Below are 72,089 nucleotides of genomic sequence, written 5' to 3'. Positions count from 1 at the left end.
AGGCCCTCTAAGTGAAGGCAGACACAGGAGAGGGAGAGCCAAGCTGGTAGGCAGACATCACAGGAACATCAGGGCCCAGAGGAGAAAGGGTTCCTGGCTCTCGGATCTGAAGGCAATGTCCTCATTAGGTCACAGCACAATGTTCTCCAACCTGGGGGAAGGTCATTGTCCCCTCAAATGATTGGAGTATTTTAAGCGTCAAACCATGCAAGGCCCTGAGCACATTTAGCAGATGAGGAGAGAGGGGGTTTTTGGAAAATGCACTATTATTTCAGTAATTTGATATTGATTATTCTTATGAAGCATTTACAAGCTAGACGTTATACCCATCACAACTCAGAGATGCAGGCAAGCTGTGCTTACCTTGCTGGAAAGAGACACAGCCCTATGCAGCCTTTTTAAGAGGTCATAAAGTATTTATTCCAATGGGCTAGTGGTTAAAACTAAAATTCCTAAGCTTTTCAGAAATCATCACCTTCAGGTGCACATCATTTTATGTAAATCCAACCCTAATTTCTCATTGCGTTCTGTCAAAATTTCAATATTGTTTTTTCCCTTTCATTTCATCATGAAGTCCTGAAACTTGGAGTCTGTTCTGTCTACCTCATTCCTTACTTCTATGATCACTATCACTCACCTTAACAGATACTGAGGCTGATGAATTTATTAGCAACCAGAATAGTTATTCCTTTAATACTTATTTCCACGTAAGGAGTTTTTGTCAAATGAGAACAGGATACAACATGGCTATACTTGCAACTCCACATGGACATGAGATAGTCCATGTCAAAGGATTTCTTTGACACACTCTTGATCACATACATATGACTTGCCTGTGAAAGAGGATCAAGACATAGTATATCTCTGCTCTCGCTCAGGGTTGCCATGTGGATGGTGCATGGACCTACACACTCTGCTCCATGCATGTGCTGGGGGCTCCTGGAGTTGTACAGTAAATAAGATGTGGTCTCTCACTGTGCAACCTGGAGAAGGACTTAGAAAGAAATGTAAATGCAGTTCTGGATTTTCTGGATAAATACTGAAGACCAGGACCTCAGCGAGGCAGTTGGCTTGGTGTAGCTAGATACGGCTGTGTGTGGCTTTTTTGCTCAATGATAAGTTGAAAGAATAGATCTATTGTTTTTTAGAGTCAACAGTGACTTTTTAGCAACTTCATGGATCTCTTGGGCTTCCCAAGTGAAGCCACAGAGTACCACTGCCTTTCACTGCACTGCATAGATATCTGTACCCTCATTGCTGATGGGGAGCTGCTGTGGGCAGTTCTGAGCACCACTCCTCATTCATCTTAAAAACAGTTCAGTGCCAAAGCAGTTGATAACAGACTCTAAGTTCTGTACATAAAATGAGTTGAAATAGAACATCATCAACAAAGCACTTCATGAATGGCCACTGCATGTAGAACACTGCACTTGAAGTCCAACAAAGGGTATTTTCACTTAGCGATTTGTTCAATTATTCAAGTACTTGTTGAGCACCTCCTGGGCGCTGAGGTCCCAGTGGTGAAGAAAACAACATGAGGTAAATACACCAGCAGTATAGCTTGTGTAATAACAAGCCCACTGTCACAGCACACCCAGTTCCAGGCTCTTTGATCCCTCCTGCCTTGGATGAGTCTGTACATGTGCAATTAAAGCCACGGCCATGTCTCGCAGCCTGTCTCCCAAGACTTTCCCTTTGCAACCTTGTCACCTTCTTAGAGGGCTTTAGTGTCATAGCCTCAGCACTTCCTTACTTCCTTCTCTTCTGTCCCTCCCTGACAACATCTCTGAGAAAAGGACACAAATAACATCCTCATCTCTGGCATGGGGGAACTGAGACAGAGAAAAGTGGAAGAGCTTTTCTTAAATACCGTAGAAAGACAGACGCTGAACCAGCATTCTGGGTTCCATAGTTGCATCATTCTGGGCTCCATGAGCTGCATCATCACGGTTTCATGAAAACCAGGAAAATGATTTTCAACCAAGACACAGATAATGACAGCAATCAATGCTCTTTAAGTTCTGAGATCTCAGTGATGTTAGCAAAATATCAATTACATGGAAAGGAAATTGAAGGACAATCAGGTTAACCAGACAGAGTTAATCCATCAGTTAGTCCATAAGCATTGTATGAGCTCTTTCATAGGACTCTGGGGTAAAGGAGTTTGAATTAAACTGCAGAGAAAGTGGAAATCTGCCAGAACACCTCCAAGAAGAGTCTGATGATTGACCATCACTTTTTCAGACCAATAGTGAATAAAATGTGTTAGCAATGTGAATTAATTCCTACCGTAAACCTCGTTCTCCTGCATCTTACTACCCTCCCTTTGGGTTTGGCTGAGTATAAAAACCAGCTCTAACTTGAAAAGTTAGGTATGTGTAACAATCATTTCTGAGGACTGTGCCCTTTGTAAATGGGTGAGGGAAGCTACGTGTGTGAACCAACACATGTTTCCTCACGACTGAACTGTTTCTATAGCTCAAGAGGCACAGAGCTGGTGAACAGACGTTCCCTCACTGCCTGCAGCCATCTCTGCCCTGTCCAGCTGCCAGGACTGCTCGGACAGAGATTGGAAAGTACATGGTGTTTTCTGCCCTTCAGCCCTCCCTAGTGACCACGCTGACTCTTGCCATTCAGGACAATACCCTGCTCTTCCTCAGACAGGAACCTCGCAGACCTGGGGATGTTGAAAGTTCTCACGTGTAGGTCATCATGCTGAGTGGACTTACACTCATCTCCCCTTTAATGTTGAGAGTTTAACCATTTGATCCTGACCGTCTGGGAGTGGCAGCAATAGGATAGACAGGACAAGGTGGGTTTCCTGGAGAGGAGCCCTATGTTAGGAAAGAATTACAAAAGAGAAGAAATGGAGTCCACAGAGAAGATCTGCCAGAAACCCTGAAAAGCTTTACCAGACAGCTTCTTGCTAAAAGTATATCCAATGTTTACCAATAAACATGTTCTTAGGTGTATGAACAGCTTCCGGGAAAGAATCAAGCAACATGGAACTGAACCTAGTTTGTTAAAACACAAAAATTCCCTTTCATTTGCATGGCCAACCAGTGGCTTTGTAAGCGAGGAGAAAAGAAGATGACATACATGGTGTATTTTTAAGGACACCGGGAAGATGATCCTCCCTACCCAAAATCACGGCGCTCTTCCGTCACCCCCATCCTGCCAAGACCCCCACAATTCCAACACTGGAGATACAGTTCTTCCAAGTTTCACCTTTCCTAGGTTTCCTTTAACTTGTAAATACTCCTAAAAGGGGTCCCCCGTTAAACCCTAATATCTTGCTAGTCATCACCTTTTGGCTTACTTTCAGCCCCAGTCCCAGAGAAGAGCCCTGGTCTTTGGAAGAGGGTGGTGGTTAAGATGACCAGGGAGGAAAGGTGAGTAAAGAGGGACAAGGAGGCCCAGAAAGGGAATCGGGAAAAGCCTTCCCTACTCCGTGTAGGGCAGTCTCATGCTAAGCTAGGCACGAATCTGCAAAAATGGCTAACCAAGATTGCTCTTTGCAAGCACAAAACCTTATTTGCACAGCAAGTCTTTGCGTATCTGATTCTGAGAATTCCTCTAAATTTCTTTAAATCATTATTAGAAGGTAGAATAAACTTGGAGAACTAGAGTTCAGGATGATGTCTGTGTCCCAAGTGTGGGCATGACTGTGTGTGTGTATGTGGTTGACTTGCCTACAGCCTCTGAAATATATTGGGACCAAGCTTTGTAACAGTTAGTTTACTATAAATAAATACGCTAAGCAATGTGAGTTACTGATCAGACTCTTCACCATAAATGTCCTACGTGAAAACTGACCCCTGTTTGACACCTCAGCTATTTTAAAGCTACGTGTACAAATTCCTCAGCTCTGTTAATCTGCAAAGGCTAAAATGTCCTTGCTTCTAGGCTCTGTGGGACTCTCCCGACAAGGAAAGTTGGTGTCAGGAAATAATTAGGTTCTATTCGAGATGGGGAGGGAAATGTCAAGAGCTTATTATTTCTGGTCACCTTGTTAGACATTTATAGTGAAATGCTGCAGAAAATAACACAGACATGCGGAATATTCAAGTCAATGTGAAAAATTGCACTGGCTAAGGAGAAATTAATTCATTTCATTTCAAACAGTCTAGCTGTTTAGTTTTAGATCATGGGCCCTATGTAAAACAGAAATATATCCAATTTGTCTCTCCATAGAGGACTGAGAAAAAGGGCTAAATCTCATTGTCTAAATAAATTGGCTGTTATCTGACATATGTGTAATATTTACATCAGTAACACTCTTCACGCCACCTTTTCTTTTTTTTTTTAGTGAGGAAGATTGGCTGTGAGCAACATCTGTTGCCAATCTTCCTCTTTTTGCTTGAGGAAGATTGTCACTGAGCTAACTTCTGTGCCAGTTTTCCTCTATTTTGTTTGTGGGATGCTGCCACGGCATGGCTTGATGAACAGTGTGTGGGTCCACACCCAGGATCTCAACCCGTGAACCCTGGGCCCCCAAAGTGGAGTGCATGAACTTAACCACTATGCCACCGGGCTGGCCCCACTCTTCATCTCTTGATAGCATGTTATAGATCTTATGCATATCTTTCATCTTGTCTCTCTCACCCCACCCCCACAAAGATCCACATATGTAAGCCATTAAGAAGAGGTCCATAGGAGATGTGATTTTGTTGGAATGAATGAAAACTGATTTGGAATTCACAATCCCCATGTACAGAATATCATGCTCAAGAGAAACCATTATTTCTGCCTCTGACAAGTGCAGAATAATTGAATACTTCCAAATCCAAATCCCAAAATCATCAGCTCTTAGATAAATCAAATGTAAATTAATAAAATGGTGACCTTCTTTTTTACATAGAGACGACAATTGTGGGAGTGTGGGGAGAGCAGAATCTCTAAGAAACCCAAACAAAACAAGAAACCTGAGGCTTAAATGTCCATGAATGATAATCCAGGATTCTTACTCCACATGGTGAGCCATACTAAGACTTACCTGATTAGTTGGCAGGTCAAGTCAGGGCCTGCTGGAGTATGTGAGGTTACATGCTCTGTTTCATTACACTGTTACCACTGGGATAAGCAGTGTCTGTGGGGCGCTCAGCATTGAGGGTGGGTGTACCTCAGCTTGAGTTAATGAGAACACTTAGCCCAAAGGTATGGGATGGAGACATGAAATTACAACATGCATATCCAAACATCGCTACGAAGACTTTAATTGCATTCCTTAACACTTTGTATTTCGTATAGAAGCAAAGAATTTTTCTAACATTCTCTCTGGTTCTCTTTTTTTCCCCGTAATTATCCTGTGCTTAGCTGATTAGCTGGTCAGAATCACAGCTCCTGATTTACACTTAGAGAAATTGAGAAATGGAGAGGTTAAATGATTTACTCAAGGTCACCAGCAGCAGAGTTGGATATAGAAACCGCTGCTCCCTTATTCTCTGGGCACCGAGCCAGTCTGCCTCTCCTCACTTTAGCGTGAATGTCAAATATCTTTATTTGAATTTGTTTTGATTTCAGGTTTCTGTCTGCATGCAAAGTGTGCATGGCCTGCGTATCTCAGCCCCGTTACTGAAAGCAGCAGCTTGCTATTTCTAGCAGCCAATTCCGTCCTCCTCTGGAACAAGGCCCCACTGGGCCCAGGCCTGACTTTGGAAGCTGGTCCCAGATGCTTTGGGTTGTGTGTGTGTATGTGTGTGTGTGTGCACATGTGCTCATGGGGTATGCCAGGATAGAGCTAATCTTGAGAGCCTAAATGGGTCCAGGACCCCTGTGAGGGCAGCATGTTTGCATCTGATCCTACACAAGGGAGCAAAAGTCACAGCAGCTCAGATCAGGTTCATAGTTCCCAGCTCCTGCACGCTGCCCTGCCCTTGTCCCTGTGGAGGCCTCATGAGCAGGCTTCAAAAGGAAGCCTTTGGCTGACAAAGAATCGACTTGTCACCCGCTGCGTTTGGGCCTACTCAGCAGAATGTGCCTTCCCAAGGTGACACAAAGGGTACAATCCTTTATACACAGTGACTCATCTGTAATCTCTAGCTAACTGGGAACTTAAGCAAAACCCGCTTTAGAAGAGCGAAGTGTGTGAAATCAAAGGTCAGTCTGGGGCAGAAACGATTCAGGTCAGTGGGAAGGCTGAGGCTAGAGCCTCAACATGCATTTCGTCCCCCAAACTCTTTCCAACAGCATTTGGTGCCCTCCCACAATCTTAAAGCCTTTGGCTCCACTTTTCTCTATTGCTCTTTGCAGCCACCATTTTAATCATCTGCCTTGTGGCTTTTCATTTCTGCAGCCCAGTGTCGCTCAACTCCTCTTCCTTCCCCAGTCTCCTGAGCCAGGGCCAAAGGTTGTTTAAGGTCCCTGAAAATTAACTTTAGTCTCCCACAAGGTGAATTGTTGCTTTCTGATGAAGCCTCACACCCGCAATGAGCTTGTGAAAATATTCCACACAAAAATAGCCTCATGCTTACTGTGTGAGACTCAAGAGTTTTCTTGAACTTAGCCCCAAATCCCTTCCTCTGCTTTTTCTCCTTGCTTGCAATTCGCAATCAATCATTCCTGGATCTTTCCAAAGAATTCTTTTAGGTGATTCCTAGGGATTTTTTTTTTATGGTGTCTCATGAGACTCACAGAGGTTTGATTTGGAACACTTGCTGAAAACTACAGACTGGCTCTTTCTTCTTGCTCACCTTGTATGGAATGATCAAGGATGATAGGAAAAAATGAGAACACACATCACTGAAAGGATGAACTTTATAGTGAATGGTAGGATGCCAGCTCCCTGTTTCTTCCTCCAAAGACTGGGTTACCTAAGGCCCAATCCTGGGAGATTGGCATCAGTGAATCTGGAATGGAGCCTCAGGTCCACCCTCGGATAGGCTCAAACCTCTGGGATACTTGCTATAGTGACTCAGTCTCCAGTCTTCCAAACATAGGATGGCCCTGAGGTAGGTCCCTGAGCAGCTCTCACAGGTTAACCTTGATTATTCCTAAACTTCAGAACCAATTCACCAAGGAGAAAATTATAGGACCAGTACTAATCACCACTCTGCTGTTGCCTTTCCCAGTGTCTTGTCTGGGCTGGTGGAAAACCCACTGGTGGAGAACGTTCTCCTTTGTAAGTCAGGAGGTTAAGGGCAGCAGAATTTACTTTGGGATATTCTATTTTCTGGCCCACCACACATTCATTCATTCATCCTGTGTAGGTAAATTGAAGCTGTCAATGTGTGAGGTGACAGGAACACTTACATATGAACAAGAGGCTTTTTTGGAGAAAATATATTTACATAAATAGTTATAAAAGGAAGTAGGAAAAGAATAATAATAATAAGTAATTGCCAACATTACATAGCACCTTATATACCCAGCACGGTTTGCGTGTGTGTGTGTGTGTTTTATTGCGGTAAAACATGCATAACATAAAATTTACCACTTTAGCCATTTTTAAGTGTAGAGTTCAGTGACATTAAGCACATTCATGTTGTTGTGCAACCATCACCACCATCCATCTTCAGAACTTTTTCATCTTCCAAAACTGAAACTCAGTACCAATTAAACGCTAACCCCATTTGCCCCTCCCTCAACCCCTGGCAGCCACCATTCTACTTTCTGACTTTCTGTCTCTAGGAATTTGACTACTCTAGGTACCTCATATAAATGGAATCATTCAATATTTGTCCTTTTGTGGAGTTGTAAGCACTTTATGTGTATTTACTCATTTAATCATAATACTAGCTCTTTGCAGTTTGTAAAATTATTGTCCTCATTTTGCAGATGAGGAAACTGAAATATAAATAGGCTAAGTAAGAAGTAGAAAGTAAATGTTCAGAGAGCTCAGAGAGAGGAAAAGTCTCCCTTTCTCTGTCCCCAGGGGCCCATGGACCACTTAAAAGGAAGCAAACAATCCTCTTGTTGGAGGCCCACCCCAGCACCTGCTGGCCCCATCTCCGTTTCTACATAAGGGCTGAGCAACTGGACAGGGCACTTCTGCAAGAGAGAAGGGGGAATGTGCTGAATGAGTTAAGTGCCCCTTGTCCTTGTCCCCCATCCCCCTAACACGCCACACAAGCTGAGCTGGTGACTGGGGTAGGATCTGAGCCAAAGGATTAATCCATCACAATGAGACGTGCTATTTTGGGCAGGCGGCGAGAGCAGATGCCTGGTGCCTGCACATCGCAGAGGCTGTGCACACAGGGAGCCGCCCACACTGGTCCACTCGCATCCACGACTCTACTTGTTGCCTAATGAAGAGAAAGGAACTGGATAGAGGCATACAGTTCCCAGTTGACGTCTTAGGAGTATCAAAACTAGACTTTCCGGTGCTGATGGAATTTCTTAGGTGGGCCCTTCTGAGAAACCTAAGTTTCTTACCTAGACCGTGTTTAGAATCTGCAAAGGCCACCTCAGCCGTCTCATTTTCCTTCCAAATCCAACCCACTCTTTACCTCTCACTCCACCCTCCCGCCTCCCTCCCACTCCACTTCCACTCCCATCACAGCTGAGTTTTCTCCTAAAGTCATCATGGGTGCCTGCCCCAGTCCAGAGTCCAAGATGGAATTGAGGACTGGGTATAAATCACCACCCAAGCCTCTAAATTAGGAAAAGGAAATCAACTCACTTCTGCTACTCCCAAGTACAGTCCCTTCTCAGCGCATTTCAGTGGCTGGATGGCCTAGCCTTTAGATATGAAGCCGTGCCTCTGTGTCCCTATAGAATTTTATCCTGCTGACTTCTCCCTCAGTAACTTTTGACCATTTGATCTCCTGTTTACACTGAACTGGATAGAACAGCCCAGTGATTCATCCATTGGTTGCGCTCCCAAGATATGTCAGAGAGGAGAGGGGGAAAAGATAAAACAGTAGTCGGATACTTTGAATTAGAAAGCCCAATTTTGAGATGAAATTGCATTTTAAATCAATCTTGATGGCTTGACAACCTCTTTTGTAGCTATCAGTCCCTCCCAGGCAGAAAGAAGCATATTTTGATCATGGAGAAGAGAATTTTTGCAAGTTTTATTAGAGACTCTGTGAGAGAGCTCTACAAATTGAAGCTTTAAATATCCAAAGTAGAAGTTGGGACATCATTTAGAGGCAGAAGGGGTTGTCTCCATTTTTGTGAGTATTTTTGGCCTGGTTTTAAAAGTGCTTGGGATTATTTCCCTCTCAATTTTCTAATCCTGTCAGCATGTGTGCCTAACTCAATTACTATTTAATGTTTTCCCCAATTCTATCTAGATCACCCTTCTCTAAGACTTGATCTTTCTAAAAATTAGTCAACAAGGATCTTTGGTCAAATGTGAGACTTACAGATTTCGGAGTAGGGAGTAATTATGAAAAGCTTCTAAAATGCTCTCAAGCACATACTTTGTAGGTGTAAATGATAAATAAGTCAAGAGGTCCAGAGCTTTTGGGTTCTAACTGGACTTCAGTGCATGGAATTTGGGCTCCTCCTGCTGCCCTCAGCCCTCTGCCAACTGCTCAGGCCTCCTTACCTGGCCCACACAGGAAAGAAACTAGAGGAGGGACATCTTACCAAGCTGGGCACCAGAAGCATGTTTAGTGCTCTAAAGGTACATGAACAATCCAGGCCATGAATGGATGACAGTCAAACTCAGCCTCAGGTGAGCTAATGGCATGTGTTTCATGACTGAGAACACAGAACTGACGCCCTCCTGCCTCATTTGCTCTTAAGAAATCTGCTCATGTCTACCACTAATACTCAACCCTTCCCTTGGCCCTTAGCTGTTTCTCTGCCTCAACCGCCAGCTTGCTCTCTGAGCTTTGGCTTCCCTTACAGACTCTACCTCCCCTGCCCCCCTGACTCCAGCACACAGAACCATTTCTTATCCCCCTGAAACCATATTTGGTTCATCGGTATAATGGAAAACAGGAACTGACTATGCCTTAGAGATCAGTTAGTGCAGTGATTTTTAAACAATGTTCAAGGAGGCTTGGGATTCCTTGGCGGCAAGCAACAGAGGCCACTGAGTATGCATATGTATGTGTGAGTGAGTACTCACAGCAGTATCTAGAAAAATAGTCTTTAAAAGTCCCTTAGGCATGCATACATAGATGTCAACCAGAACAAGAGACAGGTATCTGTTTTATGTATTCGGATACTTCATTGTTTGATAAAAAGATTCTATTATTTAAAGACAATCATTTGAAAAAGACAGTGATCCCATCCCTTCATTATCCACAGGAGGATCCCTGGGTGTGCCCAGGTGGGATTCCCATGCCTGTAGTCCGCCACACAGAAGAGCTCTCTCCTGGTTCCAGCCCCGAATAAAGAGGACAGAGCCTCATGACTCCATCTGGGCCAAGGTGGGTTATTGCCAAGAATAACCTGGAATCGAGGGACTTAAACTCTTTGCCTTCAAGCTCTGGCATTCTAGTAAGCACTGAGTTGGAGCTGTCACAGCAAAGCTCAGCCGGCTGGGGACAGTAAATGCAGTCTAGCACTTGGTTGGAGCTAGAGTGTGGCTCAAAAATGATCACAATGGATAAAGCTTGGTAGCAGCTTTCTTTAAACAAATATATGCACTGCACAAAATCCTTTTGCCTTAGGATTGGAATTTGGTTGCTGTATACTCTTGGATTCCTAAGAATCACCCAAGACTACTCCAGCTTGCACCTTTTTCTTCAGAAAGAGTATTTCCCCATAAGCCTAGACACCTGTGTATAAGTAAATATACTTGCTATTGTTAAGAGGAGGATGCCTATGTTCTTCACACTTAAAGTAACTCAAAGCAACTCACACAGAACACTAGGTATACTTAAGTGAGATTAAACTGTAATCCCTAAGGGAATCCAGACTCACCCTGGATCTATAGTGGTTACTAATGTGTATAACTTAGAGTTTGATAATGATGATCATAATAATACTGAAGCCAGGTACCTGAGTGTTACTGTAAATATTAAAAAAGAATGTGATTACCCTTCAACCTTGTTCTCAACACAGACACAGAAGAAAAGAAGTTAATCTTGTTAATTTGCTGTTTTCTTGTTTAACCTGAGGGGTGACTCAAGTTTCACACAGATTTTTGAGCTTGTTTTGCAGAAGAAAAACAATGCCTCCAAGGAAGTTATGATCACCAGATAACCAGCCCCCAGCTGCTGTTGGCACCCAGAAGTCTGATTGTTCAAGGGGTTACCTGGAGAGAGAGAAACATGACTTCCTCATTGTTTCTTCAGAGCTCCTCCTCACAAGCTCCTGAGCTCTATAAAGACCCCCGCTCTCTTCTTTTGTTAAGGTGAGTTTGGGAGAACCTATCCTTCTGCTTTCTTGTTTTTAGCCCATTTGAATAAACCTTTCTCCATCTCCAAGCACCAATGTCTCAGTGATTGGCTTATTGTGTATTAGGCACACAAACTTGAGATTAAGAGGTTGGGAATCAACACTACTTATGGGGCCCTTCTGTGTACCAGATGCAATGTTATACACTATGTATTTAATCTTCACAACATCCCTATCAGATGGATTCTCTCACCATCCTTATTCTACAGAAGAGAACATTGATGTTAAAATTCAAGAAGGAACACATCAAAGGTCAAAACTTAGGTGTGGCAAAAGTGAGATTCAAACAAAATTTACCTGACTTCAAAACCCATTTTGTTAATCTCAATGCTATGCATTGTTATGCTGCCCCCATTGGAACCCAGACACAGGTCTCACTAGATGGTGGTCAGCAAGGTCAGAGAGTATGAGAGGAGAGGAACCTCATCTTGAGTTAAACTTCTCTGGGCTTCTACTCTCAATACCAAGAGACTCCTTTCTCAACTAGTAACAAGGAGATGAAGAGTAGCACATGCGCAAGAGGTTTATTTTGGAGCAATCAGTCCCTTAGCATGCCCTATTGAAATAGTCAAATACATACCTGAGGCATTGCTCAGACCCAGCTGCCAGTGCCTCCCCTGCAGTCACTAAACCATAAAGGAAAGAGATCTTACCCACTAAAGCTAAGAGAGACCAAGCCAAATCAAGTTGAAAACAAGAGACTCAAGAAATATGGATGGCATCTGAATGGCTCATATGTTCAGCTGTTGTGCATTGAGTACATAATTGAGTGATGAGCTTTGGCATCCTGATGCATCTCCTTCCCCTCCCCACACTCATCCCCTCCATCAACCAGTTGTCTGGCCAACTGCAGAGACAACTGGCTGGCATCTCTCTCTCTCTCCATTACATATATTTTTGACTCTGAGTGCATATTATATATAATTTCACTTACTGATTAACATGAGAGAGCAGGCTTTATGGAAGGGAGGTAAAGACCTCATTTCTTAGCTGATGAAAGAAAGAATAGAGTGCACCATTCCCTCTGCACAGTAAGGGTCCTAGTGTTGGGGCATTTATCCCACTGGGATCCATTTAGAGGTGGTATAAAGCAGTGAGTCACAAATTTTAAACTACACCTGAGGATCTTATTAAAGTGCACAATGACTCATTAGGTGGGGCCTGAGATTCTGCATTTGGACAAAGTCCATACTCTGGCTGGACCAGGGCTAATGCCAGAGTCTGATTCAATGGAACAAATTGCCCTACTTAGCTGAAGAACCAAAGTTTGGTCATTTTTGCTCTTTTGGGATTGCCAGATTCTACTTGTAAATGATTTTCAGAGTGATACCAGGTAGACTCATGAACAGAACATTCCTAGCTCAAGTCTGGTCACAAAGCTTCCTTGCCTTTATTAGATAGTCTGCTTTTCCCTTTCTTATAATATCTGTTACTGAAAGTCCTACTGTTTGAATAAAGTTTCTCTTAGAAGTCTGGGGAGACTGTTAAGTTTTTGGCCATAGGAAGACCACTCAGACTGATCCTTGCCCTCTGGATCTTCTCGTCAATCCAGATTTATAAGAGTCCCTCCAGCTCCAGACTAGACCCAGAGATCTGGGAGGGCAGAAGTGCCTACTTTTTCCTGTGAATTCACTACTGAGTTGCTGCACAATGAAGTGTGCAGATAATTGAATGTCCTGCTTCACTGTGTGGAGATAGCTGAACATCCTGTTTCATTGTTTCATCATAATCAACCCACGGAAGCCACATATATTAGGGTTCTCCAGAGAAACAGAACCAATTGGATATATATGGATAGAAGAGATATATTATAAGAAATTGGTTCACGTGATTATGGGGGCTGAGAAGTCCTAAGATCCAGAGTCAGCAAGCTGGAGACCCAGGAGAACCGATGGTATAGTTCCAGTCCAAGTCTGAGTCTGGAAGAAGGAGTAACCGATGTCCTAGCTCAAAAACAGGCAGGCAAAGAAAGCCCGAATTCTCCCTTACTCTGCTTTTTTATTTTATTCAGGTGTCCAGAAGCTTGAGATCTACTCACAAAGAGAGAGCAATCTGGTTTACTCAGTCTACTGATTCCCATGTTGATTTCATTCAGAAACACCCTCACAGACACACCTAGAGTAATTTTTTAACCAAATATCTGGGCTCCCTGTGGCCCAGTCAAGTTGACACATAAGCTTAGCCATCACACCACAGAATCTCATAGAAAGAAGATCCAGAGCCAGATCCACTACTTAACCGTCCCGTGAGAGAGGCTGAGTAATTTGCAACTAGGCTGAAACTTAAGTATTGTCTCAAACATCATCTTTAAGTCTTCAAATACTCTCCAATAGCAATTTCATCAATCAGTATATATGTATGTATGTGTGTATATATGTATATATTTGGTCTTTTTACCCCTAATTTGGCCCAGCTTCTAGAATGTCATTGTCAGAAAACCCCAGCCCTCTGTTGCACCCAAAATCCCTGGTTGTGGTCCGTGCCTTGTTTGTTCCTTCATCTACCTCTCCCCATTCCCCATCTAAATCCTACTAGTCCTCCAAGGCCAGCTTATATTTCACCCTCTTCAAGAAGTATGTCCTAGTCACTCCAGCTCACTATAATCTCTGTTCCTTCGGACTTTACAGCCGTTGTTACTGTCCATATGGCTTTCTTGGCACTTTGTCACATACTACCTGATCCTTCTTGTATTGAAGCAGTAATCAGAACAATTAGAAGCATGGACATTGGAATCATATATACCTAGATTCAGATCTGACACTGCCATTTACTGGCTGTATGACACTGGGCAGGCATTTAATTTCTCTGACTTTCAGCCTGTGCATTAGTAAAATAAGAACAATAATGGCCTATCTTGCATATCTTGCAGAATAGTAGTAAAGGTTAAACTAATGAGAAAAATGATAGTATAACCTTATTTTACCTGAGACTGACATGGTCATGTCTTAGAGTGTGATGATTAAAGAACACAATTCAATTAAAACATATTAACCTCAAAATAACTCACCTTTTTTACATATGTTTCTCTACACTTGGAAGGAATATATAGACCCCAGCAAATCTTTGACAATCTCCTTTCTTTTCCCATACGCTTCCCTTATGCCCCACAGCTGCTCAGACCTTGTTTTTATGACTTTCAACTAACTCCTCTCCCAGTTCTAGATCACAAGAATCTTGCCATCTTATTCTCAACCCCTTCCTCTCTCCCTTCCAGTCCTGTGTCTGTCTCCCCATTCTTGTAAATATGCAGAACAATACAGTCAGATCTGGCAAAGACCAATACTCTGCCACACGTGCTTGAAAGATAAGAAAGGGGAAAAGGCCAACAAGCAGAAGGACAAGACCAGACACTCATATGTTGTTTTTGTTCTGCCACACGTGTAAAGAATTTAGCAGTACCTGGCACATAGTACATGCTCCCAAAAGGGTAGCTCCTACTATTTTATTGCTATCATATTGCAGAAGGAAACAGGAATTACACTTCTTTTCTTTATAAATATGCAGTCTTCTCAACTAGACTGCAAACTCTTTTAAGGAAAGAATCTTGTATTATGCCTTTTTATACCTCTATAAATGTGCTGCCCAATAGAACTTTCTGCAGTGATGGAAATGGTCTACCATTTATGCTGTCCAATATGGTAGCCACCAGTTACAGGTGAGTATTGAGTACCTGAAACATAGTGAGTGCAACAAAGGGACTGATTTTTTATTTTACTGAATTTATTGAATTTGTGTTACAAAGTCTAGTAGCTATCATATTGAGCAGGGCAGAGAATGCCTACAATAGTACATTGTACAAAGTAGACATGCAGTAACATTTATGGACTGGACGGATGAATAAGTGATTAAATAACCAAACTATAAACTAGACAAATTACAGTGCTGATATTTTCACAGGTAGATAATTTTACAATTTACTTACCCAGAGAGGCAGTAGCTGCTTTCCTGTTGCTATATACTCTAGAGTAGTTTCCATGCCACAGGAAAAAATAGCAAACGCTAAAACAAATAAACAAGATTCTGTATTTAGGTCTCAATTTTTCTTAGCTCAGTATAAATTCATTCTGACTCTGAGGTCAGCCTCTTTTGTTTTTCAGAAATTAAAAAAAAATCTGTGATGTACATGTTTTATTTAATGGTGGGTTGTGTTATGACATTTCCCTTCAGGAATGAAAGAGGAAGAGAGAAGTTATTGTCAATGCAGCCACAAGCAAATTCAACCATCTTCCTCAGCACTGAAGAGAAATGTCAAAAAAGATTAATCATGCATTAAAGATGCATGGACATGCTATCCCTCTTATATATTGAAGGCCTGGGTTGTGTTTAAATATTGTAGACCATTAGGAGACAGTCAGGGGCTTGGTAGACTTCAAATAATGTTTATATCAGTAGCTCTATGACCTCAACTGTCTCAATACAAAGACAGAAAGAAATATTTCATTGATATTTCATGTGAATGATAACTGTTTTTAAGGCTGTTGAGCCTTGGAAAAGAATATCGTCATGTTGAATTTAGTTCTTTACAATTTTAGATTTTTAAAATATCACATTTGAACAAGGCCCTGTATGTTTGTGTCCATTCACTCTTCCTAGGATGACAGTTAAACTAAGACAAAATGAAGTCATAAGGAGATCCCCAAATCAGGGGGAGAAGTTAACCTTATATTCAATCTGAACAGGCGTCTGGAATCTTAAGAACTGGGTAACCCAAAAACATTATGCTAAGTGCCAGACACAAAAGGGCAAATATTGCATTATTCTACTTATATGAAATATCTAGAATAGGCAAATTTGTAGAGATAGCAAGTAGATTCGAGATTACCAGGAACTGGGGAGAGAAAGAAATGGGGAGTACTGCTTAATGGCTACAGAGTTTCTGTTTGAGAGATGAAAAAGTTTTCGAAATAGATACTGCCGATGGTTGTACAATGTTGTGAATGTAATCAATGCCACTAAATTGTACACTTAAATATTGTTAAAATGGCAATTTTTATGTTACATATATTCTACTACAAAAGAAAAAGAAGAGAATTGAGTAATCCAGTGGGAAAAATAACACTATTTTGGACAGGTCAATAGCCAAGTTTAACCCCAGGTATTTAGCCAGCAAAGCCATATGGAAAACATCTGGGGCCACCCAGTGGTGTAGTGGTTGAGTTCGTGTGCTCCGGTTTGGCAGCCTGGGGTTCATGAGTTCAGATCCCAGGTACGAATCTACACACTGCATATCAAGCCATGCTGTGGTGGCATCCCACATATGAAATAGAGGAAGACTGGCACAGATTAACACAGATTAACACTGCTTAGGGCCAATATTCCTCACACATACACACAAAAAACAGAAAATATCTAACTTTGGGTCTTTGATTTTGAGAAGTAACGTTCTATAGAGAAACAAGGTTGCCCTCCAAACACTGTAATGAAATAATACCCAATGGCATTAAATAAGAGGCAGAGGAAAGGATGTTAACAGGGTTTGGGGAAAACTGCTAGAGGGGATCCTTCACCTTTAAGGTGATATAATGCGGTACAACTATATTCTCCCACGAGCAGCTCTTGGGGCCACTGGGAAAAAAAGAATGATGAGCTGGAACCAGTGAACTGACTTAATGTGGCATTTCTTGAGTCTTATGTGGCTGTGGTGTGACATTAATACTAGAAAGGACTCTCAGGGCCATTTATTCATCCCCTTGAGTGGAAGTTGGATTGCAATTAAGCCATCTCCATCTGAGAACTTACACTTTTTCTGAAGACCTCCAAAATGATCCCCTGGATATCTAATTCATATCTCCTAATAAGAGCTTAAACTGCTCCTTTTTTCGTGCCTAAATTGAAGAAGATGGGAATCCATCATTATTTTGTTGTAACCCTCAAGTTTCTCATCTGTCTTTGACAATACAGAGACTAGAAACGGATAAGGTATTTTAGGAGAGATATAGTTAATGGTGCATTTCCTATATGTAGCAATCAGGGTTCAAGCAGGGAAGCAGAGCCAAGATGATTATGACAAGAATAAGGATTCATTATAGGAAAGAGACCATACACTGGTATGGGAAGAGCTGGGAAAGGTCTAGAAGAAAAAGTCAAAGGATCAAAGGAAGAGTCACCAACCAGTGCAACTGAAGCATTGACATGAGTGGACATGTTGGACCTTTCAGGGAAATCTGAGAAGCCATGCATGTCTAGCTGACAGAATAGACCCGTAAGAGAGGAGCTCATGGAAAGGTCTAAGGGAGGCTGTGGCTCTGTGCAGCTATGTGGGGCCATAGCCGAGCACCATGGTGGGCTTGATGCTACTGTTGTCAAAAGGCCAGAGGTTGAGAAGATGACAGAAACAGAGCAGAGGAGAGCAAGGACTAGCCGGAACCCACTAGATACCTCTGCTGCTCTCTAAAACCATATATGATCACACAACCTTCGTGATTACGTATGGTGCTTTGCTTCCATCTTCCAAATCTCACACAAGTTTCTACTTTGACCAACTCTAACTCTGAGCTATGTAGTCACCAGCAAAACCAAAGTGAATAGCACAATCTAGCATGTTGTGTCACCTTTCTGTGTCTTTCAATTAATGTCTAAACTTAGGCTTAAATAAAGGTATTGAAAATGTTCCCTAAATATGAATATCCATCCTATTCTTGCCCTGTCCAGGTAAATAAAAGATTGAAAACTGATTAAAAAAATGATAGAAAATATTTCACTTTTTCCCTCCTAGCATTGTTCATTTACTTCACGGTGACTGATGGTAGAGATAGCTACAAAGATAGACCTCTGTTACTGCCCATCACATCAAGCTGAGTCACAAGACTGTCATTCCACATTGCTGTACAGCACTATCTATCAACAAATTGAGCAGTTTCTAAATTGGCTATCTTTACATAATGTCTAACATCCAGAAGTAGAGTACTGTTTGCAGTGACAAAAGCTTGGAAACAAGCAAAATATCCATCACTAGGATATGGTTAAATAAATTACGCAACAAACATGCAATGGAATACCATGCAGGCTTTGAAAAAAATGAGGCACGGCATTCAAAGGGAGCCATCTCAGTGTTATTTTGTTAAGTCAAAAAAGCAATGGGAGAATAGCATCTACAATACCATTAAACAAAGGATCGACATAACGTATATGTGCAGAAATGCATATGTCTATTGTCTCTAGGGGAAGTGACTAGAGATGGGGCAGGAGAAAGAATATATAACCTTCAAATTTTTTGCCATATGTTTGTGCTGCTTACTAGATAAACGATAAATAGATAAAGATAGATTAGATAGATATGAATATGTAGATAGATAGACAGACCTACATTTTAACAGTGATGTGCTCTGTGATATAGTGTGATCTGGTATATCTTACCCCTAAATCCTCTGCTCTTGACATTGAAGATGCGCAGGAGAAAAAAGTAATAGTTATCATAACCTGTATCATAACCAGAAAACTAAATGCATATGTTGGGTCAATGTACCAAAGTGTACATATATGAGAGACACATGGAAAGAACATTCTACTTCCTCATTTCATTCCTCAATGTAAACAATACTTTAGTGTATATTTGTACATTTTATCACATGAGTTAAAGAGAAATGCAAATTGCCTGTTAGAAATGGTTGTTTTTTAATTGAGACACCCCCTATTCCAAACTACAGGAAGAAGTTCCCTGTTCTGATCATCAGAATGGTTATTAAAGGTGGGGGAGAATATCGTTACTAATCTAGGTCTGTTAAGAGGCTTATTCTGCTCCCTCCCCCCACTTTTCCTGGACCACCTGCTACAGGAGGATTGGATTTGCTGTGCTTCTGCTTTGTAATTCATTTCCTCTGTCTAAATTACATTTCCCTCTTTCATTCCGTCCAGATGTTCGACAGGTGCTTAACTTCTGGAATCCCTCACCCAATAGCCACATATTCTTTCTTCTGTGTAGTTGTCCAAGGCTCAGAAGCAAATTGCATTTTGCAGGAGAGTACAAACTGCTCTTACACCAAACAAATCAAGGCTTCCAGAGACAGGCACATTAGTGCGGGCTTCCGATGGGTGATGACTTCCTGGGAACAGGGCAGGGGTTCTCTCTGGCTCTCCCTTCCCATCTTCTCATGGCCCTTTATTGGTAATGTCCTTGCTCAAAATACTCAGCTGTGATCGTTGCAAAAATGGCTGTGGGACACAGTCACATAACAGAAAGTCTCTCCTCACCTCTTGATTAATAGCCAGTATTAAAGGCACTGAAAAAATTATGTTGGCATCTATTAGAAGTGGTTATTAGATTTCTTTCTTTCAAGAAATCCCGGCCTTGCATTTTCTTCCTTCAGTGGCCAATCTGTGTGCAGAAGGATATTTACCCTTTGTGCAACCCTTGGTTCTCCCATGAGCACTATGCAACTCTCTCGGTCTCTTGATAAAGAACAGCCTCCTGGAGGTGAGGGTTGCACAGGCATTTCCATGCCACTGAGCCGTCAGTTTGCAACCCTGTCTATAATTGTTTTTTACTTTGTTTATTTATTTATTTTCGTGAGGAAGATTGTTCTGAGCTAACATCTGTGCCAATCTTCCTCTATTTTGTATGTGGGATACAGCCACAGCATGGCTTGATAACCAGTGTGTATGTCCAGGCCCGGGATCTGAACCCATGAACCCTGGGTCACCAAAGCAGAGCACGAAAACTTAACCATTACACCACAAGACAGGCCCCAAATATAATTTCCTGTTATTCTTACACTGTGAGAAACTGACTTACTTCAGGTTGTCTCCCATTACAAATAGTTTATTAAGAGATCGCTAAAGAATGGATGAGACTGACGCTCTGGCCACCAGCATTAGTGTTTTATCACACCTCTTCTCCTCTTCCCCAGGTCAGAGATTCAGAAGGTCCCAGTAAAGCTCATTAGTTTGATACATCTAGGACACATCCTTTTTCTCAATCCGCTCCTGCTACAGTGGACTTCTTGCTGTTGCCCTTGATTCAGAGCTTTGGCACCTGCTCGTCCCTCTATCAGGAATATTTGTCTTCCAGAGAGCCACGTGGCTCACTCCTTCACCTTCTTCAAATCCCTGTTCAAATGTCACTTTCTTATCGTCACCTGTTTAGAGTTATAATCCCAGCACTTCCTGTCCCACTTTTCTGTTTAATTTTTCCTCTGATGTGCGTTACCTTATATATTTTAATTTTTGTCATTGTATCACTCCATGATAAGATCCACGTGGGCAGGGATTTCTGTCGCTGTTCACTGCTGTGCCCTCTTTGCCTGGCACAGAGTAGGCACTCTGGAATGAAGGAATAAATGAATAGTTGTAATTGTGGTTCTCCTGTCCATGTTGGATGGGCTAACCGAAGACTTTGCCCTGAAGGCATGAAGATGGGTCAATTCAAAGCAGAAGGAGCTGATACTTGCCTATAAACTAGTATGTTCTAAGCATTTGGTATTCTGACTCTTACCATTTTGTTTGTCCAACACCACCACCACCCCATTCTGACCACATTTTGGAGACTGCTCTCCCTTCCTCTGGGAACTTCTCGCTGCCAGCTCCATCCATATGTCCACCATGGGAGCCTCCATGTTGACACAAGATGACTCTAGCCCCTGAACTTTATTGTTGAGTTTAGGGGTAGACTTCTTATTCAAGCTAGATAAAGGACCTGCTCCAAAAGATTTGGAATCTGGGCCAGGAAATCCAAACTCAGCCTGGTTGTGCTATTGAGTTGAGAAAATGTAAACCTGGAAGCTGCTGTTGGCAGCCAGTTTTCATTTGTGCAGATGGGCAAACAGTGAAAGCTGGTCTGTGGCAGAGAGAAGTAGAACAGTCATGCAGAGAGGCACAGGGACATGAAACCAAGGATGGTCTGGATGCCCTTGGAGCCTGTGATTTCAATTCACTCTTGAGAGTCAGATACATTCCTATCTTTGAATTTTGAAATACTGTTATATCCATAAACTACGTTCCCCCTTTTGCTGAAACTAATTAAAGATGATTTCTATCACTTGTTAAGAAAACTTTCTTATCTCATTTAATGCTGACAGAAGCCTGATGGGGTAGCTAATCTGTCTCTGATTTTGCAATGAGGACATTTTGGGACAGTTAAGAGTCATGTCCAATTTCTGTTGGAAAGTGGCAGGGCTGGGATTTGATCTCAGGCCAGCCTGACTCTACAGCTTGAATCAAGACTTCTATCTGTGATTCAGTCAAATCCAATCATGTTGATGCTTTATCTTTTTATTATGGAGATTTTACACACACGAAATAGAGAGAATGATATAATGATTCGCCGTGTACGGATCAACCAGCTTTGATCATTATCCACATTCACCCATCTCGTTTCTTGACGGCCTTTAAAGCAGTGAATCTTCAGAAAGAAAAGAAAACTCTGTAGGATTGGAGGCCTTGGAGTGGGATCTGTAGTATGGTTGTGCAGTTGTTCTCCACAGAGAACTACAGAAAAAGAAGAGACATTGAACCTGGAGCTGCCAGGAAAGGCATGGTGCACAGTGGCTTTAGAGGCAGGAGGTGGATTGGATCACCCGAGAGAGAGAGAACTTTTCCAGCCCCAGTGAAAAACGCTAAATATTGGAAGAATCTTTAGAATTAAAAAAAAATGCAGAAAGCAGTACCCCTCTCCCACTCAAATCTATCACGTTTGTGATAACCAGGTGCGACTAATGCTCCGATAGAACCATCTGAGATACTGTCTGCAGAGGCCTCAGTATCAGAGTTCTTTTGTTTTGACCTCGCTCTGGTCTCTCTCTACTCCTGGTTGCTGATTAACAAGTGACACCTTGGTAACGGCTGAGGGATCCTCTTTCCTTGTTCTCTTTAAGGGCAGGAAATAATCCTGAGCCTGGGGACAATCCCATCACCCATGATTAGAGCTGCACCCAGGACACTGTTGGAGCTGACCAGAGCTTTGTTCACTGAGATGGCAGGTCCCCAGCCTGACACTCTGCTGACAGCTGCTGTTTCCCTTCTCTCTCTCTCTCCCTCATGCCAGAAGGACATTTATGTAAGCGCCACAGGCTCGGTACTGAATAAACTAAGATAAGAAATGAAATGGCGGACTCAGCAGGTTGGTGGAGTACATTTTCCTACACTGAAGAAGCACAGTCCCAGAACTGCCAAGATGAGCTAGAGTCATTCTCAGGAGATCCTCATCCGGGCGTTTCTCCTCCCATCGTGGCTCTTTGGTGCCCACAACTTTATTCCTGGGATGGAGCCAGCTACCTGCCTTAATACCTCTCTCAGAGGGGAGTTGTGAGGATCAAATGAGATTGTGAACAGGGAGGCATTTTGTTAACTGCATAATGCCACACAATTGTAAAGGACTGTCATTTCTCCTACTCTACATTATACCTGGGGACCTGCCTCCCAAACCCAGTCAGGCCTTCTTTCAGCCTGAAATCCAGGCCTTTTTTGTGAGGAGGAAATCTTCACTCAGGATCTATTTCTGAATGACAGCCACTCCTGAAAAGAATCCACCAATATTTATAATTCACATGAAAAATGTGTCAAACATATTTAGCAAGCTCTCCATGAATTCCTTGTGCCTAGCAACCAAGCAGAAAAAGCAACATATGGAATTTGTGGTTATTTGATACCAACTTGATCTGACTGAACAAACAAATTTGCCCACTTTTCCAAATGCGAATCTGGTACAATTATTACTGCTTATGTGTAGGGGGTAAATAATGTTCTTACTACTTAAATTTTATTATTTCTACTTTTTTCAGAACGTAATTTTCATTCCTGGCAAAGAAAGAGAACCAATGAGTCTAGCATGTATGTCCTCTGACATCCCAACACACTTCTGAATATCCTGCCTTTTCCAATTCCAAACCCTCAACTTCAAGATTCTCTCCTCCCTACTGGGCATGTTGTATCAGGCATCACTGCATAACAATTTTCTCCAGAGGAAAGCATGTGGCCATTAACTCCACCTCAGGCACCGAAAACTGTGGGTGAATCTGAATGAGAAGAAACAAGAGAACAAAAACACCTTTTCTATTGGGCTCTTGTCTGAAAGTTACTGCATCTGGGGGCGGGGTGGGGGGGGGCCGAGGGGGGGGAAGATTTCAGCTCAACATAAGGAAGAACTTTCAAGCAATCAGAATTACCGGAAGATAGAGCGGACTCTCTTGAAGAGAACCAGTTCCTCACCAATTGGATGCAGGCAGCCACTGGGAAAGGATGCTGTACAGGGAAGAAGAGGCTGGGCTAGCTGTACACAATGCCCCTGCCAACCCTGGGAGCCTGTGAGTCTACGAGAGAACTGAATGGTTCATAAAAAGTAGGAGTTCCCCTCTGTGGCATTGTTTGAATGAGCTAGAAAAACCCTGCTTAAAAATGTCTTCTGCATTGACACTTGAAAGTCCACCATCAGTAATCTCTTCCTTTGGGTCAAACTTTTCTCTTTTCCTAAACTGTTTTTTTAAAGGAGTAGTAATTTTAAAATTTTGTCCTTGGAGTGAAAGAACTTATAAAGAGCTACTCTCCCACTCTCCTCCTAAGAAAGAAAATGTGGGAACACCATAAAATCATGAACAAGAATTAAAAAGAAAGAAAGGAAGGAAGAAAGGGAAGGGAAGAGAAGAAGGAAGGGTGGAAGGAAGGTAGGAGGGAAGAAGAAGAAAGAAAGAGAAAGAAAGAAAGAATAGAAGGAAGGAAGGAAGAAAGAGAAAGAAAAAGAAAAGAAAGCCCTATGAGAAATTTTGCCCACACCACAATTATTTGGGACTGAGTCTGACAAGTGATGAGACATCTTTGGATTTTCTCAAATATTTGTGGGGTATGTCTTACAAATATTTCCTGCCCAACATCCCAATCATCTCACAATTTTACTTGTCCAATTTCAGTAGAGATTGTACCTTCACAGCCACCCACTGCCTCCCCAATCTTACCCCTCACTCCACCCAACTCTCCCCCGATCCCCTCCACAGTTTCAGAATTCTAAGATTGTCAGTGGGCAGGGTCAATTCAACCAAACATCTTCCCCTCTTTAACTGTCATTGACTTGAGCTCTTATCTCTGCCCTTGCACCTCCTTCTGTTCCCTTAAGCATATTAAAAGATTCTAGAGAAGACAAAATTAGCAAAAAGCCTTGTCATTAGATATACAAGACTCTCTCCTTGCAGCCTTGGGCAAGCTAAACACTCACCTCAGTTTTTCCACCTGTAAGCTGGGTCCAAAAATACCTTCCTCACAAGAAGACTGCATTAGCACGGCGTATAGTGGATGCTTTCATCAGTCAGGGTCCCAGTTGGAAATTGAAGGTATATTTAACCTGAATGTTTGAGAAGACTTTCATGAATAAGCAACTGACAAAGGTTAAGCCACAGAAGGCTAGACAGTGTTAAATCCCATCATTTCCTCTAAAGGCAGTAAGTTAAAATTCTTGTAAGATTACAAAATTAAATATATCATAATACATCATATTTAAGTATTATAAATTTTATTGTATTTGTGGAAAATCCGTAAGTTAAAATTAAATTTAAATTCCTCCAATTTCTCCACCACTCAGAGACAGGTGTATTCTTTGCAGACTTTTCTACATGCAAACACATATAGCCAAAAATGAGTTTATACCACACTTAGTGCTCAGTAACTTCTCTGGACCTCAGCTTCCTCATCTCTAAAGTGGGCCCATAGGATTGTTGGGGTTACCAAATGCATTATTACACGTAAAACTCTTAATAAGCACTCAATAAGTAAATTATTTCTTTTTCACTCAATGATACATGAGTTCATTGAGGACATACTATGTGCCAGACACTGTCCATAAGAGCTTCACATCTCTTAATTCAATAAATCAGTCCATTAGTAATGCCCAAGGAGTCCACAAATAAAGACTGCTACCAGTTCCTCCTAAATCTCATCAAGAGCCAAGATCAGGGTCATGGAAAATAAAAATAATATTTTTCAAATTTCTCTTTGATTTTAGAATTTGTTCTATGTGCTTTGCAATGTCTCCAAAAATTTTATTTAATCATGTTCTTGTCTGACCAAGGTTAAAATAAGTTTCCCTTTGCCCAGAAAAGCCCCCTGAAGAGCACAGATATTCACATGAACTACAAAGAGGTCAGTATTAGGAGCAGCAGAACATTCTAGTAACTAGAAGTTTGAGTTTAAAGCAGGCTTTGGTTTCAACCCTGCCTCTGTGCCTGGCTGTTTGACATTGAAGAATAACTGTCTCTTAACCTCATTTTCTCACCTGTAAGATGGGGCTATTTTCCATTCTGTCTCTCTTACAAGCTTGCTGAGGGAGGATTGTTTGAGAACGTGAATGACAGCATCTTGTTGAACAATATAAAGGTCTACAGAAACGGAAGTAGTTTATTTAGATCTTGCAACAAGGTCAAATTCTAGGTAATTAAAAAGGGACTTCCAACTCCTCCATGTCTCTTTCCTAACCACTCCTCCTTCAGCAAGGAGCCCAATGTCCTGGCTGCCCAGTCCACCTTCTTTGGTGTCAAAGGTGGATTATATCATGCTCTCCCTACACATCACCTCCTCCTTCCACCAAATTGGCCCTGGGAGTCATGGCCACTGGCCTGGGACAAACTGTGGAATGAGAAAAAGCTCATGTCCTTGCTGAGATCCCTCCTTCTATATTCTTTTCTCTTTCTTCAGTATCCTCTTACAGAAAGGCCTGTGATGAACTCAACGTGCCAATGGCCACATCCAATCACCAACAGTCTCATTAATAGTAATGATCATTATTATAATAAATCAATACCATTTATTAAGTGCTGAGTAGATATCAGGCAATGTGAAGAGTTCTTTACAAACAAAATCAAATTTAAAACTTCCAACAATCCAATGAGACAGATGATTTTATGATGTCCATTTTACAGATCTGGAAACTCAGGTTTAGCAGGGTTAAGTAACTGCCCAGATCACACAGCTAGAAAGTGAAAGAGTCAAGAAGCTAACTCAGTGTCTGGCCCTGAGTTGAGGTTCAGTACCTATTTGTAGAATGAATGCATTCAAATTCGTCGGAGATGATCATGGGACACTACTATATTATGAGTCACTATTAGTTCTATAGGGCCATTTGACTCTCAGTCCTGTGCTTGTAATTACACTCCAGTCACCTGTCATTCTCCTATTTTTCTCAATTAATCCTTTGACCCCAGAAAGGCCCCAGGCACATACTACATGTGAAATCTACCCCTGTAAAGTATTCAGACTGTGAAATTAGTTTGCCTTCCAATTTTCTTAAAACATTGCTTTTTCTACCCACCACTCACTTGCCTTCTTCCTTCAATCCTTAAAAAAGAAATCATTGCATCATTGTATTTTCTCACCTAGGAAAGCCTTTTTAAGTACCAGTCACCCTCGTTTCAACACTCTGGGACCCTAGGAGCGCCAGAGAGAGGTGTGGTAAGGAGAGCAAATATATCAAAGTGAGGAATAAATGCCTGCCGAGCTCATTAGCACCCAGGCAAGAAAAGGAAACTGCTATTTTTATCAAATGCAACTTCATTTAAATAAATTTCAGAATAACTTGATAGAACAAGGGTTCCTTTGGAAATTTTTGCTCCTTCTAATAAGGACTGGCTATCTCATATGTCCTTTCTAGCCTGGTTTTTATCCTCAGATATGCAATGTGTAAGTTTTTATATTCATTTCTTTATGAAATCTCCATCTCCACCACTTGCCTTTGGGTTCTAGTTCAGGCACAGGCTTCACAGGAAGCATATAAAAGCTTTGCGGCTGAGGTGGAGCGCCAACTCTGCAACCAGGATTTCAGGCTTCATCTCTTCCCTGTGATACACCAGCTGGGTTTTGATCACTCAGCGTAATTCCAATCCTATGATTCTTTTAGCCAAAGCTGGTTCATGACACAATGTATGATCTGGGCTCCAGAATTTAATTATATACGTTAGTTTTATCACTCACAATTTTGCCATCATTTTACAGATATTCCAGGATGCTTGTCCGACCTGGTGCATCATGCTCCTCCTCAACCCTTGGACAAACATTTTTGTCTCATACTCAGGAGTCATGGCCACCTAGGGTCTCTGTGCTGACATCTTGTGCTTAAAGAGTTAACTCTTGTTACACACATACTCTTCCTGATTGTTTTCAATAAAAGAAAAAAATGGACCTAAAAAGTACTTTTCCCTTCACCCTTTCTCCCAAAAGTACATTGGAGGAGACTTTCTATGTCTTCCCGTCTAATAAGCTAGTTTTGCCAGAATCTCAGAAATTATCTTCTTCTTGAACATTCTTATTAACTACTGACATCAGTTAACCTTTTCATATTAACTTTTTGAAGATTTGGCAAACTGCAGCAGCAAATTTTAAGTGCCTACTCTATAATCCAGTTATCCCGAAGAAGCAATCTGGTAAGTGTGCAGAGATGTGCACGCCACTATTGTCCATAACAGTGACAACTGGTAACAACCCATATATCCAAAACTAGGGAATTGTTCAAGTAAATTGTGGTACCACCATATCACATAACCATATTTATCCCCTAATTAAAAAGACGTTGTAAAAGTATTTGTTGATGTGGAAAATATTAACCATCTATTTCTAAGTGGAAAAAAAGCCTACAAAACACTATAGACACTGTTATGTTAGCTCTACAAAACCCACACCTATGGTCCTATGTGTCTATCATCTGTCTATCAGTCTAATAGACGTCCTAAACAGGTCTATACCGAAGGACAGGCTTAGTTAACAGTGATTCTCTTTGAGTGACAGAATTTGTTTTGTTGTGCTTTCCTCTGCCCTGCCCAAAATTACTTTTGTAATTAGGGGAAATACGTGCTGGGTTTTTAAAAAAAAAAAAAAAGAAAGAAAAAGTGCTGCTTTTTATTTCCTCTCTCACTTCTGAAATCACGGAAAACAGCTTAAGAGGAGGGTCGCATGTTGGACCTGGCTGGCTTTCCAGTATGTTCACTTCTGCTTTCATTTGGTCTATAGTCCTAGGGAAAGCACTCTGTTCTAACTGCACTGAACAAATCACAGTTCCCAAGAGACCAAGACTGTCATCTTTCCCTAAAGACTGGCTTGCACATTTCCTCACAACCTCTTTAGAAGCATAGGAAACCACTTTTTGAGAATATATTCATTTCCCTCCTGACATTTCTAGATATGTCTCTTGACAATCTAAAGCTTAAGGTTTGACAAGTCAAGAGTCCATGTAGAGTGGAAAGTGCACTGGACTATAACTCAGAGTATTGTGTTCTGTCCCACTTGTGTTAAAACTATCTGTGGTTTTAGACAAGTCACCAAAACTGAGGCTCTGAGGTTCTGCTCCTCTAAGGAGAAAACAGAAACACGTGTTCTGTCCTCTGCCCACTCCATAAGCAGAGGTTGCAACCACCAAGTAAGATAACACATGGAGAAGAGGTGAGAAAAAGCACCTATTCAAATGTTTGCTATCGCTATTGTGATTGCTCTAATGATCATTATTATTATTATTACAGCTCTTATGACTGAAGAAGTCAGTAAATGATATTGCAATCTGACTTTAGTTTCTGGAAAAGGAGAAAGAATATCCCTGATGTCCAGGTCACCAAGTTATCCTTAGCCTCCAGCATCATTTTAGGTTATATTCTTACATATTTTTATTAAAGAAAAGTCTTGCCTTTACGATGTCAGATGTACATAGTCTGCTTGCTTCTCTGGAGGAAGGCCCTAGAACTCCATTGCTTATGCTCTTCTCCTCTGTGCTTGGCTGTCCTTCATCTCTGCCTTTTTCCCTGTAAAAAAGTACAGCTCCACACTGCTTCCTTTGGTTTTCTCCTACATGTCTTCTGTATCCTTAGTGTCTGGCTCAGAGCTAAACATGTATGTACTGTATTCAGGATATATGTGTTAAAATAATTAATTAATTATAATAATTAATTAATTAATTTTCTGAGCACCTTTTAGGCTAAGCATAGTGATGGAAAAAATGCGGCAGGGAAAGAAGCTTCTAAAGCACTGAAAACACTGACCCAATGAGCACGCAGCACAGGGCTCCTGGAAGAGGGAGACAAAACCTGCAGAGAAGCTTCAGTCAGGATGAGTAGGGTCAGACGTTTTCTTTATGGACTAGAGGAGCCTGAACTCCATCTGGAACCCACCATACTTGCCAGGGGATCTGGAAGAAGCAGTCAAGAACATGGTTTCTCAGAGTAGGGGATGTGAAGATGCCCAAGGTGCTCCCAGAGAGAGAACAAACCCACATGCATACACACAACTCAGGGCCAAGGCTATAGGTCTGTGCCCTTGAGTTAATCCCCTGACCTGGACTAAGCCCAGGAATATGGTGCCTCAGAGCTGGATGCTTAACCAAGACAAACTCTCCTTCTCTCCAATACTGTGCCAACTCATGATTCTCATGACCTGTGCTTGAAGAAATCCGGACTAGGAGTCAGAGGACCTCTGACTTTGCCAATCATGGCTAACAACCTTTGCCCAGCCCAGGGCATCCCTCCTGACAACTTGAGAAGCTACTCTCTTAATCCCACTCTACCTTGATTTCCATCTGTGCTCATTGGGTCAGCTGGTCTTTCTTCAAGCTTACTCTCTGGATCTAAGTTGCATCTACAAAATGAAAGAGTGACTGGGATGACCTCAATGTCCTGTGATTCTTTATTTTCATTTGCTTATTCAATTAGTAGACATCCGTGAAGCCTTGTTCTGTGCCAAGAACTGCAGAAATAAAGATGACTACAACGTGTCAATGGCTTGGAAAACCTCACAATATCATGCTACATGGAGACATGCCGAGAAAAGAACCTTTGGTGGAGAGGAGGGAGGGGAGAGATGTTCCAGTGAGTGGTGTCCTGAGAGCAAGGTAGCAGACCAATATGCCAGGTTGCCTGAGACCTCATGCAGCAGAGCTTTCTTGAAGATAGGGTCATGAAGTGTTAAAATTTGGCTTCAACATCACATCACACTGCATAGGCTGCAATTTAGACACAGCCATGGACTAGCTGCATGACCTAGGCAAGTTGATTTAACATCTACACCTTTTGGTTTCCTGATCTGAAAAATGGATGTAATCACACTCAGCACCCTCCTTCCAGGCTGTTGTTGGGGATTTGGGGAGGAAATGTTTAACACATATTTGCTATTATTGAGATCATGAATAGAAATCGTTAGCCCCTTTCAATTTCATGCAAAAAAAGCTTCATGAATTTTTTCTTTTATTGTCTTTGGGAAAATAAAAAATACGGAGGGAAGAAAATAGAAAATTATGCCAAAAGGAAAGAGTTCTTTGGAGAAAGCAATCATGTGCAAGAAGCTTGGCCCCTACCTGGACACAGGTACAATAGATAAAGTTCCCCAGATTAAACGTCTCAGAGGTATCAAAAGTCACCAATTCTATATTTAGATGCCCATATGTTCCTACTGGCCAGAGTTGCCCACAGATACAGACATTTCAGTGCACACAGCAGTAATTTTCAAAAGGATTTCCTTTTTAGGAGAGAGAGATGCTACAAGCTTAATCGGTTCTAAATGATTCTGAAATATTGTACCAATTTACAGCAGAAAGGTCATCGTGGTGAATAAACATAAGGATTCTGCTCAGTGTCTGGGATTTAGCAGACTAACTCCTACTAATGTTGATGGGGCCATGCTGCCAAATCCCCAACCATCACCCTGGATTTTTGTTCCAATCCCTTGCTGTTGAGATTGAAATGTGTTTTCCAAATCAAAGCCAATCCTGAGATAGAATCTCTACATGGTCAGACAGGAACAGTGTGGCTGATGCCTGGGGACCTGGAAGTGCTGGAAACAGAAGCATTAAGGAGCTTTGTTGAAAGGTGTGTCTTCACGTTGTCTACCCAATTCAGCATGGCTTCCTTTGCCTGATGCACAATGTGGTCTGCTCACTTTCCAAACTCACCTCCCACTACTTCTCTCTGTGAACTCCAGGTAAAACAAAATCCCCCAGATCTGCACATATGCCCCAGGCCTCTCCACTGGAGGTGAACATTTATGTCAGTCCCTACCTCCTTCTCTCTTTTCCAAGGAAACCCATCGCAATACCACCTCGTTAGTGAAGTTTTTCTATACCTGCTCTCCACCCTCAACACACATACATACGTACTTGATGTGATGTCTCCCTCCTTAGCTCTCAGAATACTTTGAGCCTTAAATGTGGCAGAGTTCACATTCTGCCTTAAGATGCTATCTTATTCCCTCAGGTAGACTGCAGGTCCTGTGAGGGTAGAGAGTGCATCACACCTGTCTTTGTATTTCCTTTAATGCCCAGTCTAGGCTCTTGCACACCACTGATGCTCAAGAAAGTACTGAATTGAATTGAATGACTTTCTATTGCTTGATGTTTTGGAGACTGGGACGTTCAAAGAAGGGGTTTGGAATTGGGGAGTTGGGGTATAATTATAGACGATAGATCCTTTATTTATTGCATTAAATAAATATGTTTTAGACAACATCCTAGTCTTTGGAGCCAGAGAGAACAGGTCCATTCCTCACAACTTCATTTGCCACAGCTGCCAGAGAATTAGAACATGGCCCTGGGTGAACCGTGGATCTGATTCACAACAGCAAGTCCCACATTGATATTTGGCACCAGTGTCCCTCAGAGGCCTTTAGATGTAAGCACTGTCCTTGCCTACAGTCCTCAAGTCCCAAAGCTGACAAGGGCCACTGTGCACATTTTAGCCACCACTACTCATTTAGGCTTGGTTCATCCAGGTCTGTTTTAGCCAACATACAATCTAGCTGGTGTGTAGCAACCTTCTAAATGAACATAACCTTCTGGTAGTTACCGAGCTGGCTTGCCATGCCTGGCTGAATATCGGAGCCCTGGCTGGGTTGGGATTGGTAGTTTACCCTTTGCCTGCTCTTGTTTCAATTGCTTCCATCTAACCTGCAGGAGGTCTGGAAGTATCCAAAGCAAAGGATAGTCTGTGTTCACTGCTTCTACTTTCTCACATCCCACTCACTCACCAAATCTAGTGGATGTTTTTGAGGCCTTTATCGAGCTTTTATTTAGCTATTTTACCTAGCTGAGCACTTATGAAAGTTGAATGCTAGTAACAGAACTTTTCTTTGAGATTCCACCTCCCTTAACTTTATGATACCACTTTGCAACTTCCCTTTGCTGGCTGGCTCTTTTCACCTCCATCCTGGACTCCTCCTCCTCTGTCCACTCAAGGTTCTACTCTTGGTCAGCCCCTCTCACCACCATGGCTGCTGCTTCCACTCCTAAAGCCCTAAAGCCAGAGAATTATTCTTGGTCTTCCATCTACGGCATCTCATCACTAATTGTGCACGCTATATAAACAGAGGCAGCTCTGTTGTGAGAAACTCACATTTCCCTTTTCCTCCTTTCCCAGTCTCTCCTCCAAATATCTGATTCTCATAATTTTATGGTAATGTCTCTGACTCAGTTGTTCTCAACCCTGACTATATATTAGAGTCCTCTAGGAATGGCAAATAAAAAATACGGATGCCAACATGTTGTGGCAGCAGCTCACATAGAAGAACTAGAAGGACTTACAACTAGACTATACAACCATGTACTGGGGGGCTCTGGGGAGAAAAAAAAAGAGGAAGATTGGCAACAGATGTTAGCTCAGGGCGAATTCTTCCCTGCAAAAAAAATAAAAATAATACTGATGCTTAGGCTACAGCATCAGAGACTTTAATTTAGGTGGTCTGGAGTGGGACAAAGGCATTATTGTTTTTTAAATACTATTTTCCCATTATTGACATAAATTTTCATCTTCTTGTCTGAGAAGCAGTTTTGACAGCCCTTCTCAAGAGCTGAGGCTTAGAAATTATTATCTCCAGGGTCCCAGGCTCTGGAGCTGGAGCACAATGGCTATTTCTCGTCTTAAATAAGGTATCTGTACAACCTGGTTTGCTCAGGGCAGATCCAATTGACAGCCATTGTTCTGGTGTTCTATTCGATTAGCTATCCTGCCCCTTTCATTCTCAAAGGTATCTAATTCTGTGCAATAAATTATGCAGCTCCCCTAATCATAAGGGTACCTAAAGATTTGAAAATACTTAGTGAATTGTGTCTCCCTAGGTCAGAATGTGACTGTATTTAGAGATAGGGCTCTTAAAAAGGTGTTTAAGTTAAAATGAGGCCATTGGGGTGGGCTCTAATCCAATCTGACTAGCATCTTCATACGAAGAGGAAATTTGGACAGAGAGACCCCAGGGATAGGTGCATGCTCACTGAGAAAAGACTAAGCGAGGACACAATGATGAGGTGGCCATCTGCAAGCCAAGGAGAGAGGCCTGCTGACACCTTGATCTTGGACATCTAGCTTCCAGAACTGTGAGAAAATAAATGTCTACTGTTCAAGCCAGCCAGCCTGTAGTATTTTTGTTATGGCAGTTTACATTTGGTAAAATATAAAGAAAGAAAAACCAACAAAAATATTGTTTTCTAAATACTCCAATCCTCCAAGATGAATGCTTACACCATTTTCCAAGAAACCCACTGTTCTGATTTTAAATCTTTTGGTTTCCTTAACCATACAATAAAGGGCTTGAGTTAACGTCTGCACAGGATGCTTTCAACTTTCCTACATTCTGAGTCTATAAGACTGTTCCCAGCTGGAGGACTGAGGCACCCATCTCTCTGGTAGTCAATGAGACGGTGATAATAAATGTCCCTTACAGTTACAATGGGTAATGGGTAAGGCACAGCTCCTGCTCTCAAGGAGCCACATACTGATCTAGCAATGTCTCATCTCCATGCAGCAAGTGACTGAGTGACTTTTATGAAGGCTTAGCACAGGGGCACTAAGTCAGCCTGGAGGAGAGCTTAAAATAGGCTCCTGTGAGAGTGGATAGCCAGACTGATTTTTTTTTTTCTTAAGATTGGCCCTGAGCTAACATCTATTGTCAATCATTTTCTTCTTCTTCTTCTTCTTCTTCTCCTCCCCCAAGCTCCCCAGTACATAGTTGTATATTCTAGTTGTAGGTCCTCCTAGCTATGCTATATGGGATGCTGCCTCAGCATGGCTTGATGAGCAGTGGCATGTCTGTGCCCAAGATCCAAATCAGCAAAACCCTAGGCCACTGAAGCAGAGCCTGAGAAATTAACCACTCTGCCAAGAGGCCAGCCCTTGATTTTTATATTTATTTTTTTGGTGAGGAAGATTGGCCCTGAGCTAACATCTGTTGCCAATCTTCCTCTTTTTACTGAGGAATATTAGCCCTGAGCTAATATTCCCACGTCTCTGCCCATCTTCCTCTACTTTTTGTATATGGGATGCCGCCACAGCATGGCTTGATGAGCTGTGTGTAGGTCCGCACCTGGGATCAGACCTGTGAACCCTATGCTGCCAAATTGGAATGCATGAACTTTACCACTATACCACTGGGCCAGCCCCCAAATGGATTTTTAATGGGTGAAGAGGAACACACTCAGAGAAAGGAGGTGATAGGACAGGTACTCCCTGTAGAAAAAAAGTGTTAAAAAAAAAGAAAAAGACGTAGAGTTGAAAGAGAAACCATGTTCATTCTGGTGCTTTCCTAACCTCCAACACCCTCGATTTTAAATCCAGTCCTTTTCATCTGTCCGCAGAGATCAGAGAAGACAGCTGTTATCCCTCATATTTTTTAACCCTTTAAATTTTTGAGGACTTAAAAATGACAAATTATATACTTTCAGCTTTTTTTCTACAGGGTGAGTAACTTCAGTCTCTCCAGGCTATTTTGCAAAATTTTAAACCCAGTTCATACGTTGACACCACTTTCCTCACCAACGTATGCACGCGCACACACACACATGCACACACAGGCCAAAAAGGCCTGCAGTTCACCCAAAGGCTCTTACATTTAGAGAATATATTGGTGCTGTCCTCTCACAAAGCACAGATTAAGGTCACATCCATCGTGTAGCTGTGTGAACCATCAAATCATCAGTATATCTCTGTCATTAAATAGCAAAAGAATCAGACTGACACACGTCAGTCATTCTGAGGGATGACTCCATTTGCCGAGAGGAAGGTGTATTCCCTTCTCCACTACTGACAAGTGAATTAATAATCTTGCCATTTGCCAGTGTTTGGAAACATCAAAGAGCTGAAATAGATGATATGGGATGAATTTCTACCAGGAAACACCATCATTCTTCTAATCGTACATCACCGCATTAAATACAACAGCCCTTGTTTTCCACACAGATTCCTACTTCTTTCACACCCAAGCATATGCTAAGAGCTCTCAAGCAACACTCTTTCTCCATCTCTGGGAAGTGTCTTAAAACATTTTTAACTCACCAAACACTAAACAGAGGAGGATCTGTTTCTTTACTCAAGGGTAATCGTTTTCAACTGTCCATTTATACTATAGATGGAAACCTATATTTTGAAATAAATATATTTTCATTCTAAAATTGGCATCTGCACTGCCATAGTTTAAGGGTGCAACAATTGTGCTTGAAGAACAATCATCCCAGAAATTCCACATTACTTGTGATGTTCAGACCAAGTGCTCATTGGAATTAGAAGATGAATAGCATTAAAGAACATGGGAAAAACATTAGCCTGAACTAATGGGACCACATGGAGACAGAAAATGCCAAGGATGATAGTATGATGTGTGGTTTAAAAGTAATATCTGGGCCAACGCTGGTGGCCTAGTGATTAAGTTTGGTGTGCTCCACTTTGGCAGCCTGGGTTGGGTTCCTGGGTGCAGACATACACCACTTGTCAGTGGTCATGCTGTGGTGGCAGCTCACATACAAAAACAGGAAGATTGGCAACAGATGTTAGCTCAAGGCAAATCTTCCTAAGCAAAAGAGGAAGACTGGCAACAGATGTTAGCTCAGGGCAAATCTTCCTCAGCAAAAAAACGTAGTATCTCATGACACATAAGCAAAGGATCAGTCTCCTTTGACAGAACTCAATAAGAAAGGATTGGTTAAAAGTCTAGGACTGTGCTATATAATACGGTAGCAACTAACCATATATGGCTATTTAAATTAATTAAAATTAAATAAAATTAGAAATTCAGTTGTTAGGTTGTACTAGCCACATTTTAAGAGCTCAATAGCCACATGTGGCTAGTTGTTGCCATATTGAGCAGCAAAGATAGTCGAAATTTCCATCATTACAGAAAGTTCTAATGGACACTGCTGGTCTAGGGGTTGTGTTTGACTACTGGGAGAGCATCATTTTAAACATCAGGCCTTAAAGATATGATAGGGAGGGAGTAAAGCATGTCTGCCAAATGTGACAAACCAATGCAGAAAAGTATGGTAGAAAGGAAAAAAGTTCCACTCCTGGAGTGAGGTAATATGATATAGAGCTGACATTTTATTCCAAGAAACATCCTTAGTCAAGCATAGAAATCTTGGACTAAAACGGAAACGAGTTAAAAAGTACTAGTATTTGAATACCTCAGCACACTCTTCTAAACATTCATAAAATGGACCAAACTCTTCTCATCTATTAGCAGCTGATTACACTTTATAGGTCATCCTTCAAATACTATTCATTCATCCCTCACTTCCTGCCCACAATGTTCTGCTTTTCTGAACACATAACAAAACATTTTCGAACACATATCTAAATAAATAGAACCTTAAATAGAAAAATGCAGACACTTCCCATTTTATAAAAAAAAGCCAAGAACTTTATTTTAAACAAATCCTCAGTTGTGTGTTACACCATGTCCATCTCTAAATCAAAAATTATAATGATAATGCAAAGGGAACAGAGGGCTTCATAAAAGCACATTATCCAAAAATTACTCTTGGCCAATGCTTTAACTAAATACACAGTGGATGTGAAAGGTACAGTATGGCACTTAAATAAATAAGAGCAAAGAGAAGGAAACATATTCACAGTCCAAAGCAATAGGTTTTTGAACCTTTGGTATATGTCTCAAACACGCAAACGTAAACACGTGTTAGCCAATAGTGTTTAGTTCCAGGTTTCTTAACCCAGTGATTGTGTGTGTGTGTGTGTGCACGTGCCTATGTGAGTGTGTATTTCAAAACTATTGATAAAATAAATTGGGATTGACGTGGGCTGATTAAGGTCTCCGGTGTGAGCACACAGGTAAATTCAAACCATGGCAAAATGAAGTACAACTGTGTTGCACAACAAAACTATATAAGAAAATGAGTGGAATACACCAGTTAGAAATTCTGTGGCTCGGGTAGACACCCTTGATTTTAACAAAAAAAATTCTTTTAATGCTATCCAAAGTCCACAAGCCAGAAGGCAGAAAGATCCCAAAGCTCATAACCACATGCCTAACAGTGCAACAACCATCTCACAGAAGTGTTAGAGTTGCATGTCGCACTTCCCTCCCTCCCACCCAACCCTTGCCCCTAATAAACAGCACCAGTGCAGTTTGAGTTAGAAAACTGGAAATATTGAGACATTCCTAGGGTTTTCATAATGACTAAGGGCCAATCAGATGGGGCTCTAATGCAAAAGTCTGCCACGGCCATTCTCCAAAAAGCACCCCGTGTAATTCCCTCCAGCTTGCAGATAAACCATATTAGGTCTGCTGTAAGGCCAGATTCAGAAAAAAAGCTGGCATACTATCCTGGGTTGAGGGAGAGGGGCATGCTGATGGAGGAGGTATATGAAGGATGCCTCAAGAATGTTTGTCCTGCAGCCCAGGGGGAAAGGATGTGTTGAGATAGGTCACAAATTTTGTACCAATGAAGTATTTGACTCATGCCATTCACCAGTATACAGAGTTCAGCAGAGCTAAGTCCTACTTGGTGGCTGTGCAAGTCCCCTGTTATCAAGATCAGACTAGGCCATAAAAGAAAAGGGCCCAAAGAAGTCCAACTCATCTATTTCATCACTCTACCCAATTGTCTCTGTGGAACCAATGGTGTGACATGTGGTAATGGTTCTATTTTCTCTCCTCTCCAATTGATGCAAGATCTTCTTTCTACCAGCTTTATCCTACATCTCAATGGTGAGAGTCACATAAATGAGGGCAGATATAGCCACTCTCGAGCGGTCATCTGCCTCTGGACTACTTGTCATCCCCCAGGCCTTCCCAAAACCTGCCCCTTCATACATAAGCAGAGTCACTGGACTGAGTCCTGCCAAAGTTGGGAACACTGACCCTGGGCAGGTCCTTGTTGCGGATCTCATAGACTGACTTCCTCTTGGCCTGGGCCCCTCGCACGGCCAGCTTGATCTTGCGCCATCCCAGGTGGTTGAGTTCGGCCAGGTTGAGGACCACACAGATGCCACTCACAGCAAACATGAACACTAGAAAGACGGTCTTCTCAGTAGGCCGGGACACATAACATTCCACCTCCTTGATACAGGGGTAGCGGTCACACTCATACAACCCCGGGACGCTGAAGCCATAGAGAAAGTATTGACCCACCAGAAATCCAATCTCCAGGGCATTTCGGAAGACCACTTGGATAATGTAGAAGCGGGAGATGCCTTCCTGCCTTCGGAGCTTGGATCGTGCTGCAGTGCGCAGCCCTGATGGGTGTGGGGTCAGTTCCTTAACTTCTAAACAATCTGGCTCTGTCTCCTTGCTGGTGTTCTCTGTGTTCTGCAGCACCCCATTGACAATGGCATTTTGCAGCTTCTTATCTTCTCGTTTGCCACCACTGCTGCTCCCACCCCCAGTTCCTCCAGGACCCCCCATGGACTCAGGGGCATCTCTGTCCAGGGCTAGGAAGACAGTAGAGTAGCGGCGTTCTCGCTGCTTGGCGGACTGATGTACAGAGTAGGTGATGAAGCAGAGACTGGGGGTACACACCATTATGATCTGGAAGACCCAGTAACGTATGTGGGAGATGGGGAAGGCGCGGTCATAGCAGGCCTGGTTACAGCCGGGCTGCAGGGTGTTGCACACAAACATGGTCTGCTCATCATCGTACACCGTCTCCCCCACAATGGCCACAATGAGGATCCGGAAGATCACCACCACAGTCAACAAGATCCTGAGCAGAGGAAGAGGGAGGGAGAGAGGTTCTCATGGGCGGAGTCACTGACTTAGGAAACCCCTACTCCCGTGTTACTCAGTACGCTGACGGGAGAGCTGTCCATCCCTGCGTGGTACTGAACTAGGAATCTAGCAAAACTTTCTGTCTCTTCCCTCTCTGCTGGGTGCTGGTAGACTGGGAATACTTCAAATTACAGGGCCCTCAGATATATATATCCCCATACACAGGACAAGGTGTATTTGCAACAGATAGCTTTCATCTGTATATACGGAATGTACAGAGGCACAAAAAACACCTTCACTCTGGATATGGCAAATGGACGTGGAACATCGGAACAGAGGACATGTTTCAAAGTCTACACATAGAGTGTGTACATACCTACTCCAAATGGGTATTTAGTTCACACTGAATATGAATATCGAACTTAATTCTTTATATAAACAGATAGCTATGAATACATATCCACATATATTCATGAATATATGTATAGACGCAAAAGTGTCAGTTGTGTGTGGGGGGGGGGGTTTCTGAAGCTGTAAGTTTTAACAGCTAAATCAGTTTAGCTAAATAAATATTTGTAGGGAAAAGATACATCTGCTCCGGAGAGCAAATCCATCTCCCTATTTGCCCTTCTCTGTCCAAATGCAATCCTGCCTTCCTTGTAGATTCTATTTAGGGAACCGGATGGAGATTGGCTCTGACTCTAGAGAGTGGGGGGACCATGACTGAGCCAACAACTCCTTTTCTTATGGGAGAAGAGTGAACACCCCCACCCTCGCCCGGTGGTGCTTCCTAGGGAAGGGATGGGGGAGCCGATCAGGAGCAGCTGGAGGAGGGGGGCATCACAGGGCGTTGGGTAATCCCTCATGCCAGGAACACAGGCGCATGGACCGAGGACGATGGGAAGGGGGCAGAGGATGGGCTGGGGGCTTCAGGGGCTTGGTCTGGACGTGACACGGGACTCCCAGGGGGCAGCCCGACGGGGCCCACTGACGGTCGGCTCGGCGCCCTTACCTCCCGATCATAGTGGAGTGCTGCTGCACGGCGGCTTCCAGCAGCCTCTCCAAGATGGTCCATTCCCCCATCGCTGTGCATCCGGAGGCAGCAGACAAAGACTGGGCAGCACCGGGCACGTTCCCGCTCCTGGCCCCTCCCCGGGCCGCACCTCCGGACTGGGAGCAAATTGCCCCCCGATTAAAGAAGCAAACAAATTTTTTAAAAATCCACGAATCCCCTCTCCCTTTTATTATACTTAAAAGAGGGAAATGGGGAAAGAAATCCAAGCAAACCCCGACTGATGGGGCAGCTGGCGCGGTCCGAAGAGCGGGCACGAACCTCCCGCGCCGTCCGGGGCTCAGGTCTGGAGCCTGCGGGTGCCCGGGCGAGGGGCAGGGAGGGGGTGGCAGCGTGCTGGTCCGCGAGCTCTCGCCCGCCTGAGAGAGGTCTCTGGACGCCGCTCACCCCGGGGATTGGGGGTCGGGAAGAGTCCGGGCACGAGCCCGGCTCCTGGCACTTCAGTGGGCACCGGGCGCTTCGGCGTTGCCGCCTGCGAGGCCGGGGCGGAGCGCGCGGAGCTGGCTGCAGGGCTCGGGAATCCGCGCCACCGCCTCTAATCCGCCCTTAAGTAGTCTCCGCCTGCGTCACGCCAGGTCGGCGGCGGGGAGCCGAGCGCGGCGTGCGGCTGTCGCTGCGCGCCGGGGCCCGAGGGGCAGGGAACGCGCGCGCCGGGGAGAGGGGGGCAAGAGTCCTGGGGGCCCGGCGGGGAGTGGGGCGACTTGGAGAGAGAGGATCGCAGCGCCCCACCCGCTTCTCCGGGCGCCCAGGTAACCTCACCTGACCGCCAGCCCTCGGCAGGACGAGGGGGAACCGGGAGCAGACGCGGGAGTGAGTGGGGAGGGGCGCGAGTAGGTAGTTGAGCTTCTCTACGTGCATCCCTCAGCTTTTGCTTTTTGTCTTCAGGGAAACAACTGAAATTCCCTCTCTAAACGGAGATGCTGGTTAGGGGAAGAAGAGTGGGGGCGACAATAGGACGCTTTTAAATCTGCCTTGGAGAGGACTGCGTGGCTGAGAGCGAGCCTGCGCTTCGGTGCCTGCATGGATCGGATGGTGAGGTGAGGAAGGCTTACCGAGAGGCCATTTAGGCTGAAGCTTAAATGCAGGTGTTAAGCTGCCTCTGAGGATGGGAGTCTGGGCACAAGTTTGCACCCAACAGGTACCTAGAGTGTGCAAGTGGGTGACCATGGTTAACGTTCTGGCTTCCTCCAGCGCAAACCCAGACGCTCTGCTATTTTTTTTTAAAAAAAAAAATTTATGTACTTATTTCTTTACTAATGAGGTGGAGGGGGTACTTCTCAGGTAAACTGTGTTCTAATCTGAATTTATGGAGGCCCAGTACTCTGCGAGCAAAAACACAGCTGCTCACAACCTCACCCCGCCTCCACTTTCTTTTTCCCACCTTGGCTCTCTCCCCACAACCAGCAGATCCTGGTTTCTGTTTTTAAATTTACATTTTGTTGTCAGTTCTGTCTAGAGCAAGTGCTTAATTGGTCACTAGAAGATTGAAACACTCACACTAGGCTGCTAATGAGCTCAGGGGTCAGTATTAGGAGAGACAGAAGTTTGAAGTGTTTCCTATAAATGTACCCAAAGCACAATGGGTAAGTGGTTGTCACCCTTTTAAAAATACAACTGTGAAACGGTTGCTAGCTCATTCTAGGCATATAATGCAGCCTTAATTATCCACAGGGATCACAGCACATATGTGTATTATATAAGCTGCACCATGATGAACCATTGGTTCTAGAGCAACCGAGTTTGTTGGACAGCCAGTGGCCCAGGGACTGGGAAGAAGGCTACAGGGTGTGGGCTTGAGTCCACTCAGTGCGCTTCTGCATAAAACGATGTTCAAAGGCACAACCCAGGCTTTGGTGCGAGAAGGATCAGTGAGATGCTTCCTAGGCCTGACATCTTTACCCTATGGAAGCAGTTTTTCACTGCAAATGAGTAAAAGAGTCCACTAAAAATGGAGAAAGGCAGAGCATGTAGATAGAACATTAGAGCGAAGGCAGGTATTCCTTATGTCTGGCTGGGCAGGGAGAAGGTGCAAAGATGAGGATGGATGGATGTCCCATTATCCAATCAGCTTCCAGATGGAATGGTGATTCCCCCAACTCAGGCTTGTGTTTTCTCAGACTTCCCTCCGGCTCCCTTAGGCTCTGGCTCCCTGTATTCACTCCTCTAGTAGACATTTTTGGAGTAAAGGACCTCAGATAAGGAGAGAATGAGGGAGAAAGTTCCAAGGGAAATCTGTTTAACATCTTTAAATGTCCCCAATAAGCTGCGCAACTCAAAATCATTATGTTCTATATGTGTGGCTTTCCCTAACCCTTAAAGATGGTGATCCTAAGACTATAGACTGCAGGAAATACATTTTAAATGTTCTCCCCATGCAATCTTCAAGCACTAGGCTATGACTACATTGTTGATGATTAGTTTACTATTTTGAAATATGCTTTATTATGTCATATAGATTCAACATATGAACACATGTATATATAACACATGTGCATATACACACAAAAGCACCTACACACAGAGCCTATATTTTAAAAGACTCGTCTATTAGATTCGGTGGCCTGTTTTTAGGAAAAAAACCTTACTGTCCCCACTACACCTTGAAAACAATGAACTCTTTTTATTTTTAAAAATTACTCATAAGTTGTTTTACACTTAGTATGTTGTGTTTCCTTTTTTGACCCTGATGAATGCCACTTTCAGTTAATAATTTGCCCTGATAGCACTGCATTAAATATGAAAAGATTCTGTGTAGCTCACCATCTCTGAGTTTCCTCAGGGCATTATCTCCTCCAGCTAGATTCTCACTGTCTCCATTCCCCTCTGATTGAAGATCCCCATTTAAGTTGACAAGAAAGTTCTTCCTTTAGCTCTTATTTAAAACTCATTTTACCCTATTAAAGTAATAGTTTTGGATGAGAAACAATGGAACTTGTAGAAAAAACTTTGGGGTACATTAGACCATCTGCGGATACTTATTAAAAATACAGATGCTAACCTGCTAAATTAAAATCCATGGAAGCGAGGTTTAAGTATCTGCATTTTTATTAAGTTCTTGCCAGTGGCTCTAATAACAATAAGAAGTTGAGAATTTTTGCTTTCAAGAGTAGTAGGACAGGAAGGAATTCTAGAAACCAGGAAATCCTCTCCTCTTGTTTCGTAGACATTAAAATTGACCCAAAGATTAGGTGCCTAAAGTCATAAGGGTAGCTGAGGAAAAAGCTATGAGGAAAGTGCTATTTAAGAGTCCTAAATAAGAGGACCCAATAATTTAAAGGGATGGAAAATGTGATCTTTGAAGAAGGAAAAGGGAATTAAGGTGGTTTGGATCATGGGGACGTAGCCATCTAGAAGCATCTTAAGGAAAATAATACCTGGATTGTTGGCTTTGCAAAGCCGTGTCTTACCAAACAGTAATTTCCATTAAACAGAGCAGAGGGATATTCTCCACATCTAGTGAGAAACACTGTAAAGGCATGTAGCCAAGGGCAGAGTTGAACGTTCTCACAGAGGGAGGGAATGAGTTACTAAGAGTTACTAAGTTACTAAGAGTGATCCAATTTACCACATGGGTGTATCTGGATTTGCTCTTTTCCTTATATGTGCTTAGAACTTCATTCTCTTTTCCACCACAGATTCCCAGGTGAACCTGTTAGCTTTTCATCTTTAACTATGTGGAAAATGAAACCCCCTAGGAACTTTGTGCAAGGTGTAAGAATGAAAGGGAATCTACTGACCTCTCTACTGGACCATAAATTCTTGGGGAGCAGAGGCCATGCCTTATACATCATGGTGCTTTCCATGGTGTCTGGAGCATTGTGGAAACTTAAGTGTGCTGAAGGAGTAGGGTAGCTACTCTGAGTCTCCATTCCCCTTCACCTGGGAAAGCTGCACGTTCCCTGAGTAGAGATGGGTCCTGGCTGCCCCACGACCATAAGTTATGTTCAAACTGAGAGGAGAAAAGGGTTCCCTTTGCCAAGTGAAAGTCCCTGTAGACTTGGGGCAGCCTGGACCCCTCACTAGAAAGCCTTCTTGCCAACTACCAGCCTCCTGCTCCCACTTTGTGCTGTTCTTACTCCCTGTGGTCCCACCACCCGCTGAACTAACCCAGAGAATGCTGTTGAGTGTGCACGGTTTGGGCTGCAGCATCAGAGAGGCAGCCTGGGAGAGCTGATCACAGCTCTGGATCCGTGGACTCCCGGAAGCGCCAGCATCTGTAGCCTCCTGGGATTCGTGTGGCTCTGGAAGGACTGATTCGGTTTGGAATTGGTCTCCGTGTTAAAGTCCTCCACATTTCATTCTCAGACAGCTAGGATTAACTGAGCTTTATCTCTCCCAGTGACCTATATACATCTGTTTCCTAAGGAAACCATCAAATTTTCTTCTGAAGGGGTGAACCCAACTTGTCTTGTGGGACTTGAAAGAACATAAACAGCAGGTGAGATCTACTCCTTTTTGCTGCAAAGTGATTTTTCTCTTTTTTTCTTTTATGTTTCCTTCCCTGTGTTAAGCCCCAGCTCAAATGTTTAGGGAAACACTTTTTGCTTTTACTGCCCAGACAAAATTTAGAGAGTAGTATTTCCAACAGGAGTAAAGCTGTCCAACCCAATCATAAGTAGCCCTAAATATGGTGGCTTCTTGTGTGGCCTGTGACTCCCCTGAGCCTGTTACCTTCAAAACTATTCTGAAATCTCATGGACCCAAATGCCAAGCCGTGTCTTAGCATCAAGAGACTATATATCCAAATAGTGAGGAACTCTAACATCTTCTGCCTGCTAGTCCTTTGAATAAAATGGTATATATCCCTTTAAAAAAATCACATGTACCAATTCTCCATTCCTCACCCATCTTGTATGTAGAGAACATACCTATGTGTAGTAATATCTCAAGGATCAATGTAATAAGACATTGTGGCCAAAGCAGATGTGCGAAATCACAACTAATAAATTAGCACTCCATTAAGAAGCAAATCAGCCCTGCTGTCACATAATCTTTCACGTTTATGTCAAGTCATGATTCCCATTCACATTGGGAGCTTCCCAGGGGGGTTCATTAAACCTGCAGGAAGAGATTTCTGTTAAGTCAACACTATTCAAAAGTCATTCAGCTACAGAGCCCAAGAGCCTACCTGGGGTCTGGGTGCCTGCTTGTTCACACTCTCATTGTCTCTGTCCAGCCGGAGTCCCAGCCGTGCAGGATATAGCTGGGCTTCCTGCTGAGTGCGTTTTCAGTCTGTATAAAAGAAATGAGGAAATTGCAGGGGAAATATACGTGGGGAGGACCTGCCCTTGACAGAGTTGTGAAGCTGGGAGAATTTGTGTTATTTTCCACATGCACCCTTTCTGTACTTCTTCTATATCAGAGTGTGCTGCTAAAAGTTGAAGTCATCCTGTTGCTTTGTATCTTCAGCCAAGATAATTATGTGAAGTTGATATCTGTCGCCAAAGAAACATTCTCTAAGATCTGGAGCTTAAATTCAAGGTTCTTCCTTGCTCTCATAATCATATATGGATTCTCCCGGTTGCCCGGTGTCTTGACCTCCTGAAATTCAGCCAATTCCTGTTTTTGCCTGGACTCTGGGGGCTCAGGCATTATCAGCCCAGAGGCTTTTGTGATTTTCTGGTTCTTGTCGCTGCCTTCTGATCACTCTTGGGCACCAACATCCAAGTCTGGTACAGAGAGCCTCCTGTTTCTGGAGCTGGGGTGAGACTGGAAAGGCATACCACTCATTCATCACTCACCACATGATCAGCTCACTTGTTGCAGTATTTTGATAGTCAGCTGAAGGTTTGTCAAGAGCACACACTCCAACTTTCCCATTTGCTCTGGTTCACAAACTTCTCTGCCCTTTAGAGCTCTCACATCAAATTTCTCTTTTTGATGTAAACTCATCATTCCACTTTGACTATAGACTGCCTTTGGTCCAGTTTCCCATCCCTGGAATTCACCTTGAGTCCACATCCTATTGACCTTTGAGTCTCCCACCATTGTGCTTCACCCACTGCCCATCCCTTACTCCACCACCATGAAGGAAAGTAATCCGATAAACAAGCACACCACGGTGTTAATAACTGATAACCACTTAATGTATTATCCTTCTCAGAGGAATTATCCTCATTTAAGTTGCAAAGCCTTCATTCAGAGAAATGAATTTTTCTAGATAGTTTTCCAAACACAACACAGAAGGAGAGAATAGCTATTTTGGGGCAAAGGATGTTCTGTGTCCTCCCAAATCCCACTCTACAAACACTGGCTTCTTTTATTGATCTATAAAGTGGTCCTACTTGTGGAAATACAGGAATTACATTAATGCAATGGCTCTTACATTTTACTACACCTTAGAGTCACCTGGGGACCTTTGAAAAATCCCAGTGCCTACACTGTATCCCAGACCAATTAAATCAGCATTTCTAGAGGTGAGCCCTGTGCATTGGTATTTTTCAAAAAACTCTCTAGGTGATTCCAATAAGCAGTCGAGCTTGAGCACTAGTGCAGTAATACCCACCACCAACTACTTAGGCAGAAGAGCCCTGTATGACTGCAGTGAAATAGGCTTTCTTCTCATTCTGAGAATGGTGCTTCTGGACACAAAGCCAGAATTTCATTCTGAAAATGTGTTCCTGTGGTTCTGTAAGTACTTAGTATAATCCATACAGGCTAAGTAGTTAGTTGCTAAACTGCAAACACCCATCTCATTTCCTCTCAGTCCGCTCCTGGCCATCTGGTCCTCTGTATTCCCATTACAGGGCCATGTGTGTATTAATGAAATGATTGCATCCGATTACATCTCTTATTCAGAGCACAAGAAGAACAGTCCACGTATTTTGTTCTCCAGCATCACTGTTTCTGCCATGATGTCAATGAATACTTTATTTCTATTACATGCAGAAGTGGGATGGTCTTCAATAAAGGTAAAAGTATAAATCAAATATGTTATTGCTTACAATAAATTTTCAGTTTTGCTGTATGGTATCTATAATATAGATATTTCAGTCAAAAGAATAAACTTTCCCATGTCAGATACTTGTTAGTGGTCTTCATTTTAAAGTGTCTATCATAAAGTTCCTATTAATAACGAAGTTCTGACAATTGGTATACAAGAGGTATCACCTAAGAGCACCTCTGTCTGGGTTAGTTGCTTTTTTCTCCAGTTTCTCTAGGCTTTGTCTCTGCAACAGGTCAGATGGTCAGAAAGCCACATGCCTAGACTATATTTTTCTGCCTTTGCTTGGTGGAGTAGGGGAGTGGGGGAAAAGGGACCCACTTCTTAACCTAAATATTTACCATAGTCTTTTGTGTTGTTGCAACTAAGACAGTTCTCTCCTAAGGGAAATTATAGTGCCAACTCTTCAAATAAAAAGGAAATTTTTCCATCTTGCGACATCTGAATGAATAAAACTGAGTGCAGGATGGATGAATGAATGAATAACATGGTACTCACTCTATCAACTGGTCATCTTCTCTCTTACCCCTTTACCTTCCTAGAGTATACAATAAAAAATTGATAGAGGTGCATGGATAGTTACTGTGTATACATGCATTGTGGCAACCAAATTCCACCAACTTATTATTTGATTTTTTCACATACAGTTTCTTGGCCCTCTCATTCATTTGTTTGTTCAATGAAGATTTATTCCTTGCCTACTATGTGCCAGGGGCATACAGTAGTGAGCAAAATAATGTGCTTCCTGATCTTATCGAGTTTAAAATCTAGTACAAGAGATATATACCAATTAATCAAACAATCTCAAATGTGAATGTGCAATTTTAAACCTGTGATAAGTGCTGTCAGTAGATAGCTCTGAGATAGCAGCCCTGAGTACATAGTGGGGCAGGGAGGAGCTGACCTACTTTGTGGGGAGGGGTCGGGGATGAAGGGCATTCTTTAGCTGAGATCTAAAGGAAGAGTAATAGTAAATCAGGTGAATGGGGTGGAAGAGGAGCATTCTGAGCTGGGGGAACAGTGATGAGCAGACCCTGGGGAAGAAGAGAGTTGCACATTTGAAGAACTGCAAGGTCTCCAGGGCTGGTTCACAACGTAAGAGGGGAGGGTTTGAGACAAGCCTGGAGAGGCAGCCAGGGATCTGATCAATCAGAGCCCTAGAGGCCAGGGGAAAGATGTTGGCATTTTTCCTTAAAGAAATGTGAAGCTTTTGAAGGCTAGTAAGAGGGGAGTGGCATGATTAGTCTTGTTTTTCAAAGCTCAATCCATTTGCATTATGGGGAGAATAGATTGGAGGGAGTGGGCAAGAGTGGATGCAGGGAAACTAGTGAGGATACTACCGCTACCGATGGGCTACATTCAAGTAACACCCATAGGCACTTACCTTCCTTCCCTTGGGGCTCTGCAGCTACACCAAGGAACTGCCTCTATTATTTAACCTTGTCTCCTCTCAGGGACATGAGCTGGATGATTTCTCAGGAACCATCCCAAACTCATAATCCTCTTTATTTATATAGGGAATAAATAGACCCTGATTGTAATGGTCAGCATAAATACTTCTGTGAGTAGTTGCGTCTTACAAATTGGGATGCGTCTTTCAAATGCGTTCATCTCTGGGCACAGTAAACAGATTGTGGAGGGCAACCCTTTAGCAATTTCACAGAAATGGTAAGAGTGGGGCCCTCAATTAGGGAGGACTGGGCTTCTGTGCATCCTTTTTTTTTTTTGCCTACGAAACCCAGGTTTTGCCTGAGTTCTACAGTTCTCCAGGAGCCCGAGCAAAATCCAGGTGGAGGGTGGGCTTCTTGGCAGAAGGAAAAGCGTGTTGAGCCATCAATATTTGAGAATTTCCTGAGATTTGGGGCATTCATTTTGAACAACACTATTTAAAGATGGTGCAGCTATCAAATAGAACAAAGGAGATCAGCACTGCTGTTGCTGAACAAATCCTGGCGAGCAGAACACAAGTGAAAGTTGTCTCCCTAGGAGACTGTAAATTTACTCCAAATCTGGTGCCATAACTCCAACTGTTTCTGAGGTTCCTCTTTTTGAATTGTCTTCAGAGCCCATGGTTAGCTTTAAGAAAGTCTTCAATACTTGAAAAATCACACCTCGTTTTTCACTACAAGTTGTATAAGCCAGCTTGATTACCCAATTTATTTTCATTAGTGGCATCTGAAAAATACATATTTTGATGAGTCTGAATTTAAAAGAGGAAGAAAAAATGATTTGCACCTGCATCTTGTAGAGTTTCTTGGCAACTGTGAGCTAGGATTCAGGTTCCTTCTGTTTCTCCAGCATACAAATTGGAAGGTTTCCTGGTGTTGTCCATTAATATCCAGTAAATTTTGGCTGTTGACAAAATCAGATTCATCTTCAAAGGATGGGCTTGCCATCACTGGGGATATTCATAAGCATATTTGCAGCCCCAGAGCAAATAACAGCAAGCAGTGGGTGAGTTCCTAAAATGTTCTGTGCACTGGCAGCACGCTATAATGTGCACATGGGTGACCTTCCAAGTGGTAGACAAGAGGAGCTACTTTGAAATATATTGTTATTCACACTGTCAAGTGTGTGTATGTTCGTAGCATAGGGTGGGAATGCACATAGCTTTTTTGATGAATGAATAGGTCATATAGGATAGGTTCACCTGTCACTCAAAGTGTGTTTCCTGGCAATATTATTACAATAACAACATTAACAATATCGCCACCTATGTTTGCTTCTTATCTTGGTATCTTAGCATTTTAAAGAGCACTTCCCCATCACCCACCCCTGGAAAAAACCTTTTAATTCCCGATATGTTATTTACATAAAAATATGTAAATTATTTGACTTAGAAGAACTTGGAACTATATTCTAAAGTATACTTATATTTTATATTTATCACTTAGTGCAGTCTTTAAAGTTTCAAAAGACAGATATGAGAAAGATAAATTACCTAAAGCAAGAAAGTTATATACGTATATACTGGATGTGATAGAGACAGATTTAATATGTTGGTCTACATTGTGAAGATAGAGGGTAGTTTGTTTATTTTTCTTGCTCTTCCATACAATTTTATACATCTTGTCAACTACTGAAGAAATTTCCAAGCTACTACTAGTTAAATGCAAAAACTACAAGAACTACTGTAATGTCTCAGAGGATCACTAAATGCATATTAATCCAGAGCACTTTTTTTTTTTAAGATTTTATTTTTTTTCCTTTTTTCTCCCCAAAGCCCCCTGGTACATAGTTGTATATTCTTCCTTGTGGGTCCTTCTAGTTGTGGCATGTGAGACGCTGCCTCAGTGTGGTTTGATGAGCAGTGCCGTGTCCACGCCCAGGATTCAAACCAACGAAACACTGGGCCACCTGCAGTGGAGCACGCGAACTTAACCACTCGGCCACGGGGCCAGCCCCTAATCCAGAGCACTTTTAAAAGCACTGATATCATATCTAGTCCTCCTAACAACCCTTGGGTAGAAAGCATTTGTTGTCACCAACCTGGAACATGACTCTCAAAGATCTATCTGCAGCCCAGAGCTCTCTGCTGAGCTCCAGACATCTGCAGCACACGACCTATTGGGTATCTCCACATGGATGGCCTCTGGACACCTAGAAGTCAAAATATTGATGGTAGGCTTTGTTATTTCCTCTCAAATCCTGTCCTTTTCAGTTTGTCCCCTAGATCCATTCTCTGACATTCTCAAGCCTCCTCTGTGCCTGGGGAGGCTGACCTCTGCAGATTGAAACTTTGGGGTCCATTTATGTTTGGCCAGTGGGAGGCCCTGCCAAAAGACTGCAGAGTGAAAGGGGTAAGAGGTCAGGGTATTTACTCCTCCCTGCTTTGCGAAGTTTTGGCTGCATCTCTTCTTGACTGCAGTTTCTTTCATGGCCCCCAGCCTTAGGGTAGTAATAGCTTCTCACTGTTGCTGGAACCTGAGTGTCTCAATAGCTCTTGTTGGTTCCCTTAAGCCTGCTCACACATCTATAAAAAGTTCCTCCAAGGGGCCAGCCCAGTGGTGTAGTGGTTAAGTTAATGCCCTCCACTTTGGTGGCCCTGGGTTCCCAGATAAAGATCCCAGGGTTGGACCTACACACCACTCATCAAGCCATGCTGTGGTAGCATTGCCCATACAAAGTAGAGGAAGATTGACACAGATGTTAGCTCAGGGACCATCCTCCTCAAGCAAAAGGAGGAAGATTGGCAACAGATGTTAGCTCAGGGCCAATCTTCCTCACCAAAAGAAAAAATCCCTTCAAAAATCCCAGCTTAGTGAGCCATGTGTTCCTTGCTGGGACCCTAATTAATACATCACCCATCCTTATTTATTTTTACATCAGCCTTGTTGCACAAAATCTAACCTATTTGCTCAAGCTGGAAGTATAGAAGTCCATTCCTACTTCCTCACCCGTGCATCAAATCATTATGACCTGTTTATCCCCTAGATATCTCTGAAAGCATTCTCCATTTCTCTCTTCCCTCCATAACTTATTTGATCCAGGCCCTCCAAAGAGCCTCCCTACTTATCTTCTAAATCATCCTTCACACTGTTATGGAATGGCCTTTCCATAATGAAATCTGGCCAACCTACTGTAATTCTTCGGTGGTTCCTACAGCCTTCTGCGTAGGTCACACTCTTTAGCAAGCCCATAAGGGGAGTTCATTAGGTCTGGCCTGTACCTGCCTCTCTACCTCAATGGCCTGTCTTCTTCCCATACAATCCTGCACTCCAGCCACACAGATCTCCGTGCAGTTCCCCAATGCACCATCCTCTCCCACATTTCGGGTGTGCCGAGAAGGCCTGCCACTCACTTTTCCCACTGGTTGGCTCTAACTCGTTGGCCTCAAACCTCCTTCCCTGCTGTAACCCCCAGAGGAGAGCTATGGCATGAATGAGGGCATATAATGGACTAAATGGTACTGCAGATAAGTCCTCCCTTCTCTCAGGAACTCCAGACCAGCTCTCGTGAGGGGAATTTAGGCAGAAACCTTAGCAGGAATAGAGCGAGCATCCTTGGAAGCTAAGCGCCTCTGTATAGCTCTCAAATCCATCTGCCTTTCTTCATCTCTCCACCACTACCCTAGTTCAGGCCACTTAACATTTCTTCCTTGAATAATTCATTAGCCTCCTCATCGTCCTCCCTGCCTCCAGTCTCACTCCCTGTCTATTCACCCTAAATAATGCCAACCAGAGTGATCTTCCTATGTTGCAAGTCTTATCCTTGCTCTCCTATCTACACTTCACTAATAATAGAAAATTAAAGAGTCCAGACTCTTTAGCATGGTATGTGAGGTCTTATATGAACCAGCTCTTGCTTATCCCTTTAGTTTCATCTTTTATAGCTTCTCCTTAAATCGTAAACTCCAGCCCCCAGACTGAACTCATTACAGTTTCCTAAATTTGCCATGGCACTCATGCCTCAGGCATGCTTTAGGCCGTGCCCTCTGCCAGAAGGCCTCTCCTGCAACCTTCTCCTAACCCTTGCTTGATCCCCCAGACCCTGTCCAGCTACGCCCTCTAGGAAGACACCCCTACTTCTCAACCACATCCCCTGCACCTTTGTGTTTGGCATTTCCAGCATATGGTTCTCCCTACTGTATGATAATCGTCCTCACCAACAGGCTGTAAGCTTATCCAGAGCAGGAACGGTTCTATTTCTGTTTTATTTTGTTTTGCTTTTACCTTTATATCTTTCAGTACCTCACACAGTCTATGGAATGAAAGAGGCACTTCAATATTTGCTCAGTGAAGCTTCATAAGTAGAGCAGGGTGCTGATCCAGAAGAGGGAGGTGTAGTATCCAGGTTTTGCCATGACCAGCAGAATCCACTCATCAGCTCTCCACTCTGGTGCCACTTCTCAAGAATCCTTTCTGACCTTAAGCTTTTTCTTGTGTAGGCTTGGTGCCCCATAGGGGGCACGTGTTTTTGAAGAGAGAATGACATGGAAGCAGGAAAGATTTGGGCCTACATTCTGCTTTGTAGCTAGTTTCTAGCTGTACAACTGGGGCTTAATTATTTTGCCTCTCTGAGCATGGATTTCATCCCCTGTAAAATGCCAATATTGTCACTGGGTGGCTGGGAGCATTACAAGAACGTGTTACCTGGCACATGGTAAGTGCTCAACAAATGCTAGTCTCCATCCCTCTTTTGTGCTCTCTCAGCACTCTGTACACATCCCATCAGCTTTCTTGTCTGCCTCCCTACCATCAAGGATTGTCCCTTTTATCCCTGTACCCACAGGACCCATGGAAATTGCTCAATAATTGTTTGTTCACTGAATAAAATCTCTTGTGTTATTGATTATCAACTTGAGGTCTAGAAAGATTAAATGACCTGCTCAAATCATAAGGCTAGGAAATGGCCAAGCCAAGAGCCACAACACAAATCTAATGCTTAAGCCGATGCTTGATTGGTCCAACTGCAGGAGATCAATGTATATGTATACCTATGAAATAGAATCTGTGCACATCTACACAGCACATCCTCACAAAGACTGATCAAGTATTAGGCACCATCTAACTCCCCCTAATGGAAGAAGAGGATTCTATATTTATCTCTTATCTCCATCACTACCACTTTGCCCCATCACATACTTCATCCTTCTTGTTGTACCATCTTCCTAAAATAAATATATTATAATTTTGTTGAATAGATAGAGTTTATATTATGATGGGTATGTAAACATTCTTTCCAACTTAGTGATTTAGCATTCCTTAATTTCTCCCTTTTGTACAAAACTTTTTCTCCCTGATATGAACATTCCAAGTTCTCCAATCCGGACTGCTTGGAGAAATGAACAACTGATGTGCTGGGTTGTAACTCCTCCATCATCCTGGGAATTCTTTGTTTTTCTCTTCTGTGTGGAATCATTCGCATCATGTTTTCTTGTTTCTTGGTGTTCTCCCTTGTATTGATGAAGCGCCTCCTCTAATAGTTTTCTGAGAGTACATGAGAGGAAAATGTTAAAGGCCGCTCACATCTGTGATTGACTTCAATCTACTGTCACATGATGGTTTCCTTCAGAACATAGAGGTATTCCTCTATCGTCTTCCAGCTTCCAGTGTTACATCTGAGAAGTACAAAGTCATCCTGAATCTTGAATAGTGTATGCAAATTTTTCTTTAGAATCTTTTTCAGATCTTCTCTTTACTGTTGGCTTTCTGAAATCTTTCAATAGTTTGCCTCATGTAGATCTTTGTATCATTTACTGTGCTAGATATTCAGAGGGCTGTTTCAGTCTACTCTCGCATCTTGGTTGTAGGAAAAGTTCTTGAATTATGTCGTCGATGGTTTCCTTCTGACCCTCACCCCATGGCTCTGTTCTCTCCTGCTAGAATTTGTCACTTGGATATTGGTCCTTCTGGACCTCCTCTTTACTTCTCCATCTCTTTGCCCTGCTTTCTGGGAGATTTCCTTAACTTTTCTTGCATCCCTTTCACTGCATTTTTTAAATTTCTGTAGTCATATTTCTAATTTGCAAGAGTTCTTTTGCACTGTCTTTTCTCTCTCTCAGGATAATAATTATAATTTTTGAGATTTTTCTTCTTCCTATATAGTCTGTGTTTCTTCTAAACTTTTTTTTAAGTTTATTTTGATCTTTATATTTCACGTTAGAGGCTTTTTTCCTCGGGTGTCATCTGACTAATGGTTGTCAACTCATGTTGAAAAGCGAATTAAGCTCCACGAAACTGATTGGAAACACCAAGTGCATGAGAGGGGCCTGCTAACTGTGGGCTTTCAGTGTAGAGCAGTGCTATTGGCATCTGGTGGGTGGAGGTCAGGGATATTGTTCACCATCCTACAATACACAGGACAGCCCGCCATAACAAAGAGTTATCCTGCCCAAAATGTCAGTAGTTTTGGTTGAGAAATCCTGGTATAGAGTATCTCGTTGGGTCATTTACTTAGGAAATCCTAATATTGGTGGTTTTTATCTTTTTCTTGGGCTGATCAGAATCTGCAGATGAGAATCCTCCAGTCTCCTTCCTGGAGGGTACAGCCTGCCTTCCAACATTCTGGGAGCCAGTAGGGAGAAGTGAGCTGGTGGTTTCAAAAATCATCCTGCAAAGGTCACTTAATCACTCTGTTGACAATATTGTCTCCCCATGGTCAACTGTGATCAATGTTCCCCCAGTCTAGAGACCATCTCCAGAAGCTAACTATCTAGTTTTCTGCCAGGGGACAGGAAAGGTAGCTGCTTGGCTCTATGGAGTGGAAAAGGAGACACAAAATTTTAATTTCTTCTTAAGTAGACTTTTAAACAATCATTTTGATTTTAGCTACATCTTTACCCCTTCTTCACTCCCAGTTCCTAAACTTTTACAACATGAGGAGGGGAGGCGAGTTTCTGCTGAATAAAATAGTTGCTGCTCAGCTTTTTCTACAGCTGACTGCTTAGTTTTTATCACTTGTCTATCTGCTTTCCATTTTTCTATTCTCTTTGCCTTTATAGATTATGTCTTCTTAAAAATCCCTTTACTATCTTAATAGTGAGATTTCTGAAGGGAATGAGAATAAATGTATGTGCTCCTCTGTCTGTTATGTGGAGGTCTCAGTTTTATTTTTCATGTTGAAGCATTCATTGCTATTCTCCAATAGGGGAATTCTGAAAACAATGCTTCTGTACTGAATACAAGGTGAAATGTCTGCGTTCTGTTGAATCTCTCATGTCTAGTTTGGAAGTGCATGTTATCAAATGGATTTTGATGTCAGGAGTGGTTTGTTTTTTTTTTTTTTTTATCTTTGAGAAATCTACTGACTACAAATATGAGGAGAAACTAATTTGGAGCCCATATAATCTGCAGGATGCAGTGTGATAGGAACCAGAAAAAAGTTTTTTTTTAACCTAAACCCAAGAGAAAACAAGAATCCAAACATAATCTGCTAAAAATAAAATAGCAGAGTGGACTAATTGACTAACTGAAGTACTGTGTGAACAGAATTCAGATTTCTTCAGCTGACCAGCTTCCCAAGCAGCTGCAAAAATGATGTTAACTCAATGTCACTGGCTGTGATCTCTCCCTAGAAATGTAATTTTCACTGTTGTCCTTTGAAATCTGGTGACTCTGGAGAGGACCTGGCTTGTGCTCTGGATTTCCATTCTATGCCCAGATGCTTCTCTCAACGCCAACTGAAGCATCATTTGCATTAAAAAAAAAATGCTTTGAAAGCGAAGAGGAGATGTAGCCACGCTTCCCAGGTACAGTGGGTGCTGGCTATGATTGCTTCACACTCTATCTTCAAGTCTTGCATGAAGTCAGACATTACATTCCACCACCGGGAAGGAGAATTTCTAATGTCAAGTACAAATCAGGATTAAAGGCACATTTGCATTGAAGTTGTGCAAATAAATGCAGCCCAGAGCAGCTGAAACCTGAGCTTGGAATGACGTGACTCCTCCATTTTAATATCTATGGGGGCTACTTGTATGGTGCCATGGCAACAGCACCACCTTTGATGGTGCTCCTGAAGGAAATCTTGCAGAAACATGGTCAGAATACGTGAGAATTTGGTATTGATTTGATAAGCCAGTCATCAGAGTATTTCATGTCTTATTGTGTTTAGTTGTGTATTTTTTAACTTTTGAGAAATTACACAAATAATATTCAGCTTAGAAAAATTAGAATATGCAAGTAACTAAAGAAAACTACCAGTAGTTTTTCCATTCAGATGTAAACACTGCCTTGCATTTATTTTGCTATGCCTGTAACGCAACTGTATTAAAAAGGGAGAGCAATTTTTTTTGAGAAGAAGAATGAAAGGATTTCCTACTCATAGTCCTTCACTGAAAGAATTAAAAAGAACTTTCAATCAAGAAGGAAATTAAACCCAGAGTTGGACATGATAAAAAAGTATGGAAAAAAAAAGATAGTCTTGTTTATAAAAGTAAGTATCTACTGTAAATATTTAATGTGGGCAGAGTGGGGATAAAAACAAGGCAACAATAACAGGAAAGACTTAGAAATTAACTTTAGATTGTGTTGAGTTAAATGTGTATTAAATGCTTAAGAGAAAACATAAAAAGAATAGAAATGGAATATAAAACTTCCAGACTAGTAGAGAAAACATCAATTCAATAGAAGTCAGTGTCTTAGTCTGCTCAAACTGCCAAAACAAAATACCATAGACTGGACAGCTTAAAAACCAGAAATTTATTTTCTCACAGTCTAGGAAGTCCAAGATCAAGATTCCAGCTGACGGAGTTCCTACTGAGAGCTCTAGTCCTGGATTGCAGTGGCCACCTTCTCACTATGTCCTCAAATGGAGGGAAAAGAGAGAAAGCAAGCTCTCAGGTGTCTCTTCTTATAAGGGCACTAATCCCATCATGAGGGCCCCACCCTCATGACCTTATCTAACCCTAATTACCTCCCAAAGGCCGCTTCTCCAAATACCATCACATTGGAGGTTAGGGCTTCAACATATGAATTCTGGAGGGACACAAACATTCAGTCCATAATTATCAGTAAAAGGAAACAAAACAAACAAAACCAAAAGCATAATAAATTTTAAAAAACAGAAATTCAACTATAGAAGTATCAAAATGATTTATTTGGTGGCATACTATCTAGTAGTCAAAATGAATGAAATGAATCTATATACGTATCAGCAAGAATAGATCTTGAAAACCAAATGTTGAATGAAAAAAGCAAAATGCTGGATAATAAGTGGAATATGACTCCATTTGTATAAATGTTAAACACAGGAAACAATAGCCTTTGTTTTCTGTATGGATATTTAGTAAATATGGATATTGAGTAAATGCATAAAAAACACAGACTCATGGACCAGAAGAACAGGCAGGAATTTCAGGAGAGTGGAGGAAAGAAGGAAGGAGGCTGAGGAGGAGTGCAGTAGTGTGTTGCTTAAAGACAGGGATACGTTCTGAGAAATGTGTTACGCGATTTTGTCATTGTGCGAACATCATAGAGTGCACTTACACAAACCTAGATGGTATAGCCTGCTACACACCTAGGCTATATGTACTCATCTTATGGGACCACCATCATATATGCAGTCCGTCATTGACTGAAATGTCCTTATCTGCTGCATGACTGTACAAAGAAACTTCCATTATATCTGAAAAGATTTTTAACATCTTCTATATGGCAGGCCTAGTGTTAGGTGTTGAAGATGATAGAATGAGCAGAAACAGAGGAGGTTCCTGTCCTCATACAACTAGTGATCTGAAGGAAGGCTAGATATTTACCAAATAATCATTCACAAAAACGTAAATTATAACTCTGATAAGTTCAAGAGTGGTGGCAGGGTCGTGCAGGAGTTGGGAGAAAGGTAACGCTCTAAATGGAGAGACCAGTATGTACAGAAGCCTGGCGGCGGGAGTGGGCATGTACAAAGTGGTAGGGCTGCAGATGGGGAAAGGATGAGAGAGCTAGGGCTGGAGAAGGAGACAGGGTCTTGTAGGCCACATGGAGAGTTCGGTCTTTATCTTTCAAGGAGCAGAAAGCCATTGAAAGGTTTGATATGGTAGGGGGAGATTCATCAGAGGTGTAATTTTAAAAGATCACTCTTGATACAGTGTAGGGACAGAATTGGGGGCGGAGGGCAAGAAGAGATATGTGGAGTTATTACAGCAGTCTGGGCAAGCCTGGGCCTGGGAAGGTGAGGGAGGAAGTTGAGGAGAAGGAGGTAAAATTTATTTGACAGAGTCAAGAGATTTTTAGCATTATATTCAGAAGGACAGGTCATAGATTGGCCATGAGAAGTGAGGGAGAAAGAAGTGGTAAAGATGAGTCTCTTACACAGCTGTACAGACAGTTTCCATTTCAGAGAGAAGAGCCCTGGGAGAAGACCAGCTTGGGAGGAGAAGATTATGAGTTTGGTTTTGGGCAAGTTGAATTTAAAGTGCCTTTGAGACATGTGAGTAGAGATTCAAGGAGAGAGTTGAAAATAAGAGTTTGAAACATAAAAGTGGGAATCAAGACCAGGGACCAAGTAATTGAGGGAGAGATTACAGCATGGGAAGATGGCCTAAGTCAGTCCTGACAAGTTCCCTGATGGCTGGTGGGTAGAAGATGAACCTGCAAAGGCTACAGAAAAGCTAGAAGTTGGAGAAAAACCAAGAGAGTAGAGCCTGGAAAGAGGATGTTTCAACAAGGACAATGGTCAGCTGTGAGAGGTTAAAAAGTTTCTCTGAATTAGGCACCATGGAGGTCATCAGAGACTTTCACAAGAGATGCGTCAGTGGAGGGAAGTGACAAACTTCAGTGGGCTGAGAAATGAGTGGGTGGAAAGGCGACGAGGCAGCGCTTTTGAGGAGTTTGATTATGAAAAGAGAAAGAGAGTAATAGCTAGAATGGGATATGGGGTTTAGGTAGACTGATTTCTAATGGAAAGACTTGGACCTGCATGGTTGATATGAGAAATTGAAGGAGTTTCAGTCTCTGGCTTCTGTTTTCTTTTTGAAGTTGGCAGGGGCAAGTCATGAAGGACAAAGAGGAAGGGAGAGCAGTGAGGGTAATTGTTCCAAAGCTTAAGAAAGAAAGTTTAAAATGGCTACCAGTTATCGAATATTCACTGCACTAATCTTTAGCCTTATGTGCTTTGTCTCTCTACATAGGGGTACAAGTGATTTCTCCAGTGTTGTGAGATTTTTGTTTAATTCAGTTTAATTTTTTTCTCTTTAGGATCCCATTCTGTAGTTCAAATTCCGCACTGCACATGGAGCTGGAACTTATGAAATGATGGCCAAGTCCTGTATGTAACCACTGGAACCATCTAGAGCCATTCTTGAGAACGTGCTGAGCGGTGTGGTCTAGTGGAGCAAAAAAAGCCCTGAGCATGCAGAAGTGGATGGGACAATATTGAGAATGCAGCTGGGCCACTGCTGGTTGAAGTGGCCTTGGGGAAAGGGACAGGACGGCATCAGAAATTGATGACTCTCCCCTCCTTTTCTATCCCTCCCACCTATACACACATTCCATCCAAATGATGACTCACTTGGTCCAACCCTAAGAAGCAAAGTACTCAGAGGAAAGGAGGAGCCTTCAGATTTATTCCTGAATCACTAATGATATTGTCAGAGGCTCTGGGCAAGATACTTGACTTTCTTGTATCCTGGTTTCCTGTCTGTGAGAGTGACCCTGATGCCAGGCTCCTGGCAGCCTGTGGGGTCTGTGAGAGATGGTGTTAAATGAGAGGCTCTCTTGGGTAACTCAGTTCCCACCCCCAAAGTTCAGTGTCTTCATCTATAGGGTTGGACTGGATGTTCTCAGGTCCCTCCCAGCTCTGCCTCTCTCTATTCTCCAAGCGGGGAACAGGGTAGGGGAATTTTTGAACTAAACAGGGTGATGGACATGACTGTCTCTTCCAGAAAAGGCACAGAGGCTGTGTAAGCAGCGTCTGTGGGGTTTGCCTCAGTTCTCCTTCCAAACTTCTTTCTCCCAGGTGATTCCTGAGGCCTCTCGGGAATGCTCCCAACTGACCCGAAATATTCACAACTCAAATCATCAGGAAGGATGACTTCAATTCTGCCTGAAATCGCCCCTGCATGTGGTAGGATGGAGCAAAGAAATAAAAATAAATTACTGAAGGAAATGAATAGGATTCTACTATCTACAAAAGACGACTTGGAAAGCAGACAAGAATAAGCAGGGTCTATTTTAGTATTGTCATGACTTTTCTGTATAGTTGAAATTTTCCCTAATAAAATGTTTTTTAAGGACTATCTGAAAATTGATTGCTGTAAACCAGTGATTTTCTAACTTTTTTTCACCATGATCCACAAAAAAAGCATTTTACGTTACAACCTAGTACATATACCTATAAGCTAAAACAGAGGTTCACAAAACATTTACTCTCACTATATACAATATCCTGTAATGTTTTTTGTCCTCTATCCTGCATGGTTATTTTTTTTAGATGCTGGTTGGAACCTGTTTAATTGATTTCAAAGCTCATTTAATGGATCATAACCCACAGTTTGAAAAACACAGTTCTAAATAGTGTCAAATCGTTCTGGCGGGCAATTGAACATTTGCCTGTTGGCCTGGGTCAAGAGAAGAATAATGACTATTTTTGGAGGGATGGAAGAGAACAAATAGTCATGGAAATTTGCCCAGCCTTCTTGGAAAGTCTGACCCTTGTTTGGCCTGGGTGGGGTATCATCAGGGCTTAGCAAAATGAGAGAGCTTTACAAGCCACCAATTCTGTGTACGTGGCCCAGTTAGCCAATTTTTCTTACACAGGTTTATTTGCTTCTAAAAACTGAACTGCCAGCAAGAGGTCATGGCCTGGACTGCTCTGAGCAGCTTTTCTTCCCCATCTGCCTCCTGTTTGTGCCTTCTCTGAGGCTCAAGCCGGTCCTCAGGTATTTCTCTAATTTACCCACAGTTGTGAACTTATATCTTGTCATCTCTACCCCCTTTCCCCATCTCCCCAATGTTGGCTGTCCCCTTAAACTCAATGTCATGGACAAAAGCAACATCTTCTAAAGAGGGCAGATGAGGACATGGGTGAGATTTGCTCAGCCCTTAAATCTTATTAAAGCAAAGGTTGGGCCCGGTAAGCAGGGGACAGACAGAGAGCCTGATGTCTGGAAAAGAGGATGTCTAGGGTATGTTCAACTTCAGTATTCAGGACGAAGTGTCAGCAGTTCAGTCCTTCAACAAATCAATCACCTGCTAGAGAAGAAGGTGAGAATTTCAGGACGGAATCGTTAATTCAAAAGACATTAAGAAATACCGAATAGGCAGCACCTTAATCTACCATAAAATAACTTCAGGGATGCAATTTTTCAATGCTTTATAAAGGGCCCACAAACCCAGGGTATGGTGTATGTGAAATTTTCACTGACTGGAAGCGAATGTTTGCCATGAATGAACTTCCCCCTAAAAAACCCATCTCCTCAGCTCATGCAAATGTTGCTATTTGGACTGAGTGGAAAGGCATTTCCACTTCTCCTACAGCAAAAGCTGTATTTCTTTCAATATTAAGGTTAATGAGGGCTGGGGCCCTGTAATCTACATGAGTAGGTTAATTCTCATGTGTCCTAGATAGTTGAGAGAGAAAGAGATTTAGAACTTCGGCTGAAGGGGGATGCACACGCTGCCAAACCGGAAATTAATGCATGCAAAGGAAGTAAGGAAAAGCACCCCCACAAAAGGGTCTCTGTCCCTCAGCTCCTCCATCTATAAGGTAGAGATGCTCACCTTGACTCCTTCCTCCTCTGTGCATGAATGAGAGATGTCAGTTCACAGGTATGCGATTCAAGGCTTGATTATATTAGAGGAAAAAATATTTTGTCAAAAATCAACAGACCTGCTATGACATTGCTGGTAGGACACTAATCTCAAGTGTATTTTCAGAAGTAAAGATATGGTTGGAGTTGAGCTCATATCCTGTCATCAAGTGCATGGGTTTGCAACATGCTCCTGGAAATATCTTCACTGACAAAGCTGAAAGTTGAAAGTTACAAAACATTACAAATAAATGAAACTATTCCTATCTATTCATTCAAAATGATAATACATTTTGCCAAAAGGCAAAGGAATGTGACCCCTATCATGGCCTTCTCCCCTTTTCAAGGCTACTTTTGACACTATTGATGAAAAAGGTGAGGGCAGGGAAGGAAAGAAAGCAAAAGAGATGAGTAAGAGATTCCTGCGTGTTTTGGAGGGTTTTGTTGAGGAAGATTGGCCCTGAGCTAACATCCATTGCCAACCTTCCTCTTTTTCCTGAAGAAAATTAGCCCTTAGCTAACATCTGTGTCCATCTTCCTCTATTTTGCATGTGGGATGCCGCCACAGCATGGCTTGATGAGTGCAGTGCGTTAGTCCATGCTGGGGATCCGAACCTGCGAACAGAGCATGCAAACTTAACCATTACGCCACCAGGCCTGTTTTTAACCCTCACAATAAAGTCCACACTGTTACTGTCAAATGCTTAGATGGTTCAATTTTTAAAATCAAAGCTGGTAAATAGGATGATTTGGGATTCATTCATTCTGGCACTGTCTGGCTCTGTGCTAGACACTCTGTGCTAGAAAGTCATGGTTAAAAAGAAGTCTGGTTGTGGAGACAGAAAAGGAATAGATAAACGATTTAAATTGTGATTAGTATGGAAGTCTAGAACAGACAAAACTAATCTGTGGTGACAGAAAAGTTGCCCAGGGCTGAAGTGGAGAGGACTGAATTTGGAGGAGCAAGAAGGAACTTGGGGGTGATGGAATGTCCATACTTTGATTGGGGTGGCGGTTACTGGACATTTACATTTGTCAAAATTGATTGAATGGCATGCTGAAAATGGCCACATTTTGTTGCATACAAATTACACCTCAATCAAGTTCAGCTAAAACAAATAATAATATAATATGCAATATGAAGGAAACAAACCAATAGTGGAGGCGAGGCAGGAGTCTAACTTGGATGAGGTGTCTCAGGAACACTTCTGTGTGCAGATGAGGTTCTCTGCCACGAGGAGGAAAGAGGCCTGTGCAGAAGGAATCCCGTGAGCAAAGGCCCTGATTGTTTTCCTTATTTTTCTTGCAATAGAGGACTTTATTAAGACCAAAGTCGTAACTTGACTCTTCCCTGGTGAGAAGATATATGCAATCAGAAGGTATATGCACCAAAGTCCTTCTAGATGGGGTTACAGGGCAGGGAGAGCGAGGGGGTATGAGTTTTCTTTTTAAGGTGATGAAAGCGTTCTCAAAATGACTGTGGTGCTGGTTGCACTTATCTGTGAATCTACTGAAAAACAGCTGAATTGTACATTGTAAATGAGTCAGTTGTCTGGTATGTAAATTATATCTTGAAGCTTTTTCTAAAAAAATAAGGTAACATAATTCCATGATGAGGCAAGTTCAGGTGCAAACTTTGGACATAGACTAAAGCAAAGTTACCTGAATGAAACCCTTCAATTTTACTTTCTTAGCACCCTATTCACAGATTGAACCAATAAGATGTCACTGCGGTAACTTCAGATAGATTTTCTATTTCGTTCATGTGCCAAACAAAAACAAAACTCTCCCTCCCACTCTCAGAAAATGGAATCCTGGGGAAGCGAGTGTCCAAAGCTGGAGATAACAGCCTGAATAGGCTAGGTTGTGCAGTGGTAACAAACAAGACCTCTGTGGTTAAGGTGACTATTTCTCATTCATGCTTCATGTCTGCAGGGGGCACTGCTCGTTCTAATCCTGTGGGGAGCCAGGCTGATGGAGGCTTCAATTCAACGTGTGAGTATCATAGCAGATTTTTGACTTCTTATATCATGCTTTATTCTCTTAAAGTTTGGATATATATTTAATATTTTATATCCTCCCTTTTAAGATTTATGTTTGGAGTAAACACTCATCAAGTTCTTCCTGCTAAATCCCTCATCCCTACCAACCTACGGTTTTCTTTTTAAAAACTGGAATCCTCATACTATATTTCAGTGACGGAGCTCCCTTTTATGTACTAAAATCAAACCAGTTCTTATAACACAATGGAATTGACACTCCAGGGTAATGGGTATAAAGGAGAATATGGCTTCCCTTTACTGTAAGATTTAACCAGTTTTAAAATAAGTTCCTTCAACTTGAGAGGAGGCTCAAAGTGGTGTGAAAAGTGCTTTGTACACTGAGAACTCAGGAAGCTGATTTTGATTTTTTTAAGAGGCCCTGTCATGTAAGGGCTTGGTGATTTTTAATCAAACTCTTTAAACGCTGTATCATGAAGTCATACTTTTCCTTTCTTCACGAAGCTATTTCGGTCCATCTCTCCTTCGGCACAAAGCTCTACATTCTCAGCCTCTGGAGTATGTGCTCCCTGTATCCTCTAGTTGCTCTTGGACTGTTGAGTCGCTCAGTAAGGATCTCTGCTCACTAGATCATACAGGACCCTAATGCCAGAATTCATCTCCTTTAAATATCATTCAATGGGCCACTTCTCTTCTCAGGAAACATCATCAGCAAAAAACACATGTTCTCTCATATCAAATCCAAATTCCCACACTTGTCTTTCAGCTCCTCCACAATATATACACACACGTGTGTGTGTATAATATGTATTATATATACTATATATAAATATATGTACATATAACTATGTTATAGAGCATTAATTAAAGCCCTACTACATGTCAAGGCGTAAGCATAGTATCGACTTTATCCTGTTGAATCCTCACAGCGACTTTGAAGGACAGCTTTATGATGATTTGTGTTTTATAGGCAAGAACACACCCCCCTGTGTCTTCAAAACGCATGCTCTACCCTCACCCTGCCCGGTCCCGATCAACCTGGTTCTGCATCCCAGCACCCGCTCCCTGCTCTAGTCAGGTCTCCCCACCATCTTCCCCTCCCCAAAACCACTCTCTGCTCATTCAGTTTCCCTCCCTTTGTCCCAGAAAACCCTTAAAGTGGTTCAAGACCCAGAGCAAACCTCATCTTTGGGTGACGCCCTCTCTGCAATGTAGGACTGGAGCTGCATTTGAATTACCTTGACATTTTAATTTCCTCGAAAACACAGTCAACTCAAGCGAGCAGCCTGGGCAGCCTCCATGGGCCCTCCCTCTTCTTGCCTGCCCCTATCCAACCCACCAGTATACTCCATCTTTGCTGCTTAGGAAAATCATCTTGACTCTGCCCACGCTTCTCTCTGTCTTCACAGCTTCCTCCAGGTCCAAGTCCCAGCATCTCCCACCTGCGTCAATGTAAGAGCCTCCCAGTGGTTTACTTGCCTCCACTCTTTTTTCTCCAATCCAGGCTCCACATGGTACCCAGAATGAGCTTCTAAGATATATATTTTATATTTCCAAGCTTAAAACCCTTTAGCATCATTCTGTCACACTTAGAATAAAATCCAAACTTTTATCATGATCTAAAGGCCCTGTATGATGGGTCTTCTGACCACCTCTCCAGCATCACTTACTCCACTTCCGCTCAGACCCCCACAGCTGCCCATCCACTTGGCTCCTCTCCCATCTTTGAACATGATAGACTGTCTCACGTCTGGGTCTCTGCAGGTGTTATTTCCACTGCCTGCTTTTCCCACTCTTCAGGTCTCAGATTTAATGTTACGTTTTCAAAGAGGCTTTTCCTGACATTCTTATCTAACTAGAATCCTCCTCTCCTCTGTCATTCCTGCCATGGGCTGAGATCAAGTTCTATCTGTGTATTTGTACATTTGGCTATTGCCTCCCCTCACACATACACAATGGACCACAGGACTATAAGCGACGTGAGTACAGTGGCCATGTCTGTTTTGTCCTCAGAACCCAGTAGAAAGACATCAATGAGTCAACATTGTCTTAATCAATCAGTCAGTCAAACAATTGGTTCCCCCAACTAGATTTAAACCTTCTGACAGGATCATTGTTTTTTTCATTTTCTTAAAGCTGCTTTCTAAACACTGAAAATATGAGAGGAACTCAGAGACTCCTTAATAGTGGGTTGCATTCATGCTGCAAACACATCCGCTGGTTTCCAGCTATCCTCGCTGCTAACGAGATCCACCGGGCTGCTGACAGGGATGTGGAGCAGCCCCAAGAGTGCCGACGTGGGGCTCTGCCACTTACCAGCAGTGTGACCTAAGGCCAACAGCGTCTTCAGATCTCAGTTTTTGTCAACAAAATCAGGATGGTGGTAGACCCCACTTCATTGTTTTGTTAAATTAGCTAATGTATTTGAAGGGTTCAGTGCAGCATGGACACATAGCAAGCACTTGATCATTGTTAAATATTAGTGTTGGCATCACAATCAGTATTATTTCAGGCACCCAGCCCATTGGCCAGGTCAGGTTGCTCAGGTCTAAGGAAGCCAATGTGAGAAGCACAAAGATCCTGAAACAAGCTCCTAAAAGAAGAAGCTATGTCTACTTCACTCCTAGAAGCAATAGAATACCCTCTATGTGAGCATTTTATTTCTGACTAAATTTAGTTCAACAAAATGTAAGTATATCCTGTACACCAGCCTCTGTGCTGATGAAGACATCAACTGGCTGCAGAAAGTAGACGTATAAGGAATTGTTTGGGGAAGGGGTCTGGAAAGAGCAATGGGATGCAATTACTGCCCCTAAGTTGCTTTCTTTCTCATCCATTCTGACTCTCTTCTTACAACCCGTGGGAACTAGTAAGTGAGCGTGTCAGGCGTAGTAGGGAGGAACAAGGGAGAAAAATGTACCAAGTATCTGACACTAGAGAAGAAAATCTTTCCCCAAAAGCCTGGGGTCAAAGGACATTCCAATCTGGCCATCACACTGCCAATGACTGACTCCAGCTCTTTATATTTGCAACTGTCCAGGGGGCAAATATTCACTAGGTCCAGCCAGCCTCTCAATAAGCTTTGGGAATGGAGTCACTTCCTACTTACCCAAAAGCATGGATGAGGGCGCAGGGCCAAATTTATTGTTTACTAAAAAACAACGTATTTTTCACTTTTTTGGTTAATTAGGCTGAGTAGCTGAGAATAATGTGTAAATGTACCTTTGAACATCTTTAATGTAATGATAACTTCAATATCTTCATCATCAACAAACACTCTTTGATCACATAGTACTGGGTACCCGTGTGAATAAGAAAGACCCCTGCCCCCACAAAGCTCCCGGTCTGGGGAGATTCACACATGCACCAGTGGTTACGATCGCATGTGGTAAGGGTTTGGCAACATCAGACGTGGGGTACCATGGGAACACTGAGGAGGGACTCCTGACATCTGTGCTTTCTCTATGACTGATATGTTTCCAAAAATGGATAAATGAGCATCTGGGCAATTCAGGGTCTGAGTTTCAGAAACCCAGAAGCTAGTCTGGTGCAAAAAAATGAAGAAAAGCTCTGAGCGATAGAGTTAAAATATTGAGTCAGAGCACTGGCCCAACGGCATAGTGGTTAAATGTGGCATGTTCCACTTTGGCGGCCTGGGTTCACAGGTTTGGACCCTGGGCCCAGACCTACACCACTTGTCAGCCCTGCTCTGGTAGTGACTCACATACGAAATAGAGGAAGACTGGCACAGATGTTAGCTCAGGGACAATCTTCCTCAAGAAAAAGAGGAAGATCGGCAACAGATGTTAGCTTAAGGCCAATCTTCCTCAGGAAAAAAAAATATTGAATCAGACTTACTGAGAAATAGAATAATTTTTCAGAAGCCCAGCCCACACTCTTACCTTCTATCCTAATTCTTCCCACTAGGTTAGAGATATCTGACATCCTACCATAATTGTTTTATTCATTTGGAGTCGGGTGCCAATTCTCCAGGAGCAGTGATGCAAGAGTTGCTCTCAATTCAAATTTTAGTTCGAAGATGTTTCTAATCTTTTCTTGAGTTAAATTTCTGGCAAGGGTGTAAGACCTATGGGGAGTATTGTTCCCCCCCAAACCCTCTCATAATAAAGGAACCACCTCACCCATACACACGTACAACTCCTACCCATAATCCGTAAACATGAGAGATATGTTTAAGCATTCATGTTTATTCCTTAATCTGTAACAACACTGTTTTCTTATTCCTCTCTGCAGGTTGTAGCTTTCTCCATCCATCGTGGCCACCATGTGATTCGTGTCAGTTTCAAAGGCTGCAAACAACTAACAGCACTATCTGTGCCTCTTACTTCAAACTAGAGAGATGAAAATATCTGATTGGTTGCTGGCCCTTAGATGTACAAGTCCTCATGTCAGACGTATCCCTCCATCCCATTAGCCTTGTGGGCCGTGCGTGAAACACACCTGTCTGCCGAGGGCCTTTCCTTTGGGATGGGTTGTGTAAGAGATGGTTAAGTTCATTGATAAGATCACGGAAGGGATAGAGAATGCCCGCAGCTCCTGATGGCTCTCCAGCTGTAAGTTCCCACTTCCTATGCGGCCCTGCCCTGCTTTACGTTCTCAGGTTCTAGGAGGTCCTCTAAACATTGGTAATAAAATCCCTTCCTACTTTGAGCTAGTTTGAGGGAGGTTCTGTTCCTTGAGGCTGGAAGAGCATTAACCAGAAGCTGGGGCCAAAGAACATAGAACCCAGGGCCCTAATGAAGACAAGACAAAACTGGTGAGGCTGACACGTGGCACAGAGCCAGGAAGCTCACTAGGAGTGGGATGGGGACAATGTTTCTCCCTAAGTGCCCACTCTTGCAAGGGTCCAGATGGTGAGAAAGAAGTTAGCTGGAAGACTTGGCTTGTGGAACCAAATTCTCTCATGTCAACTTTGCTTGAAACAATTGTGCATCTGTTTGTCCATCTATGCTGATTCTGTAGATGCAAAGTGAAGACTGGAAACCCAGGTTCTTGAACGGGGATAAGAAGAGAGGCAGCGGGGAGGATGGTAGGAATCAAAGAGCACAAAAGAACTGAAAGGAAATCCTCTTCACATGGCCAGCAGCCCTGCTCTCTGTTGATTGCTCTCACCTGTGTTCTGTAGGGGAGTACACACACTCACATGGACGCACACATACACACACACGCACACACACTCGTACAGCCTCTGCTCCTCCTGCCCCCACCACAATGCTGTTCAATTTATCTTTCAGATCTCCAAGGAAGAGCTTTGGTTTCCTCTTTGCCTTCCTTCACTTCCCCATAGAAATACCCTTTAACTGTTTTCTCTCTCCTGAGCTTTCTACTCCATTTTTCCTACTCTGGTTCTTGGGCTCAGGAAAATCTCAGGATCTGTAGAGACCATTGCAGTGTGATCCAAAGGGAACTTTACAGCTCGCTTCTCCCTCTACCCACCCCTCCCAAGCCAGCCTCCAAAGTCCACGCTAGAAAGAAAGAAAGGAGGAGAGAAGAGAAATAAACTTTGTTGACATTTACTAGGAGCACAAGTGCCCTTGTGCTGGGCACTCTGCCTAGTGCCTTAAGTGCCTGATATCATCCCATTCTCATGACAACTCTGGGAACACGATTTTAGTCAGCCCCTCTGTTTTGAGGTTCAGAGAGGCTAAGTAACTTACTTAAAGGCCACTCAACTGTCAGTGGCAGAACTAGGATTTCAATTCAAATCTTTGTGACTGAAAGCCCATGCAACATCAATACTTCAGGTTAGTATAATAACAAAATTATACACAGAAAACTGCTGTGAAATTATGAGTGTGTTCTCTAGTGGGAAAATACATTCTAATTTTTCCCAGGAACATAGATTAGGTAACTGATACCCTAATAAGCATAGGCTGCTCTCAAGGAATACAAGTAAAGGATAGATAATTGTCATCGAGATACTAGTGGTAGGGAGAACGTCCTAGGTACCAGCATTGGGTGAAAGACACTGGAAAAAAAGTCCAAGGGTAGATCCTAGAGTTAAAGATGCTTTGGGAAAATTTCCTTATTTTGCCCAAGGCAGCTTTGCTTTGAAATTTTCTACACAATGCCTTCTCTGTCATGCCTAGCCTGCATGATGCCCACCCTGTGACTAACCAGTAGTATTTCCAAAATTCTTCATCATTCTGTGTTAAACACTAAACCTGTTGACCTAGTTCCTTGCTTACACTTGACTCCAAAGTCTGCTTTCTCATCTACGATTAATGCCACATTTTAATTCGGCTTTACTGCAAACTTCCCTTGGGTCTGTTTTCTTTCTGTTTCCTCTCCCCAACCCTGATTTCCATGGAAGCTGCAGTAAAACAGTGCAGAGCAGTAAGCAAACAACACTGCTGAGGGATGTGCAGACCACCCCTGCCTAACTCGCACCTGACTCAGCTCCCCTTCCCAGGCAGGGGAGAGGGCCTAGAATCACAAGGACACAGAGATCTGTCCTTCAGCTGAAGCTCTTTGTCTTCCTAATCAATCTTTCTTGCATCTGTTGCACACAGAGCTAATGACTGAACTGTAAGGAACATCTTCTAGCATCAGGCTCACCAGTGACCAAAGGTATACTTTTGCAATCTCCCCAAGAGCTTTTTCCTGTATCTTCCTGATGGAAAGTTGGTTGCCATAGCAATAGCCAAGCTCTGCCTCAAGGAAAGATTCCTTATATAATGAGCCTGGAAGACCTTAAGTTGAATATAGACAATGTTTGCTGGTTTAGGCCTAAAAGACTCAAAATTTCTTCCCTACCTATCAGGTACTGGGAAATATTTATAGTATTTAATCATGTTAGTCATAAAATAAATCTGATTTATTATTTTCTTTTATAAACTTTTTTTTCCTTTTTTCTCTGAGGAAGATTTGTCCTGAGCTAACATGCATTGCCAAACCTCCACTTTTTTGTATATAGGTCACCGCCACAGCATGGCTAACGGGTGGTATAGGTCCATGCCTGGGATCTGAACCTGTGAACTGAGGCTGCTGAAGCAGAGCATGTTGAACTTAACCACTAAGCTACAGGCTCACCTCTATTATTTTCTTTTAAACACCTGGTTAATCTGGTCATACAGAAAACATTGAGTTCCTGGGTCCCTGGGCCATACTGGCGTCTAGAAAAAATCTGATCAATCCCACATACCACTATGCAAAGCTTCTCAGTCTTGCCCCCAGTTTTGTTTGAGTGCAGCCTTTGCTCTTCTCAAGTCTTTCTCAGGGCCTGTTAAATCAAATGAAACTCCTGAACAGGAAGTTGGAGTCCTCCAACAATTGGCCCCTCCCCTACAAATGACCATGATTTTTCTTCCTGGTCTACCTCGTTGGAAATGGTGCTTATGCCATTTTGTCCCCCTCACTTGGAGAATTACCCTTCCTCCACTCAATAATATTGATCAGTCCCTGTAGTGGGGATGGTAAGACTGGGTCCTCAAGCTGACCAGATTGAGACTTCCCTGGGACTTTTGCCAGAATTATAGGGGAAAACACTCTTTTGCTCCAGAGGCTGATAAATTCAGATGAAAAATCTTGGGCAATCACGTCCAATTTGTGGAAAAATCTTGTATTAGTCAGCTTGGGCTGCCATAATATCATAATGCAGACTGGATGGCTTAATCAATAAAAATTTATTTTCTCACAGTTCTGGAAGCTGGAAGTCCAAGATCAAGGTGCCAACGGGATTGGTTTCTGGTGAGACCTTTCTAC

The 72,089-nt window shown here is 42.6% G+C and overlaps 1 protein-coding gene and 1 long non-coding RNA gene across 3 annotated transcripts; one reads left to right on the top strand and one right to left on the bottom strand.

Moving 5' to 3' along the window:
* Positions 1-36,607: 36,607 nt before the first annotated feature.
* On the bottom strand, positions 36,608-40,781 carry GJD2 (gap junction protein delta 2). The gene is made up of 2 exons (XM_014847308.3): positions 40,175-40,781; positions 36,608-39,157 (listed from the first exon to the last, which is right to left on the bottom strand). Exons 1-2 carry the CDS (start codon positions 40,243-40,245, stop codon positions 38,263-38,265), a joined length of 966 nt encoding a protein of 321 aa, XP_014702794.1. The 5' UTR covers positions 40,246-40,781; the 3' UTR covers positions 36,608-38,262.
* A 31-nt stretch (positions 40,782-40,812) lies between these two features.
* LOC106835211 (uncharacterized) lies at positions 40,813-60,852 on the top strand. Of its 2 annotated transcripts, XR_011501279.1 has the most exons (5): positions 40,813-40,983; positions 41,120-41,271; positions 47,033-47,145; positions 56,194-56,367; positions 59,813-60,852. It is a non-coding gene; the product is annotated as an uncharacterized lncRNA (long non-coding RNA). The 2 variants fall into 2 exon arrangements; XR_006524182.2 differs by lacking the exon at positions 47,033-47,145.
* The last annotated feature ends 11,237 nt before the right edge of the window (positions 60,853-72,089 follow it).

Source organism: Equus asinus, chromosome 2 (genome assembly GCF_041296235.1).
Source record: "Equus asinus isolate D_3611 breed Donkey chromosome 2, EquAss-T2T_v2, whole genome shotgun sequence".
NCBI lineage: Eukaryota > Metazoa > Chordata > Mammalia > Perissodactyla > Equidae > Equus > Equus asinus.
The sequence above is the reverse complement of the archived record's forward strand: the minus strand, read 5'-3'. Positions and strand labels throughout refer to the sequence as shown.

What these genes read in the sequence shown, in the direction of transcription:
- GJD2 (XM_014847308.3), bottom strand. Translation starts at nt 40,245, where the DNA reads ATGGGGGAATGGACCATCTTGGAGAGGCTGCTGGAAGCCGCCGTGCAG. An exon ending in CACTCCACTATGATCGGGAG is followed by an intron (nt 39,158 to 40,174) that starts GTAAGGGCGCCG and finishes TCCTCTGCTCAG; the next exon opens with GATCTTGTTGACTGTGGTGG.